At 35.6% G+C, this 72,089-nt stretch overlaps 1 protein-coding gene across 1 annotated transcript; it reads left to right on the top strand.

Annotated features, from left to right (window-relative positions):
• The first annotated feature begins 45,864 nt into the window (after window positions 1-45,864).
• On the top strand, window positions 45,865-58,796 carry LOC147394295 (nuclear poly(A) polymerase 1-like). Its single transcript, XM_086453129.1, has 12 exons — window positions 45,865-46,633; window positions 46,843-46,920; window positions 47,020-47,127; window positions 50,715-50,777; window positions 50,863-51,024; window positions 54,606-54,719; window positions 54,833-54,895; window positions 54,994-55,323; window positions 55,789-55,953; window positions 56,046-57,005; window positions 58,201-58,277; window positions 58,491-58,796. The coding sequence occupies exons 1-12, from the start codon at window positions 46,517-46,519 to the stop codon at window positions 58,534-58,536; spliced, it is 2,283 nt and encodes a 760-aa protein (XP_086309255.1). The 5' UTR covers window positions 45,865-46,516; the 3' UTR covers window positions 58,537-58,796.
• The last annotated feature ends 13,293 nt before the right edge of the window (window positions 58,797-72,089 follow it).

Below are 72,089 nucleotides of genomic sequence, written 5' to 3'. Positions count from 1 at the left end.
CCAACACATTGAAAGATCTGATATTTATGAGATTTTGAGTAACATAAAAGAGGAATCATGGCTTTAAAATTCTTAATATCTCAAATTCTTCATGGATCCATAGCTAGACGTGTTCTCCTTCATGCTTTTCTCTTTTCATCGGCTATGGCAATCTTTCCTTTTCTGTAACTTTTATGTGAAATCGGGTCGAATGACCTTTTCATGGTGAATTCTAATAGATCTTATCTCCCCTTCGTCATAATTTCAATATTTTCAGCTTCAGAGATTCATTATTTGTTTGACTTCAACTTAATTTCAATTTCTTTCAAGTTGTGAACAGTATTTCAATGCTATAGTTGTTGGTTTCGATTCATATAGATATTATGTCAAATGTTTTAAAAAATATTAAGTAAACTTTTTAATTTGTTTAGTATAAGATATCATACTCCTCATTTATTAAAAGAAAATCAGTAAGAAATTGAGAGAACACTGTGTGTCCTTATCTAAAATTGAGTTTCTCGTTTGCAATAATTGGATAGTTTGATTAATTGATTGTAGTTCTTCTGTTGGAGAATTAGAATCTCGAAAATTTAGGTGTCTTTAGACGAAATTTTAATGCGTGTCAACAACAAAATATGATTCTTCCATTTTCTTTTATTGTTTAAATCATCATTATCATTATTCATTTTCTACTTCAGGGATTAAATCAATGAGAACTTGTCCAAATGCATGAAGTTTATACATACAACCAGTAGGAATCTTATATTATATGGGTTAAAATATGAGATCACAAGATTTTCTAAAGTTATTATCTGATAGTTTATACATTTACCAAACAAAAAATCTGGTAATTTATATATGGAGATATATCTAAGATCAAAGGCTTTATTTAAACCAGATGATGTGTAACTATTTGCTTATAAATTATCTTTAGTTAAAAATATGTCTATTTCTTGTGAACTTAGTAGAATTTTTGACAATTTTGGTGATTTTTGCAGTATAGTTTTTCTTGCTTGTAATGACATAACATGTGATAAGTGGGGAATTTTGGATTACAAGAATGCTTGAAAGGGGAATTTGTCAGGGTTGGCTCTAACCCTAAGTTTGCTTAGTAGCTGGTTATCACTGGTAACCTCTTCTCTTTATTTCCTTTTTTTAACAAACATTTTTTACAATACTCGAATCGAATTATCTATAGAGAGGCATTTCAAGGAAAAATATAACAGGTTTTATGTCTTATAATTTCATTATGGTATCTATTCTTACTGTTTGTAACTAATGTTGAATCACAACTCTTGTTACTAGCGTTGGAAAGTCTGATAGAAAACAAAATAGGTTTTATGCCTTATAATTTCATTATGGTATCTATTCTTACTATTTGTAACTAATACACCTGTCCCTATCGGTCAAGTAGTTCTTTTACCACTTGAAGCATGGCTACCTAATTAGTCTGTTTTACATTATGACATGATAAAACTTGTAGGAAATACCTACATTTGCATTAATACATGTGGGTATTACATGCCAGGACAGGTATGGTGTCAGATTTTAGCAACCCTAAAAAAGAGCGACATGGACTCGATGCTACTATAATAGATTAGAACAAAGTAATTTTTTTATACAATAATAGAGATAATAGTTGACTCTGTGATGGGATATCTTATGTATAGGTAATCAATATCTTGCAATAGGGAAAAAAGTACAAGCAGAGTATTGCACTAGAGTCCATGGAGTGTCAGAGACGACACTTGTCTAACATGGGCAGTTCACTTTCGTTTAAAAGAACCCATGCAACGTAGGCATGGATACTATTACCCTTTAGATTGATGCTGCTTCAAGATTCGACCATCTGGCCTGAAGTGAAATTACATGAATTGGGACAAGTTATAAGGTTATGTATTGAACAAGACAAAAATGTAGATTGTAAACTTTCTTTCCTTGACTTTAATCTTAATGAGATCTTCTTAGTTACATTCTACTGGAATGGAATCATGTAAGAGATATCACTTCAAACATCTTGTGCGAATTCCAGTAGAAGAATGAGTATGGATGAGCACAACAATGAACAAAGTCAAACTTGAATACCACTTCAGTCACAAATCATTGCTTAGTAGATAATTCTTTTTTCTATTTCAATGTATCTAATGCGATTTATTATTGGTTGTTCACTTGATCTGACATCCTTATTACAGCAAACAGAAAATGTTAATAGATAATTCACTTATAATTTTCAAATCTTACTTGGTTCAAGAAATCAATTATATATACATGTTGGATATTATATTCATTTCTTCTGCTAAGATACCAATAATGGCTACAAATATGTCAGGTGGAAACAATGATTCTTGGAGAGGTCCAAGACTTGCCAAAGGGATTGGAGCAGGAAAATAGAATCATACAAACCATCTTGAGACAGATTTTATTTGCTTTGGATGGACTTCATTCAACGGGGATTGTTCATAGAGACATCAAACCACAAAACATTATTTTCTTCAAAGGTAAGGGTAGTACTCATACCATTAGTTGTGAATTTTGCAGATATCTCTCATCCTCAAGTTGAATAACTATTTCCATCTAATTTAATATGTAAATAGGATCTCGTACATTCAAATCAACTTGACGAGTTTTAAAACCATGGTACATATATAGTGGCAGGTTAGTGAATGGCTTTGTACATGCAACGGCCTAGTTAAGATGGGCAACTATGAAGGTGTGACACTTCACCTGCCTCCAATAAGTTTTCTATGTCCACCAAAACTTCTAACCTATGTAGGACAAAACATGTTGGGCAAAACGTAGGGCAAATTGTAGGTGCCAAACATTTCCCTATATATATGTATATATATATAGGGTCCCGTTCAACACCCAACAATTTTCCCAATGCTTTGTCCTACATGGGTTAGAAGTTTTGGAATGGGCTGATTTTTGGTGAGGATGATCTCAATGGTGAGGGGATCATCCTCACCAAAAATCAGCCCATTCCAAAACTTCTAACCCCATCACAAAAAGTATCTCTTTACTACATAATAAAAGACCCTTTAACAAATATTTTAAATTACAAATAGGCGCTTTCGATACATGTGCAATTGCATAAGCCACCTTCTAGTTTAGTTTAATGAGGGAGGAACCACCTTTCTTGAATGTGTCAACACATACTTACAATGGGACCACCTTCCTTGCAATGGAAAAGTTTGAATCTATGAAAAGGATCTTTGTGCATGTGAGGGCAATGAAAAATGAGTTGTCTCGAAGTTCACTTCCTATAGTCCTAGTAAAACTTTGAGGTTTACTATGGCGTCAAGTCACATGTATCTACAATTTTTCGTTAGGAATGAAAAACATTCATATGGTATGAGTGCCAAGACATGTTTACCTATAATATGAATTATCTTATTATAAATCTGGGTTACACCTTGAAAAGGTTGCCTATGTACTCAAATAGGTATCAAGCCACATGTAGTTGATGGTTAAAATATTATTTCGAGTAATGATTGACTTGTATGGGCATAATAATAATAACGGAAACTATTGCAAAAAGTATTCATACAGAATGCATATACACACACACACACACACACACATTGACTTGGGTTATTAACCCTCTCTTTGTTCCATATAAACATATGATACAATCGATTTTGCTCTTTTTAGTTTTGAGTGGGAGTTTGCTAAGGCAAGGACAAACTTCCACTTTAAAGTTCCAACTAAGGTGAATCCACTTTTCAAACAACGACCGCACAGATCTAAGCAAGCACCCAATGATACCAGATAGAGACATAAAGCAAGCCTGCTAACAACTTATTGCATAGGCAATTGTATAGTCCTTCTAGCATGCTACTATAATTAGATTACAGCAAAATAAGTTGAAGTATAGATACCTAACTACTTATAATTCATATCTACTAATGAATGAATACTATTATGTAGTTTACAAGAACTTGTTACAAGCAATTTATAATTTTATTTTATTTTATGAAATTATCGATACATCTCATATTGAGTTTTGTGGAAATGGAAACAATTTGGTATATTGTGTGGAAATATGTGGAACTTTGATACCATGTTTTGATCTAAAACACTTATTCAGAAAAAACTCTATTGTGAGCTTTCCAATTGGAATGAGGTGTTGTTATGCTACCATCTTCCCATTAGTTTAATAAGTTTGGCAGTGCTTTGATACCTCAGCCTCCTCCATTATATTTTCTAAATGTCATGAATGATATGTGAAATTCATGATTAAGAGGTTTACTCTTTTTTTCTTTCTTTCTTTCCAGATGAATCAAGGTGTCAAGGCCAAAACTTTAGACCATTGCCATCATGGGATGATGGAAGTGCTTTTAATGACCTATTCGGTGATGGAAATTTTCATAGTGATGGGGATGACTCCAACACACTTGTCTCTCAGCCTCGTCAGGTTTGTTTTAACTTATTAATGCTACTTCTGTTCACAGGTTCAGTCACTAGCAGCACCCTTAATTTTGAGGTATCAGACATTCAGTATCATTCTATTTTAGCAATCTGTTTTTGTTTCTATAATTGATTAGTTTGTTATAGTAACAAGGTGACTATTTATAGAATATTATATTCCATTAAAGAAAATAATCTGTTGGTATCAATTACCTAATGTTACCTTCCTCGTTTTTTTATCCTTATCAAATTGAAGTTCTTTTCAATTCATGTGATTCTTGTTCTCTTTTCTGAACTACCCAGGTAAATAAAATCGAAGTCAAGTATGACAGAACCTCTAAGCAAGTTGATGTTCATGTATTGAAAGAAACACTTTGGAATCATATGCAAGAATCTGCTAACATGCCTGGAATGGTAAGGCGATTGTTTCTCTACAGTTTGTCTGGATATTGCTTCTATAATTATTCACTCTACCAAACTATTTAAGTGATGGACTCATCTTTTATGTTTTAACTTGAGAGCCAAGTAAATAAGTAAACCAAATTTTTTGGAAGATTTACAAGAGGAATTTGAAATATTATTTTTTTATTGGTTAATTTGAATTCAACAACGGGAAGCATTTGATCCCCCAGAAGCAAAACTATAGTACCAAACTATATTCCTACCAATGGTAGGATCATACTTTTATGTACTTTTCACAAAAAGGTTTCTTATTTAGCATTTTCATGGATATTTTTTAAATATGTAATATTTGAAGTTTTTGTAGCATTCTCAACATCCAAATCATTGTCAATGGCGTTGTCCTGTACATACATCTTAGACACCTAATCTTCATCAGTTCTATCGGTTTTTGGGCCGATTATTCTAATATGGCATTTCAGGATAAGTAAAAATGTTAGGCGATGATTATTTGTACAAATGGTATTTTGACTTTGGATTCTTGGAATGAGTTCAAGGAAGTTACTGAGACTTCTTTATTATGTGTTGATCTACTGATTTACTTGCATTACAAACATTATACTTTACAAACTCACACATTGCATAATTTACCCTTCTACTTTTGTCCTTCACTCACATAACTGGAAATTATAATCTAACTATGAAGGGTGATTCTAGTCATCAAGAGAAATTAATTCCTAATGGGTGGTTACTTGTTTTTTGAAGATAATGTTGATTATGTGTTTTCTATTGTTATGGAAGTGTCAATTCTTAATCCTTACACCACATATTCTCACAATATACAATTGGCAGATCATCTAATTGCCTTTTTATTGTTGGCATATTTTCAAATGTTAGCCGCACTTAAAAACTCCCCCAATTCAATGAGCATGTCAAGCTTGAAAGAATGCATTGATCCAAATTTGATGGACTTATATCCTCATGATTGTGTATACAAGGTAAGCATCATCTTTATGCAAATAACATTGTCCAAATAAATTATTGGAAGGGGGTGTTTGACCAGCTGAGTATCCCAACTGCACTGGTATTTTTGGTTGGAATGGTGTTGAACAAACCCCATGTTCTCAAGGAATTCTCAAGGATGCTGGACAATCAGGTATGAGTAACAATCATTGGTGACTAGGTGAAATTGAATATGTTGAGATTTTATCTCATAGAGATGTGTTTTCTATTGTTATGGAAGGTATTCTAAGAACTAAATAAACAATAATTATAGCAGAGTTGTGTACAATATACTCACTTTGGGTGGTCTCTTGTCCACCAATCTTACTTAGTACCTCATCACCATACAGTTGTTTATAGAAGTTGCACTCAATGTTCTGTTTGGTCTGACTTATTTTAACCTTTTCAGATTGCAAGGCATCAATCCATTGTTCTAGTTCTGCATTTATACCATAGAGATGTATGTAGGTTCAACCATTGTTGTAAAACCTACTATAGTTGGTAAATTGTTTGTGTAACCTCCAATTGTTTTCATGCTAGCTACAACTTCTCATGTGTTCTTATTTCTTTCTTAATAATCATCATATTAGATCTTTAGGAACTCCATTGTATGATTCCTCTTTGTCAATAAATCCATGTGAAAAATGTTGTTAATATTATTTGTTTTGTGTATGTCACAATTGTATTCATAATTGATTTTATCTTTGATTGTTTCTAGGGCCTGATAGCTTTGATATCCTTCAAGGACACTCGAAAGCTACCATGCTTTCGATATTAAACAATGTAGCTCATTTTTCTTCAAATATGCAGGTTAGATTGTTCTTCTTCAACTTTTTTATTCTTCACCAAATCTTTAAGTAGGATATATTGCATCATGTATCACAAACACTAAAATGAGAATAAAAAATTCCCATGTCAGACATCTTGAGAAAGTTGAAGGGGAAAATGCTTAATAAATTTATCTTTTCTGTTTTATTTTTATTGTTTATGCATTGTTGCTTTAGTTTTTACATACAACTCCCTAGTACACTCATTCTAAATCGGTGGCTTTTATGAACTAGTGTTCTATACATTAGTAAATATTTATGGGTCCTTTATCTTAGGCACTTTCATTTGTATTCAATTTTTTTATGCTCTGATTGGACTGTCTTGGAGCTCAACAGTGGACATGAAGGTTTCTCACCTCATGGTCCTTGGTTCTTTAGTTGATTTGGAGCACTTGCTTCTCGGACACTCCTTTGAAGGTGCGGAAGTTCATCGTGAGAGCATGCAACGTGGTGATATGAAAGTGTGGCGCCCCGCCAAACGCTAACACAAATCCCCATGTCAGATCTCAAGGTACTAGGTGGCACCTCGAAATTTCGACATGGTCTCCAAGGCGTTCAACCTGCACCTGATAAACGACATACATTCCTGTATATATGCATTCAAAATATAATACTAACGGAAGCTTATATACATCTAATAACGTATAAAAATCAGAGTGCGGAAGAAGAAGTTTATATACATGATTATACATGAATTCCTCACTCTAACAAAATTCCTATCACTCAGAACAAAATCTATATTACTCTCAGACAAATCGACACTACTAGGGGTAATAACCCTAATACTCACTAGGTAATGAACTCTGGTCGTCTATCTAACCCACCAGATGGTCTTCACTCGCTGGTTCTATACCCGCCTCGCCAACTGTATGCTCTGAAGCTAAAAAAATAGGAAGGAACAGTGAGTAACTATGGTTACCCAGTAAGAAAACAAATAATTTCTGCCAATAACCCCTCCTAGCATGAACAAATAAGCATACTAAATCATTTCAACAATATAAAATTTTACAGAATAAACTACGATTAACTGGTACATATAGCCAGGGATGAGCAACTAAATATTTTAAAACTCACATTACATCGATCATCATTACTCACTATAACATTCTCTTTTTATACAAATCTAATTGATCAAATGGAAACATTAAATATGGATTTCATTTTATATATCAAAATAAGCAACATATACATAATACACAATGGTGGAGTATTGGAATTAGAGAGTTGTGATTCACGATTGGATCGCTCCTAGTCGGGACATGATGTTACAATTCTTCTCTAGCTTTTAGTTCCTGATTTTGTGGCTGGTCACTGTCTACCATGCTTGGTTGACCATTTATCCGGTTCAAGTTGGCCGTTTGACGTGACCGTAGGCAATGAGTCTCTTTTCGATGTGTCAGAACGTTCGACTACTATAGATTGTTAGTGATCACTGACTAATCATCTTCGTCTATGCCCATCAGGCGTGCATGTGATTCCCAAATATACAAACCATTCGTATACGACCACCTTAACATTACAAGTTCACTAGTAAAGATAAAGAGGAATAACCTGGATTCCAGTTGTGACTCTACTCTCATACGCGTCCCATACCATGTATGAGCTTGGTGGTCCCTACCGTACATTCCAGGATAATACACCACTCTGGATGATATGACGCACTATCCCTTCAAGCATTCACAGACTTTTTAACAGCTCACAAAATAGCTACATATATATATTACTTTCATTTGAAAACAAAAGAGAAATTAACAATACAAGGTTGAGAATGAATATTCAGTTTCCTACCATGCAAGTATGGCCACCCGGCCTAAAATAAATAACATAACGGAAAGGTAAACAGCGCCTCGCGCTAACAGAAATTTAAATAAACATGCAACCAACAATATTATCCCTGGATATATTCACCAAGCTACACACAACACAACAATGTAAAATGCAGACATCACCCCTCGGGTGTGACTCTGATATTTTACCGTTTCATACCCTTTTTCCCTTTTTTCGATTTTTACAGTTTTCAATCTCTTCAATAAAATATCCATTTTCTGATATTCATCAACTCAATATGAGTTCATTGAATATTAAATCACATTTTCCAAATATAGAATTTATTTTTATCAATAATATTGAAAAAGAATACAAATTTCATATCAAAACGGGCTCCGAGCAGTGCACAAGACCCAATTTATGGGAATAACCCGTTAAAATATCTTACCCACGTATAATTTGTTAAAAAATTCAATTAAACATATCAAACATGCAATTTCTGACGTGAATTTTTAAATAACAAAAGAATTCTATATTTTGGAAATTCATCGAAATTTTTTCGATAAAATCCTAAATGCAATTTTCACAATCTACGATTACTAATAGAAATTGAAAGTTCCTTACAATGTCTAGGCAAAATGATCGAAGCGTGTGCACGAAAATCGAGGTAGCCCAAACTTTGAGACGGCTGATTTTTGAATCTGGCTTAGTAGTTTTGAAGATCTCAATGCCATCGTCTTTTCTCCTTTTTGCGACGGATGACGATTTGACCCCAAAACGGACGAAATCCGAAGTCGAAGTTTCGAAATTTCTGTATATAAATACGACTGATTTTTTTTGATACGGGGTGAAAAAGATGAGAAAATGGAAGGAATTTGGGTGGGTTATGTAAAGAATGAGGCTGCAGACGTTTCTCCCTTCTGCGTTGGAAGACGATTTGACCCCGAAACGGACGAAATCCGAGGTCAAAGTTTCAAAATTTTTGTATATAAATACGTCTGATTTTTGACGATATTGGATGAAAAAGAAAGTGAAATGGAAAGAGGTTAGGTGGGTTTTGTAGATGTCGAAGCTGCGGATCTTTTTTCCTTCTTCGGGGCGGTCATCGACGACGAGCCGTTTGCGTGAGATCTGAGGTAGAAGATCGAAGAAAAAATGAATTTTTCGTTTATATATGTCGTGGCTTTTTGGACGAGTTGGGGAAGACGAATTGACTAAGAAATTATTAAAATTTTATTTATATAAAATTTGGGACAAAATCAGTATTTTGTCAATTGTTTTGATCGACGATAATTTGATCATCCGGACTTCAAAATTGACAAATGAATACTCTATTTCGCCTAGTTTTTCTTTTCGGATCTAATGGTATAGTCAATTTTTATAAATTTTATCTCTAACAAAAATTTACATCTTTGACCTGAGGGGACCCCTAAACTTGATGTCGTTTTCGTTTTTTACTATAATTCGACTTCCTGATCTCCAAAAAGGACGTATAAATAGTCCATATTTAATAATTTTTCGTTATGAATCCAATGATGTAATCGAATCTTAATAATTCTTACTCTACCAAAAAATTACTATTTTAACCTGGTCCGACCCGGTAATCGAGGATTTTACAACTTTTATATTCGGACTCGTATTTGAGCGTGCTTACAAGCTAAACTATGTTTTTTGATCATTTTGAATCTAATGGTGAGGTCAGATTCTATTAAAAATAATCAGAAACATCCTAAAGTTTTACCCCTAAGTCCCACTTTCAAGATTTTCTAAAAATTACACTATTTATTTTTCCTCGAGATACGAATCGAGAACTCGGGGTTTTACATTCTCCCCCTTTAATAAAAATTTCGTCCTCGAAATTGAAATCATACCTTATTAACTTTGTTGCCATTCCACTAACACGACATGTATAATTATCTTATATTCTTAGTTCTAAGCTAATCTCATTTATAACTCATAACCTTATGTCACCTATTTTTCATCAATCCAATACGTCCATCAAATTAATCACTCCAAATCATTCTCATAATCCAACTGATCCATTATTTGTATAACCCTAAGATAACAATCAATTCACCTTGTATCACTTCCTTACTAATATCTATCAACAACAATTCCTTCAAATCTTCTTTATTCTTTATATTTACTTATCTCACCAATTACACCGTTTATTATGTTTTACTCATACTTACCCTGATTATTACTCCTCATTGCATAGACTTACTGCAAACACATCACTATTATTTGTATACCATTTAATACTTCTTAATAAAATAATACACAACCTTCCCACTTATTATATCCCTATTATAATACAAATATCTACTAACCCTAGATTCGCAAACTACATTAAAATCTCTATTCCCAATACACCAATTTTTTTATATTCAATGCAGTATTCCATTTTTACTTACCGTGACATTTCCTCAAGGCCTTTGTCATAATTTTCATGATTTAAAACCTTAATCAAGAGGGTAAATCTTACATCAAATAAATTGTTTCGCAACTACCCACGTGTGAAGGGCCTGGCAAATACTTCTTCAACATGGACACGTGGAACATCCGGTGAACTTGCTCAAAATATGTTCAACTACTTCAAACGGTCCCATAAGTTGCAAGTCACACGCTTTCTTTCTCTACTCCCAAAATTACAGTATTGACCAGTTACTGTTTAAATATCGTTGTAATATCAATTAATCCCTATTCATGTAACTTTATATTTTTCCTAAATCATACATATTTTCACTTATCATCCAATATTGATAGTACCACAATTAACATTTACAAATCTCACAACTATCTCTTATGACTTTCAATTCATAAGCAATATTGCTATCTTACCTTCTTCATCTATTTCTCACAATTCTATTAAGTCACCATTAATGCAATCTTGTCACAAGATTATTCTTTCTCACATTTTACATCGACCCACCTCCTAACTTATACTCTACTAAATCTCTTTAGGATGGATGTGGGCACAAACAGGTGGTAGCTGCTGCTTCTACGGAATCATAATCTTTACTTATAGTGCTTTCGTTTCGAGGAATGAAAAAAAGCCACGATCGAACTCTCAAAGTAAGTGTTTGTCTGTATAAGGCATTGATTACGTAACGAGAACGAGAATAATAAATTCCTCTAGTAGAAGGCAATCGTGAAAGGAAAAGGCAAAGGAAGAGTTAGAGCCGACACCGAGGATAGAAAGATGAAAGGGAAATGATGATCTATCTTTTTAAAGAAGGAGAATCGATTCAAGAAGTCGTAAAGCAAGAGTTGCTTCATCTAATAGTTCAGTCGTTAGGCCTCCCAATGGTATAGATAACTTCATTACTACCTATGTCAATTGTTTCTAGCTCCAGCAAATGTGCAAAATCTCAACAAAATTTTATGATCTAGAGGAACTAGTATTGAATAGAACTCCACTTTCTAATATTATAGTTAAAAATTATACCTTCCAAAATTTCATCGAAGACAGGTATTTTCTACTGGGTCATAACCCTTACTCGTGCCTGTGAAAGATGACACTCTCTCTTGATATGTCCCACTTGATCACACGCGTAACATGTCAACGATCTTGTCTTCGTAAATCTGTCTGGAGTAAGCAGTTGGTAAACTGAGGTCTATAGGCTCTGAACCTACCTTGTTGATTCCTTTGGCCCTGTTGGCATCATTGGAGCTCCAACTACTCTCTAACTCAGTGATGGGGGAACCCTAAAATTCAATAGTGGAGGAGTTCTATATTGTGGATACATTGATCCAGAGGAAATTGGCCTCGAATACATCGGCCTCTTGCCCGGATCTGATCTAGGAGGAAAAGAAGTCTAAGGTCAACTAATTTACCCTCTAGAGGTCTGTAACTCCATCTCTCATCGTCTACCCTCTAAGCTCGATTTATCGTATCTCTATAATTGGTAATTTCAATCATTGACTTCCTAGCCCTTAGGTAGGGTTATAGTCCTCTGAAGAATCTACAACCTTCTGTAAATCTGTCAAGAGAAGCTCAAGCACATATCGTGACAACTTAGTGAACATCATCTTATAGTCTATCATTGATAGATTACCTTATACTAATCTCAAAAACTCATAGTGTTTGATTTCTCGAATAATCTCGGATATAAATCTATCGAGAAACATTATCTCGAAGTCTACCCACTCAAATGATCCATCTCTAATACATTCATCTCCAAACGTTACTAATAATTGGCATCCCCGTCCAACTGGAGTGTATTCACCGTCATCCACTGGTTTCTCGGTACTACATGGCACTAAAATCTCTCAAGTTTTCAAAACCCACTCATTGACCTCAATTGGATTGAAAAAATCTCTAAAACTCGATAGACGTAATTATTAAAAATTCTACAATCACATCCATGGATTTACATATCCTTTTGAAAGCTCCCTCGATCCGCGGGGTGCGCGGATCCGCTTTTGACCCTTGAGGTTTGGGAGTCGCCACCTAGTTATTACGGTCTAGGAACCGATAATGACTCTAAATAGATAAATAACTAATCTAGAACAGAAAAAAAAACTAAATTCGGGGATCATGTTACGGGGTTGGAAGGTGTTAGGCACCAACCCCGCTCAGCCAAAGCCGGTCTATACTAACTTCCCAAATAAGTTACATTGCTAAAAAAACCTAGATAATAAAAAAGTAAGAAATTATACATTTCCGATAGCAAAGACCTTGTTCCTTCAGGTCCGACAAAAATTACTCCTTATACCGTACTCCTTGCTTCGTTCTATTTTCGGATTTAATTTTTAATCTCCGAGGCAAGGTATCTCTTTTTTTATCTGGATTCTTCAAGTTTGTTATGGGTTTTGGGTGTTTTCGAAGGACTTTTAGGTGTTTTTTAGGTTAAAATCGAAGAAGGGATGTTAGGTAAGGAGTTGGGACTCCAAAACTAGGGTTTATGGCTACTTCTCTTAGGGTTTATGATTTGATACGAAAATAGGGTGTGAGCACCCCTATTTATAGATTTTTTAGGGGTTGATTTTGATGGAGTTAGTGTTTAATTAGAGTTCTTTTAATTAGAATTGTGTTTTAGTTAGATTTGTTTTAGGTAGAGTTGTGTTTTAATTAAAATTGTTTTTGGTGGAGTTGTGTTTTAGTTAGAACTCTATTAGATTGAGTTATTATTTAATTAGAACTCTATTATGACTTTTGGTCTTATTTGATTGACTTTTAATATTTTGACTTTAGTCTTAATTGATTGACTTTTAATATTTTGACTTTAGTCTTAATTGATTGACTTTAATATCTTGACTTTAGTCTTGCTTGATTGATTTTAATTTTGACTTTAGTCTTGCTTGATTGACTTTAATATCTTGAATTTAGTCTTTCTTGATTGACTTTAAATTTTTGGAACACCCTTCTCTATTATATCTTTAATTCTTTGGACCCCCAAATGGAAGGGTCCTTAAAGAAATAATTCACGAACCCTCAATAATTTTCCATGAGAGCCCGATTGATCGATTTTTTTAGTTCAATTTTTTAAATTAATTTCATTAATGCTTCACTTTAATTATTTAATGTTTTATCTATTAATTTCAAAAAATTTAATTATTAAAATTGTGAAATTACCATTTTGCCCCCGGAGAGGACTTTTCACGTTTTAAGTGGGTTTTTAATGTTCTAGGATGTTTTAGAATTGATTTTTCGTAAGGAATTCAATGAAAATATTATTTTCTGTTATTTATGAAATTTTTGTGTGAAATGGTCGTGAACTTTATGAGGGGCATTTTCGTAATTTTGTCAAATTTTGTGAAAATTGGTGAAATGATTTATTTGATTTCGATTTGTTATTTTATGTGTTTGAATGGATTTTCCTAATCGTAATGTAGGCTCTAGAGTTGTTTTGATGTTAGGGGTATTTTTGTAATTTAGTCAATTTTTAGTGATTTTTATCATGAAACTTCTTTTTGGGTCTGCAAGATGATGATTTCTATGTTTTTGGAGTCGTATTTTCCTAGCGTAGCATGGTTTCTAAGGTTTTGTCAATTCGAGATACCTCATCCGGATTTCTGAAACACATCTGGTAACAAAATAAAGTAATGGAATACACATCCATCATTGGGAATCATTGCGATCGGGTTGACGAGTTGATTAATCAAGCGAGTGCAAAAATGGGGTGTCTACACCTTTGGCCTGGGGAATCCTCTCATATTCAAAGGCACGACCTGTGGTAGTGTTCCTTGAGGTGGAATAGTGTAAGTTTCTTGCGAAGAAGTCCAAAGCTTCCTTATTTCTTGGATTTAGTGAGGCATCTTGTAATTGTGGTAAGTCTTGTACCATTATTAGTTTATAACCACTAGTCTTATTTATTCGAGGTGGCACAAATACATTATTTTCTTATTGAAATCTAGTGGCCTTATTGTTCTCTGAATTGGTTTGTCTGGCATCTTTTTGAGCCACGCATCCTTAATCGGTTGACGTCAATCCGAACATTACTCTCCTTTATATCCCAATTTGCTACATTCATAATATACCACAACTCTTTCTTTCGACTGATTTAGTAGTATATGTTGTTGTTTTTTATAAATTCTTCTATCCATTAAGTAGGTATGTCTACAATCTCACTCTTCATGTATGGTATTTTTCCTATGAATTTGTTAGTTTCGTAATTGATTGTCTCTTATTAGATACTAATTGCCTTCCTTCCATTTGGGTTTGAGGTGGTGGTGGTGTATTATTCATATTTTCTCTCTGAACTTGACATGAGACTCAGCCATCTGTCCGATGAATGACATTAACTGTGCTATCGGGTCAATAGTCTGATCCAGAATTTGTCTCGTCTCTGTTGCATTTCGGTCTCTGCATCGTTTACTGCCTTCGCTTGTGTTTATCCGTAACCAGGCACTTATCAGAATAAGGCCAAAATCGTTTTTACGTAGCTATGAATTATTATCATAGCCTGAAACTTAGTAATAGACTCCATTTCCATTACTAATAGAAAAAATCGAGAATCATATCCTAGGCTTACTAAGCTCTATAAACTTCTAGACACGGAAGAACTCATAATTCCAATACGTAACTACTAATGAGTTTGGATACCAAATTCCTAGTAACACTCTATGATTATCGCTCTAATATATGTGGTATCAGCCAATTGCTATAAACATAGTAGATCTGTACCTCATACGGATCTAATGCTATGCTCTGATACCATCTGTGGTGCCCTGCCAAACGCTAACACAAATCCCCATGTCAGATCTCGAGGTACTAGGTGGCACCTCGAAATTTCGGCATGGTCTCCTCTATTTATGCTAGCATTCCAAGGCGTTCAACCTACACCTGATAAACGACATACATTCCTGTATATATGCATTCAAAATATAATACTAGCGGAAGCTTATATACATCTAATAACGTATAAAAATCAGAGTGCGGAAGAAGAAGTTTATATACATGATTATACATGAATTCCTCACTCTAACAAAATTCCTATCACTCAGAACAAAATCTATATTACTCTCAGACAAATCGACACCACTAGGGGTAATAACCCTAATACTCACCAGGTAATGGACTCTGGTCGTCTATCTGACCTACCAGATGGTCCTCACTCGCTGGTTTTATGCCCGTCTCGCCAACTATAGACTCTGAAGCTAAAAAAAAATAGGAAGGAACGGGTGAGTAACAATGGTCACCCAGTAAGGAAACAAACAATTTCTGCCAATAACCCCTCCTAGCATTAACAAATAAGCATACTAAATCATTTCAACAATATAAAATTTTACAGAATAAACTACGATTAACTGGTACATATAGCAAGGGATGAGCAACTAAATATTTTAAAACTCACATTAAATCGATCATCATAAAACATTCTCTTTTTATACAAACCTAATTATCAAATGGAAATATTAAACATGGATTTCATTTTATATATCAAAATAAGCAACAGATACATAATACACAATGGTGGAGTATTGGAATTAAAGAGTTGGGATTCACGACTGGATCGCTCCCAGTTGGGACATGATGTTACAACTCTTCTCTGACTTTTAGTTTCTGATTTTGTGGCTGGTCGTTGTTTATCACGCTTGGTTGACCATTTATCCGGCTCAAGCTGGCCGTTTGACGTGACCGTAAACAATGAGTCTCTTTTCGATGTGTCAGAACGTTCGACTACTATAGATTGTTAGTGATCACTGACTAATCATCTTCGTCTATGCCTATTAGGCGTGCATGTGATTCCCAAATATACAAACCATTCGTATATGATCGATTGTAGATCCTGCTAAATAAATGCAGAAATCGATATTAAGAAATGGACTTTGGGTAAGTCGAATTCATTCCACAGGGACAATGAAGATTCAAAGATTCATTCGATTAGAAACCAAAACAGAATTAACAACAGATTTTTCTTAAAAACAAAATTGATTTGTTGCACAAATGAAATGAAAATTACTTGCAATTGAAATTAAAAACAGAAAAGAAAGATTGAAAATCTAAGAGAGAGAGATTAGAGAAGTTAATCAAACATTTGCAATTAATCCATAATGTAGATAAATTCGGAATATAACTCAATCCATGGAGCAAGTCATTGCTCATGGATCGGACGGTGGAACAATTAAATCCTTAAGAGTAATCAAAGGATATTCATGAAAACACTAATATGATTGAGATTGCCCAACTCATCTTCTAATTTTTCACATAGCATAGCCATTCTTTAACTTATCTAAGTAATGGCTATCTAAGTTGGATCAGAATTATAAGTTGGATTACCTTAATCAGAATAGAATTTTCAGAATTAAAACATGTAAGCAAAGCAAGAATTTAAATCTACACTAGAGGGATTAATTTGCTATGGCTTCCTTAACTTCTCTAATGAGAATTTAGCCAATCATTGCAAGCATTGTAATTGCAGAAAAATAATAAAAGAGAAAAGAGAGAATAGGTGAAGAAGATGAAGATGATGATCGATCCGAAATTCTTCTTTTATAGCTCTCCCAACAATTACACAAACAATGAATGGTTCCTCTTGATGTTCTCACTACACTCAAGATCTCACCCAAAGGAAAAATTACAGAGAATTAAAAGAATAAAAACCAAAAATTAGAGAAGAAGAGAGCAAGGAGAAGACCCCTTCTCTAAAATCAACCCTCCAATTTATAACATTCGTATTCGGGTAATCGGGTCAACTTTTCGGATGATTCGCCTCGAACTACCCATTCAGTTACAACCATCGAAGCAATTGGAAGCTTCTGTGAAAATCTCGAGGACAAATTCCTCGAGATGACCGCGGCGCGGTCATGCCCAGCCACGGCGCGGTGACGTGGCGCCCAAATCGATCGAGATTTTTCTGGATGCTTCCTTTCGGCTCGTGTATTGTAACCGTAATCGTTTCGCGATTTGATAACTTCCACGTGCGCTATAATTAACACTAATATATCATTAGCTCTATTAATTTGGATAAATAAAATAATTTTGCAATTATTTAAAGGAACTAACATTTATGCAATGGTAATCTTAATGCAATTACGGTCCCAAAATCGAATAATTGGGACCTTATCACACCCCCAAACCTCAATTTTGCTAGTCCCGAGCAAAACTTAAATATAAACAACTCCTCTTTCGTGAGGTTCCCGACTGCATTTAGCTTATGCAGTAAGCCCTTAAACCCCTAGGTTACCCCTAGTGGACGAGTTTGACTCGTGAGGGTTTGCAGTGAATATACCCACAAAATTCTAACATTTTGAAAGATAACAACTTCAAAATTATTGCATATAGTGCCATCACACCCATTTTCAAAATCCAGTCAAAGGTCTATTTGAGTAAAAATTCTTTTTATTCCTCATTTTCAGAAATATCTTGAGTGTGTGTACAAATTTTTCTGATTGTAATAAAGATTTTTCAAAACAGGGTTTCCCTTCTTAACTGTTAAGATGGTTGGGTCTGCCTAACTTCTAACTCGAAACTGAGCCTCCTGTCTGGGATTGTGAGAAGTATGGATGTTCACTTTAATACCTTTAAGGGACTTTATCTGTGATATTCCAGTGTACTCACGTTGTTACCATTGACGGCTTTCACCCTACTGAACTATTTTGGTCTCATTGGACTCTTTTCACAATTTGCACATTTTCAGTTCTAACCTTCACATCTTTTTGCTTTTCTTTTCAACATTTCTCATGCTTTTCATTTTTTCGATATTTTTCAAAAAGCAGGTAGCCCTTTTCAAGGTACCTAGTCTAATCCTATGGTTGCTGTCTCAAAAATATCAACTACAGTTCTGTTTTTCTTCTATTCAGCCAACCAAAGGACAAGGAGGTCAAAGTTCAGTATTTTTCAAGCTTTCCCTCTCATTCTAGACAGCGAAGAAAACAACTCTTAATCCAAAATAACTTTTTCACTACAATCAGAAGTGACGTGAATTTTATTTTTCAAAATATCTTGTTTTTGAGGAATAAGAATTTATAAACAACTTGGACATGAGCTTGGTTTAAAAATTCGTATGATGACAGTACATATAAAAATTTTGATGAAGGTATTTTTGAAAATGTACCGAAAATAATGTACAAAAATTAAAATGTGCTATCCCACACCCCCAAACCTAAATTTAGCATTGTCCTCAATGATTAAAAAGTAGAGGTTTAGAGTACACCTGAAAGTGGATACCATTACGTTGTAAAACTTGTGGGTACAACCAAAAGAAGTGTTCCACACAGGGTGTAAAAGTGAAAAGCACACTATACCGGGTTACACCTGAAAGAAAGTAAGTGAATACATAAAGAATTTACAGAATATTTACAGAAATCAAGGATTGCCTCCCGAAATAGCGTTAAGTTTAATGTCTTCAGCTAGACATGGAACTGGAGCTAATCCTGGTACACAGGATTACTCAAAAATGAGTCTTTTTCTGATGAATGAGGGAGAGTCTAAAATGGCTTCAGCCTTTGGCCATTGACTTGGAAAATATTTCCATTGGCTGGGTTGAGTACCTCGATGTTTCCATGAGGGTGAATATTGTGAATCAAAAATGGTCCAGTCCAACGGGACTTTAATTTCCCTGGAAATAAATGAAGGCGAGAGTTATATAGGAGCACTTTTTGGCCTACGTGGAAAGATTTTCTCTGAATATGCTTATCATGCCAGATTTTCGTTCGATCTTTGTAAAGTTTTGCGCTATCATAAGCATCATTCCTTAATTCTTCCAACTCAGTGAGTTGGAGTTTTCTAAGCTCGCCGGCCTTCCCTAGATCAAAATTTAAATGTTTTATTGCCCAATAAGCTCGATGCTCAAGTTCGACTGGCAAATGACAGGCTCTACCAAAGATTAACCGATAAGGGGACATTCCTATTGGAGTTTTGAACGTTGTTCTGTAGGCCCACAAGGCATCAGATAATCGTAAGGACCAATCTTTACGAGTCGGATTGACGGTTTTTTCAAGAATGGTTTTGATCTCACGATTAGAAATTTCGACCTGCCCACTGGTTTGTGGGTGATACGGAGTAGCTACCTTATGAGTGATTGAATATTTGCGCATCAAGCTTTCGAAAACTTGGTTACAGAAATGTTTCCCTCCATCACTAATGATAGCACGAGGGGTACCAAATCGGGCAAACACTGTGTTTTTGAGGAATTGAACAACAACCTTATGATCATTCGTTCGACAAGTTGTGGCTTCAACCCATTTTGACACGTAGTCTACTGCGACTAAAATGTATTGGAATCCGTGTGAAATAGGGAAGGGACTCATGAAGTCAATGCCCCAAACATTGAAGATTTCGATGATCAAAATTGGTTGTTGGGGCATCTCATTTCTTTGACTGATTTTTCCTAGACGTTGACATCTATTACAAGATTTAGCAAAGAGATGAGCGTCACGAAATATTGTGGGCCAATAAAAACCACACTGCAAGATTTTAGCTGCTGTTTTCTTTCCTCCAAAATGCCCACCACAAGCGTGATTGTGACAGAATCGAGAATACCACTTTGTTCTCTCTCATCAACACACCGACGAATTATCTGGTCTGGGCAGTATTTAAATAAATACGGATCATCCCAAAAGAACCATTTGGCTTGGGCGAAGAAGCGCAGGCGATTTTATTTACTCCAAGAGGTGGGAGTTTGAACTGTCACCAGGTAGTTGACAATGTCAGCGTACCAAGGTGTGTCAGAATTAGAAATTGCCATGATTTGCTCGTCAGGAAAAATTTTAGAAATCGGAAGAGAGTCAGAGAGAGTTTCAACTACTAGCCTAGATAGGTGGTCTGCAACCACATTTTCGCATCCCTTTTTATCTCGAATTTCGATATCAAACTCTTGAAGAAGAAGGATCCATCGTATCAACCTTGCTTTTGCATCCTTCTTGGAAAAAAGGTATTTCAGCGCTGCGTGGTCAGTGAAAATGACTACTTTGGACCCTATAAGATAGGAACGGAATTTATCTAAGGCAAAAACTACTGCTAGTAGTTCCTTTTCTGTGGTGGAATAATTGAGTTGGGCATCATTAAGCGTCTTGCTGGCATACTGGATGTTATGGGGGAGTTTGTCAACTCGTTGCCCCAATACAGCACCTATAGCGTAATCGGATGCATCACACATCACCTCAAATGGAAGATCCCAATTGGGTGGTTGGATAATAGGTGCTGAGGTCAACTCAGTTTTCAGCTTCGCAAAGGCGAATAAACAAGCGGTAGAAAACTCGAAAGAAATGTCTTTGGCTAACAAATCACACAGGGGTTTTGAAATTTTTCCGAAGTCTTTGATGAACCTTCTATAAAACCCTGCGTGTCTTAGGAATGAACGAACTTCTTTCACAGTTCTAGGTGGAGGCAAATTTGCGATGAGATCAACTTTGGCTTTATCTACCTCAATTCCTTTGTGGGAAATAATGTGCCCTAGAACTATCCCAGAGGTAACCATGAAGTGACATTTTTCCCAATTTAGCACGAGGTGCTTCTCTCGACATCTTTTTAAAACTAACTTCAAATGATCCAAACAGTCATCAAAACTCGACCCAAATACAGAAAAATCGTCTATGAAGACTTCAAGAAAGTCTTCGACCATATCAGAAAATATACTCAACATGCACCTTTGAAAGGTGGCAGGAGCATTACATAGCCCAAAGGGCATACATCGATAGGCGAAGGTCCCAAATGGACAGGTAAACGTTGTCTTTTCTTGATCTTCTGGGGCTATTGGAATCTGGTTGTATCCCGAATATCCATCCAGAAAATAGTAATAAGCATGACCGTCCTAAAATAAATAACATAACAGAAAGGTAAACAACGCCTCGCGCTAACATAAATTTAAATAAACATGCAACCAACAATATTATCCTTGGATATCTATTCACCAACCTACACACAACATAACAACGTAAAATGCAGACATCACCCCTCAGGTGTGACTCTGACATTTTACCGTTTCATACCCTTTTTTCATTTTTTCGATTTTTACAGTTTTCAATCTCTTCAATAAAATATCAATTTTCTGATATTCATCAACTCAATATGAGTTCATTAAATATTAAATCACATTTTCCAGCTATGGAATTTATTTCTATAAATAATATTGAAAAAGAATACAAATTTCATATCAAAACGGGCTCCGAGCAGTGCACAATACCCAATTTATGGAAATAATCCATTAAAATATCTTACCCACGTATAATTTGTTAAAAAATACAATTAAACATATCAAACATGCAATTTCTGACGTGAATTTTTAAATAACAAAAGAATTCTATATTTTGGAAATACATCGAAATTTTTTCGATAAAATCCTAAATGCAATTTTCACAATCTACGATTACTAATAGAAATTAAAAGTTCCTTACAATGTCTAGACAAAATGATCGAAGCGTGTGCGCGGAAATCGAGGCAAATCAAACTTCGAGACTGCTGATTTTTGAATCTGGCTTGGTGGTTTTGAAGATCTCGATGCCATCGTCTTTTCTCCCTTCTGTGACGGAGGACGATTTGACCTTAAAACGGACGAAATCCGAAGTCGAAGTTTTGAAATTCCCGTATATAAATACGGCTAATTTTTGACGATATGGGGTGAAAAAGATGAGAAAACGGAAGGAATTTTGGTGTATTATGTAGAGAATGAGGCTGCGGACGTTTCTCCCTTCTGCGTCGGAAGACGATTTGACCCCGAAATGGACGAAATCTGAGGTCAAAAATTTCAAAATTTTCGTATATAAATACGACTGATTGTTGACGATATTGGATGAAAAAGAAAGCGAAATGGAAAGAGGTTGGGTGGGTTTTGTAGATGTCGAAGCTGTGGATCTTTCTTCCTTCTACGGCGGTCATCGATGATGAGCCGTTTGCGAGAGATCTGAGGTAGAAGATCGAAGAAAAATTGAATTTTTAGTTTATATATGTCGCGGCTTTTTAGACGAGTTGGGGAAGACGAATTGAAAAATAAATTATTAAAATTTTATTTATATAAAATTTGGGACAAAATTGATATTTTGTCAATTGTTTTGATCGACGATAATTTGATCCTCCGGACTCCAAAACTAATAAATGAATACTCTATTTCGTCTAATTTTTCATTCCGGATCTAATGGTATAGTCAATTTCTACAAATTTTATCTCTAACAAAAATTTACATTTTTGGCCTGAGGTGACTGCTAAACTTGATGTCGTTTTCATTTTTTACGATAATTCGACTTCCTGATCTCCAAAAAGGACATATAAATAGTCCATATCTAATAATTTTTCTTTATGAATCCAATGGCATAATCGGATCTTAATAATTCTTGCTCTAGCAAAAAGTTACTATTTTAGCCTGGTCCGACCCAATAATTGAGGATTTTGCAACTTTAATATTCGGAGTCGCATTTGAGCGTGCTTACAGGCTAAACTATGTTTTTTGATCATTTTGAATCTAATGGTGAGGTCAGATTCCATTAAAAATGATCAGAAATGTCCTAAAATTTTACCCCCTAAGTCCCACTTTCAAGATTTTCTAAAAATTCCACAATTTATTTCTCCTCGAGATACGAATCGAGAACTCGAGGTTTTACAGAAAGGCTGCTCGATTGGGAGTTGTGGGCATTGTGGGGATCTTAAAGAAGATAGGAAGGGATAGAAGTGAAGGCATTGCTTCCTTGTAGGCACTTGTACTTGTGTAACGATTGTGAAAGGTTTATCGATGCATTGTAATTTTGGATTTGTAAATTATGACTCATTGTAGCTCTTTTTGTGTATAAATTAATTTGATAAAGAACATCGATGTCCTCTATTTTGAACGTGGCTAATAGGTGCGCAGGAAAAAAAATTAAAAATTAAATGTTTTTTTAAAAGTTTAGATATCAGTTTATGATAATTTAAAATATCGGTTTGCAACCGTTGTTTAAAGTCTCAGACTTAGGACATTAGTCTTGTAAAATCCGATGTCTAAATTATTTTGTGGGTTGTATAAACTCAGATTTGGAACCGTTTTTAGCCGTTCCAAATTCTAAGTTCTGGAACGATTTTTAACCGTTCCAAATCCTGGGATATAGAACGGCTTCCAGCCGTTTAAATTCATTAACGACACCTCGATTAGAGACGGTGGATAAACCGTTTCATACTGGCTTAGGAACGATTATAAACAGTTCTTAATTGCCATATTTGTTGTAGTGTGTAGTATGTGTTATGGGTATTATTAGCACTTATAGTAGAGCCTAAGATTGAAATGGAATCTGCGCTTTCTCTCATTTCATGTCTTTTTCACCAAAATATGCAATCCAACAAAGTTAATTAATTCCCATGTTCTTACAAACTTTGACCCCACCTATTTATCATCATAGACCCTGTCAGGTTCAATGCTTGTGGGAATGAGACTCATCTCTCTCTCTCTCTCTTTCTCTTTTTCTTTCTCTCTTTTGGTGTTTTTGGACAGAGTGAAATGGTGAATAATTGGCGTAGTTCAATAATTCAAATGTGTTGGTGGGTTACTTCCCTTTATTCATTTCTCTTGATTCTAAACATAGAATAATTTTCTCTACTTTGTTTTTTAATAGTACCCATTAATCAAATTAACCAAATTTCATCATCTTGTGATCTTGATCAATTTTGCAGAATCGACACACATTTGAGAAGCCGGTGAAAGTCTACAAATAGAAAAAAGATAATGAACCTCCACCATGGACCGAACCTTGCAGAGTGGGATGTGAGATGATTATCAAGGAAGAAAAGATGAAAAATGATCACATCCAAAGGCATAAAAAAGCATGGTATGAGAGGTGCGGTCCTCGGGATACTGATATTGTTGCCTTTATGTTATTTTATCTGTGAATTACCAAGTAGACCCTTTGCTTGATGAAATCTAAGACAAGAACCCTCTCACTCGTGTCAGGAGAGCTCTATGGGTATGTCCTTACATTATTTGTTCTCTTTCCCTCCTACTTCATTACATGCACAATTATACAAAAAAAATTCTGACATATTTTCTCATAAAAATCTAAATGTTCCAACAGGTCATGGGCAATGCCAATGTTCTGATGTAATGTGATGAATGGGATGCGATGATTACTAATGCCAAGGCAAGGAACTGTTATCTTGACAAGGAGTCCTTTCCTAAGGAATTCCTAATTGCAAGAGGGCCTGCTTATACTCCATTCCTAATCATCATCTCTGTTGCTCTCTTCTGTTGAAAAAACCATTTATGGTCAGAACAAGCAGCAGCCAGATTGAACGAATCAAAGGAGTGCTGCTCACCATGTTGAATACTTCATTGGTTGAAAAAGAAAAAACTATGTGAAAGAGAGGGTTGTTTGTGTTGAATCTGGATCTAGTGATAGGCTTGTTTTCGGAGGAGCTTAATGCCATTGAGAAGCTTTTAGTAATCTTCCATTGTAGTTAAAAATTGGTGGGAAATTTATTTTTCCATTTGTCTATATGAAGTTGCCATATAAACAGTAATCTTGGATATTATAGTAGGTTTTTTTTTTCATATTTGTGCAGTTATTACTTATAAAAAAGAAATTAAGTTTTTTTTTACTTAAAAATCTAGAAAAATGATTGTCAACAACAGTCATTTTTTCCGACTGTTGAAAGTAGTCGTTTATAACAACATTTTTCCTACTACCGATGTCTGTCGCAAATAAAAAACCAGTCACTTTAAAACAAGTATAGATTTCTTTACATTATCTAATGATATGTTGGCATCAGGATCTTGGGTTTGGGGAGTACATTGAGGAGGTTTATGCTGCATATGAACAACATAAGCTCGAGATAATGGTGAATTTTTTCTTGATTGTCACCTTTTATTTATTTTATTTTTTTTCATTTTTATTTACTCTTATAGTTGTGTATAAAAGATTATTTATCCAATATTTTTCTTTTTGAAATAACCCAAAAGGACTCTCCAAAAGGTGGAGGTAGTAAGTGGGGCAATGAGATGACAGAAGAAGAAGCATTGGCTGAACAACAGAGGATGTCTGCAGAAGCTCTCGCGAGAATGAATGGTGGGGTGAACATTCCCAAGCAATCTAATTCAGACCCAAGCTTAGAGAGTTAACATTAGAACTATTATATAGGCCATCCTTGATTTCTTCTATGTAGGTTTTGTACTCTTCTATTGTCTATATAGGAATCGTGGAGGATGCAACAATATTTGTTTATATTTAATTTCTTTGTGTTTACCTTTAGATAATGTAAAACATGGCAGATAAGCTAATTTTGTTCATGTTATTCATAAATGCTAAATTTGGAAAAAATATTGAACATGACAATTCAATCATATGGGATTTTGTAAGTAAGACATTCCAAATCTATGTTTCCTAAGCAATCTTGATACTAAAAAAATATCGATGAACATCTTATGGGGGAAAAAAAGAAGAATCTTTGGACATAAAAAGACTAATGGTCCTCAATCCTCATCAGTCGAAGAAGACAGAATAATTTGTCACCAGAGTCATGGTTGCATGCTCTTTTTCCTGCTGGCCTATGAAATTTTGGTTTCACCATTGGGTTGCCCTTCACATGAATGAATGAGCTTGATTGATGATTTTTTGTCATTGGGTTTGAGCATTTTTCATCATAAACCGAAAAAACTACAGGGGAGAAACATTGAACATTAAAGCTTCAACCCATTGATGAGCATTGCTCAAATCCAAATGGCTAGTATGTCTCCATAAGACTGAATTTTGATGTGAAAGTTCATCAATGGATGAACAAAATTTTATTCCATAAGAGAGTTGGCGACCAAAACATTCTGGTTCACTCACTCCATTCTCTGAGGTATTATAGGTCATTGGCAATAATAGTCTTAAGGAATCACATGAACTCTTTGGTATTACAAATTTCATCATCAAAACTTTGTGATTGGTTGCATTGCTAGTGATACTGTAATAAAATAATGCACCAAATATTTTAAATAAAAAAATAAAAATAAAATGGTATAAAACATTGCCAAATGACTCTAATCAAACCAAAATTCCATTCAATTTGGTATATAAGTTGAAAGTAAATTGTTCCTTTAGCATTTCAATTCAATAGCACATTCCAATCTTCTATTCCTTAAAAAAGAAAATTGATTGATTCACTTAGAAGAGCTTCTTTTCTGGTATTGGGTCTTGACCCATTTGAGGTCGACTGATGACCCACTCTTCACCTTTTGTGCTCCAACTATGGCTGTTGCCTTGGCCTTGTCCAAGCCTACTGAGGCTATGGCTTTCATCCCTTCCATCTTCTTGTTGTTGTCGCTGCCGCTGCCACTGCCACTTCCCTTCTTGCCCTTGGCCTTATCCTTATCTTCATCATCGGTGGCACCAAAACATCCCTCACCCCATTGATCAACCCAACTCAGCATTCAAGCTGATTCAAACACAAAACTTGCTAAAACGAAGTCGGTCAAGTAGGAAGGATGCCACACCGAATCAGATTCGCAACTCCATTCTACAACAATCATAAGGAAGTTACTATATGTTTAAATAACAAGCAATCCACACTATATTTTAATATATAGATCTTTAAGAAGTTAAACAGAAGTATAGATCTGACTAACTTCTTCTTATCGATGTCTGGTATGTCACTCCTTTCAGCCTTCTACACAATTACCTATAAAATCACACTTGGGGCGAGTAATGACATTGAATGAATGCACAGTTTATACAAGAAAAGAGATAGTAATTTTATGGGTTAAAGTAACAAAAAATAAATTACTGGAATTCTGTCTGGATACTTTTCCCAGATCCGAGCAGATTCAACTTGCCTCTCCTCTGACATGTAGAACAACACAAACTTTAGGGAGGAAAAAATGAACAATAAAGTGAGAAAGTCGTTGTAAATAGCAACTTTGCATCTTTTTAACACGTGTAAAAGTACAAATGTCAAATTAGTTTTCTAGTATGAGTGTTTTTTTTTCCTTTTCAAAATATACTTAAAAGAAGCTAGTTAGCTTTTTCTTAATTGAACTTTCTTAGGTTACTATCCATCCACGCCCCCTGGTCATGTCCAGCTTAGTTGCTCATTTCACAAAATGGGGCCAGCTGATCTTTGGTTCAAGATACCATTTCAATCTGGAGAACCAACAGTGGTCCTATAAACCATAAACCATAAAGAATTGGGTATTCAAATAAAATTAACAACTACCTTATTTGAATGATCTATGTAGTCTAAATAGACCAGCAGCTGCAGTCTAAATACATCACGTATCAGGAATCATATTCAAAACTTGCAAATCTAAAAGTTTAAGAGAAGTGAAAATATTTGGTATCTCGTAATAAAATCAATCATTTAGCTGGCTAGTTTTTTCATTATTTCAGTGAGATCAGTTTTGATTCGGCTATTTCTTTTTGTATACATAACACAAGTTGAGTTTATGTGAGAGAATAAAGGCCATTTTGTTAAACATCTGCTTTCATTGACTTCAATAGCTCAAAATTCTCTAGTAAAGAAATACTTAGAGCTTATTCGAGAATGACAATAACAAATGCAATCAAACAATTATATTTTAATGAGTCATAAATACCACACAAAAAAAAAAAAAAACCAAAGTTATTTTAAAAGGATCAATTGCCAATGTAATATCACTCAATTTTAAATCTAGCACTTATAAAATCTCAAAAACAATAGCTATACAAGCTTTAAAGTGTATGAATAATACACGGAATCTCCATATGAGTTTCATGTTTCGCCTTGAAAAAGGAAAAAAAAAAAAGTACTCCACATTGCATTTCTCCTAAAGGATAACTACACGATCTTCCAACACGTTTACAAAAAAAAAAAAAATGATTTTGTTGTTAGGCAAGCATGTTAGATGATGAAGATGGGTTTTGAGTCCAGTTATGCAGAATCAACCCTCACAAACTTCACCAATTTGGCAAGCTCGCATCTTTAAACATGGATAGAGAACAAAAGACCAAACCATGCAATTAACATGGAAATTGAAATCCCAACTCCTCATCCCGCTTTCATCTTTTCCCTCACTGAAGGTAATATCAAATCCACACACTTTTTCTCTTGCAAGCTACAACATATTTCCATATCTTTTAAGGAATAAACTTCCACTTCACATGTTTAGGAACATATGCTTCAAGTAAGCCATTTTCCCCTAAATAAACCCTAATTCTCCCAAAAATCCCCACTAAACTCTACAATAAGACATGAATTAAGTGAATTTGAACCAAGAATACAATTTCAACACATACCCAAATAAAAAATATGAACTTTTGATAATTTTAGGAAATTTTTTTCACAAAATACATGCTCATCTAGCAGAATTGAATTATAGTTAAAGTAAAACCAATTTATAAATAACCATTTTAATTCTCAAATACAGAACTAAAAGGGGGCTCCTCAAGAACGATCCCAATTCCATAAATAAAATCAGGAAAAAAAATCTAAATGAGAGAGAGAGAACAAAAAGGGGGTGTTCCAACTTGAAAGAGCTTTTGGTCGTCATGGAGAGTCTTTTATTGTGACTTTTTTCTGTGATTTTCAAACATCGAAAGAACATATAAGAGATAAAGATCACCAACAAAGAATATTGACTCAGAAATAAGAACTTACAGAAAACCTAATGCTGAATTAGGGTTTAAGATCGATCAATCGAAAGAAAAAAAAAACTTGCCTGTCAAAGTCGATCAAAACACCTTCGTCTGAGATGGGTTTTTTGTTCGTCATTGTCGTTAAGGTCAGAGTGTCACTGAGGAACGTTAGGAGAAGAATATGAAGAAGATAGATGTGGGGTTTTAGGTCGCCACTGCCGTTGTTGTAGTTTGAGTTGTTATCGTAGACTAGGACAGAGACTCCGGTGAGTGGAGCTGCAAATCGCAGGTTAGGATTAGTGAGGAAGACAAATTCTATTGAGAAAAGAGTGAAGAAGATGAGGTGGGTGATTTGGGATTTTTAAGATGTGGGGAGGAAATTGCAAATATTAAAAAGTTAAAAGTAAAATAATTTGATCTGTCCTTTAACAGATCTCTACCGTTGGATATGTGCTGATCCGACGGACTGAAAGCGCCCTCGATCCGCAGGGTGCACGGATCCGCTTTTGACCCTTGAGGTTTGGGAGTCGCCACCTAGTTATTATGGTCTAGGAACCAAACTGACTCTAAACGGATAATGAACTAATCTACTATAGAAAATCTGAATCCGGGGATCATGTTACGGGGTTGGAAGGTGTTAGGCACCAACCCCGCCCGGCCATTGCCGGTCTCTACTTATCCCAAATAAATCTACATCGCTAATGACAAACCTAGATTAAAAAATATTGAAAAATCTTACCTTCGATCTGCAAAAGTGATATTCCCTCAGATCTGGTGAAAACGGCTCCTTGTACCGTATTCCTCACTTCGTTCTATTTCCAGATCTGATTTCTGATTTCCGAGGTAAGGTATCTCCTTCTTGGATCTGAGTGCTTCGAATTTGTTGTGGATTTTTGATATGTTTTTTAGAGGTTTTTGGGTGTTTTTTAGGCTAAAATCGAAGTTGGGGTGTTAGGGAAGGAGTTGGGGCTCCAAAATTAGGATTTTGGGGAGGTTGTGGAGGCTTCTTCACCTATTTTTTCTAGGGTTTTTTCTTTGATAAGAAAATAGGGTGTGGAGACTCCTATTTATAAAGTTTTTAGAAGCATTAGGGTTTCTTTTATGGTTTCAATTAGGATTTTGACTTAGTCTTTAGGGTTTTAGGGTTTTGACTTTAGTCTTATAAGATTGACTTGATTAGTTTAGATTAGGGTTTTGACCTTAGTCTTATGAGATTGACTTGATTAGTTTAGATTAGAATTTTGATTTAGGGTTTTGACCTTAGTCTTATGAGATCGACTTGATTAGTTTAGATTAGGGTTTTGATTTAAGGTTTTGACCTTAGTCTTATGAGATTGACTTTAATACTTGACTCTAGTCTTACTTAATTGACTTTAATTTTGACTTTAGCCTTATTTGATTGACTTTAATATCTTGACTTTAGTCTTGCTTGATTGACTTTAAATTTTTTGAGAACCCCCCTCTATTATATCTTTGATTCTTTGGACCCCCAAATGGAGGGGTCTTTAAAGAAATATCTTGCGAACCATCAACAATTTTTCTTGAAAGCCTGATTGATCAATTTTTTGGTTTAAATTTTATCATTAATTTTATTAATGTTTCACTTTACATTATTTAATGATTTATTTATTAATTTTGAAATTTTTAATTATTAAAATTGTGAAATTACCGTTTTGCCCTCGGAGAGGATTTTTTACGTTTTAAGTCGTTTTTCAATGTTCTAGGATGTTTTGGAATCAGTTTCTCGTAAGGAATTCAATGAAAAAGTTGATTTTTATCATTTATGAAATTTTTTGTGTGAAATGATCGTGAATTTTATGAGGGGTATTTTCGTAATTTTGTCAAATTTTGTGAAAATTGGTGAAATGATTTATTTAGTTTCGATTTGTTGTTTTATGTGTTTGAATGGGTTTTCCTAAGCGTAATGTAGGCTCTAGGGTTGTTTTGATGTTAGGGGTATTTTGGTAATTTGGTCATTTTTAGTGATTTTTATCGTGAAGCTTCTTTTTGGTTTGTAAGATGATGATTTCTATGTTTCTGCGGTCGTATTTACCTAGCGTAGCGTGGTTTCTAAGTTTTGTCAGTTCGAGATACCTCATCCGGATTTCTGAAACATATCTGGTAACAAAATGAAGCATTGGAATAAACATCCATCATTGGGAACCTTTGCGATCGGGTTGACGACTTGATTAATCAGGCGAATGCAAAAATGAGGTGTCTACAGATGCCCCTCTTTGGCAGAGGGTTGAAGTAAACTAGATAACAAATCTATTTTGGTAGATAGTGTGATATCCGAATGCCAAAGCTAGTGACAGTTCATTTTGCAGCCTGATTTAACAATTCGTCGGTGTATTCGAATCATTGAGCGTAAAACTCTCCCCGAACTAGAAAAATGTCAGGTCCTTGAGCGCGAGCTCTCACTGGCAGTGTCAGATCCTTGAATTTTTAAAAAATTCTCCTTGACTGATGTAACAACTGTGCAAGTGTGTGGGCTCAAAATCTGAGATAGATTTCAAAGAGTTTGAGTTGGAAACGAGTCAAATCTGAGCATGAAGTAAATATAAACTGAGCATAATTCCAAGAAAACCCTTAGCGGCATCTGAGCATAATTCCGAGAAAACCCTCGGTGGTAACTGAGCATAGTTCCGAGAAAACCCTCGGTGGCATCTGAGCGTAATATCAAGAAAACCCTTGACGGCATATGAGCATAGTTCTAAGAAAACCCTTGGCGGCATCTGAGCATAGTTCCGAGAAAACCCTCGGCGGCATCTGAGCATAATTCCAAGAAAACCCTTGGCGGCATCTGAGCATAGTTCCGAGATAACCCTCGGCGGCATCTGAGCATAATTCCAAGAAAACCTTTGACGGCATCTGAGCATAGTTCCGAGAAAACCCTCGGCGGTATCTGAGCATAATTATAAGAAAACCCTCGGCGGCATCTGAGCATAATTCCAAAAAAACCCTTGGCGGCATCTGAGTATAGTTCTGAGAAAACCCTCGGTGGTATCTGAGCATAATTCTAAGAAAACCCTTGGCGGCATCTGAGCATAGTTCCGAGAAAACCCTCGGCGGCATCTGAGCATAATTCCAAGAAAACCCTTGGCGGCATCTGAGCATAATTCCAAGAAAACCCTTGGCGGCATCTTAGCATAGTTCCGAGAAAACCCTCGGCGGTATCTGAGCATAATTCCAAGAAAACCCTTGGCGGCATCTGAGCATAGTTCCGAGAAAACCCTCGGCGGCATCTGAGCATAATTCCAAGAAAACCCTTGGCAGCATCTGAGCATAATTCCAAGAAAACCCTTGGCGGCATCTGAGCATGGTTCTGAGAAAACCCCCGGCGGTATCTGAGCATAATTCCAAGAAAACCCTTGGCGGCATCTGAGCATAGTTCCGAGAAAACCCTCGGCGGCATCTGAGCATAATTCCAAGAAAACCCTTGGCGGCATCTGAGCATAGTTCCGAGAAAACCCTTGGCCGCAACTGAACAAAATCCAAGATAACCCTTGGCGGCAACTGAGCAAAATCCAAGATAACCCTTGGCGGCATCTGAGCAAAATCCAAGATAACCCTTGGCGGCATCTGAGCAAAATCCAAGATAACCCTTGGCGGAAACTGAGCAAAATCCAAGATGACCCTTGGCGGTATCTGAGCAAAATCCAAGATAACCCTTGGCGGCATCTGAGCAAAATCCAAGATAACCCTTGGCGAAAACTGAGCAAAATCCAAGATAACCCTTGGCGGAAACTGAGCAAAATCTAAGATAACCCTTGGCGGCAACTGAGCAAAATCCAAGATGACCCTTGGCGGTATCTGAGCAAAATCCAAGATAACCCTTGGTAGCATCTGAGCAAAATCCAAGATAACCCTTGGCGGCAACTGAGCAAAATCCAAGATAACCCTTGATAGAAACTGAGCAAAATCCAAGATAACCCTTGGCGGCAACTGAGCAAAATCCAAGATAACCCTTGGCGGCATCTGAGCAAAATCCAAGATAACCATTGGCGGAAACTGAGCAAAATCTAAGATAACCCTTGGCGGCAACTGAGCAAAATCCAAGATGACCCTTGGCAGTATCTGAGCAAAATCCTAGATAACCCTTGGCGGCAACTGAGCAAAATCCAAGATAACCCTTGGCGGCATCTGAGCAAAATTGGCGAAGGAATGAAGGACTTTTGGGAAAGAATTAATGAATTTGGAAAAGATTTATCAGAGTGAATTGAATAAATCTGGAAGATACTGAATCTGGAAGAGAAATGATCGAATCCAAGAATGATTGGATCTAGGAATGAAAAAATACCATATTAGTTGATCTTGGGCACAGTCAAATGTGAGATCCGAAGTGCTTTTGTTTGAACCTCAAGGATTTATCCAAAAGTTTTATGAATTTAAAACCTGAGTTTGAATCTCAAGAGTTTTTTCGAAAAACTGCTATCAAGAGGGTAACCTTAAATTTGAAGTTCTCATTATTTTTTTTAGGATTAACATTGCTCAAAAACAAAATGTCCTTAGTTTGACAATGGCATTGAAAATAATTGAACACATCATTAAAAAATGCCCCTGGTATAAGGGGGGAAATTACATATCTAGAGGAAAAAGAAAAAATGCCCCTTGTATGAAGGTTTGAAATATTTGATTACCACAAGCGCAATAAAGATCCAACTTTTAATTTTGATTAATTTTATTAAAGATTTTGAGTCAGGCTCAAGAGAACAAAATATTTCCTTTTGAGACTCATCATAGAATTCACCATTCTCTCCATTGGTTCACTTGGGGAAGTAAGAATTTTCAGATCGATCGTAGACAAGATACTTGTGGCTTCTGAATCTATGCCTGGTTTAAGCTGAGTATTGAACTTGATTATTCGGATTTCTGATGTTTTAGCTCGAACTGCTCTCAGCTTGGGATTTTCTTCTGTTTTTTTTTTTTGTATTGCTCTAACTTTTGCCTAGATCGCCTTTCCAGGTTTTCAATCTATCGAGCTTGCTCTAACTTTTGCCTAGATCGTCTTTTCAGGTTTTCGATCTAGCGAGCTTTTTCTTTTTTCTTGGCTCTGATTGTTGTCAAAGTTGTCATTTCAAATTTTCAACTTTGCGAGCTTGCCTTAATTTTTGCCTAAGTCGCCCTTTTTGGGTTTTTCAACTTAGCAGGCTTCATCATTTTTTTTTATCTTTTTCTTCTCCTCTGAAGTTCTAGAATTACTGTCTGATCATGCTTCGCTACCCTCCTTGACTTTTTCACACGGTACTTAGGAGGACTTTTATAGGTAGGCTTGGGACTAGGCATAAAAAGAAAGGAATTTTGAGGCTCAAAAACCCAAATGCCCCTTGTGTGGCATTTCATTAAAAAAAAATTTCTTGAACTTTCTTCCCCATTTTGAATGATATTTCTTTTTCTTTTGAATTTTTTTTTCTTTTTAGATTTTTCCTTTGTCGGGGAATCTATATATATTTTTTTATTTTGATGTGGTCGGGCCTGAAGTAACTTCTCAGGTTGCCTACGTACCCCAAATTTTTGGGATCAGACCAAAACGGAGTTCAGATATTCCCTCCCCTAGGTTAGGTGATCGGGCTAAGAAATAAAAGGCACAATTTTTCTCTTTTTGAACAGGCTGCAAAAGGGGTTGAGAAAGGAGAATAAAGAACTAGGTAATAGGAAAATTGATTCGGCCAAAAATGGCCTCCTTAAATGTAGTACCGTTTGATTTGGTCAAGGTTAGTTGGTTCTGGTAACTCGATTCCATCATGATCTTGAAGTCTGACAGCTTTTCCTGACAGTATTTCCTTAATGAATGAATTTCTCCAATTGGGTTCAGACTTTCTCCTATAGTCGAGGAAGAGTGTTCAATTTTCTTTGAAGTCTGATAGTTAAATCCTTGACTTGTAAATGATGAGCTTTGACCTTTTTGTCAAATGCACGGGTGACTCTTCTTAGATAAGCTTGCACATGATACAGGGCTTTAACTCGTTTTCTTCGATCAAGTTTAATTCTTCATACTGTTGTCGAACCCAATCTGTTTCTAACAAATGATTTTCCAACAAGACCCTGAGAGACGAAATTTCCATTTCAACTGGCAAGACTACTTCCATGCCATACACTAAGGAGTAGGGAGTAGCTCCAGTAAAGGATCGAATTGAAGTTCGATATGTCCATAGCGTGAATGATAATTTTTCTGACCAATCTCAATGTGATTGACATATTTTTCTGATGATAGTCTTGAGACTCTTACTAACTACTTCAACCGTTCCATTGATCTGAGGTCGGTAGGGGGATGATTTGAGCTTCCGGATCTTCAAATTTAAACATAGAGTAATGATTTATGCTTTGAAGTACGACCCATTATCAGAGATCAGTTCAAAAGGTACCCCCATATCGACTGATAATATGTGATTTGAAACTCAAGATGTAGTAAGGATAGTGCTGATACATTTTATAACATCTTCTTAGATTCCATCGATATAGACGAGTATCTATTCCGTGTTGAACAATACCCAAGCTTGTACCTAACATACCCTCATATGATCACACGAACAAGTCTTTTGAAATTTCTGAGTAAATTCATTATCCCCTGGTGTTCCTTTAGGGATAAGATGGTTTCTATTTGAATCTCTTTAAGAATTATTTTTTGTTTCAAGGTCAAAGACCTTTCCTTTCTCGATTAAAGGTTGAGCCCGACTTTATCTTCTTGTTCAGAAACGAAATCTATCAAATTATTAGTTAATTCGTTAATGCGCTCGAGGTATTCAAAAATTTCCTTTATCCGATCAATTTCAGATGGGACAACAGACACCTCTATAGACTCGATGAACTAACTTAACTCAATAGGAAAGAGTAGACTCAATCTAAGGAAGACATGACCTTGCTGGAAAAAGGGACTCGAGCTAACCCAAATGACTCATGAAAACTCAAGATAAGTACTCACACGAGTTTAATTAGGACTGAGGACTGAGATATTGCTTATAACCGGTAGGATTGAAGCACTATGATCTTTAAAGAACAACTGGACGATGTTGAGAAATTTTGAGGTCATTTCTGACTGTTTGACTTGATATTGACGTTTTTACTCTAACTGACCGGATTTACAGGCCTAGCTAGACGATGGAGGATTGAACTTACATACAATGATAACCCTTAAAACCTCTTTGAAGGTGAAATTAACCAATTTCAGTGTCACCCCCTTGATAACATTTTAAATGAACCCTGAGATTTTATTGAATTTTGTGCACCAATCCATTAAACAATTCATCCATTCAATGATTATTTAGAAGGAAAATAATTTTATTGCACTCTTGAAAATAATGTTTTTATTGAATAACAATTTTCACAATTCTGATTATTTTTTGCAATCATTTTCTTTTTAGAAAAATATATTTCGATAATTTTACAAGGTCCATGCAAAAAATAGATTTTTGGTAAAAAACATATTTCAAAAATTTTCCACGCAAAAATAGATCTTTTGTAAATCATTTTTCCTTCATCTTCTTTTCTTTCAAAAAATATTTTCTTCTGAAAAATAGTTTGTTATTTGGAAAGCATTTTTTCTTGGAAAATCTTGTTCTTCTGGAAAATACTTTTTCTTAGAAAACACTTTTTCTGGAAAACACTTATTTTGGAAAACACTTTTTCTAGAAAATACTTTCCCTTCGTAAACCATTTTTCTTCTTTGAAAATTTGATTTCTATTTCAATTTAAATGGTCCAACCCACCATGATTATTAGATCGGGATGGACTGGGTCATTATTTTAAAAGAATGGATTCTTTATTGGGTCGGTGCACCTATTTTAATTTTCGAAACAAATTTTTGATCCTTGAGGACAACCATATACTTTGATCTCATCATTCACAGCACTCACATACATTCATCAATCAACAGGTTCCAATCAATAAACAACCCGGGAACACCCACGATAAGTTCGAGTCGTGACCTATTGGGAAGGTTTATAGACTCTAAGCTTACTATGTGCAATGCATTTTTATCTGGCCACCCTTGCCCAAGCACACCTATATACCTTTCCATACGTGGTGACTTGGTTTGATATACCGTATAGGTGATAATCTAAAATCTCAATTCACTTCTCTGAAGCCAAAAACAGCCAGTTTGATCTCTAGTTGAGAGGTGGCGCACAATGCTGAGCAAGGGCCCACTTAAATACCTCTCGTCTAGAATAGACGTAGTCTATCCCCTTCGTACAGTAGGGTACAGCGGGGCAAGATCTTGCTTAGGCACCGATTTTGACCAAGAAGTGCAATTGATATACTTAGATTATCTTTTATACCTACGGGTACGAGTCAAGAGTTGTAGCTTTCATAAATGGTTTGGCATCCCACGAGGGGACCGACCACGTACTAGTACTACATTGGCAATCGGGACATGTGACTGTGTGGCTCACAATAGGTCAAAGGCTCAGGTCACTCCAGCTTGGGCGCATCAATACATTTCTCAGAATCACCTGATTAGATGGTATTGATGCCCCAGTTTGATATACCCTAAGGTACGTGACTGGAGTTGTGGTTTTCATGAATGACGTCGCATCTCCGAAGAGATCGGGCCACGCACTAGTGCCACGTTGGCTATATAGGACGTGTAAGTGTGCAAAACAGTAAACGTGCATGTGGTGTGTGCAAAACAGGGTGGGGTGTGCCCGGGGCCTTTTTCAAACACATGGGCCCATGGTCCAGATTATGTCATCACATATGGATATCAAATGAATATTGATCAAGAAAATAATACAAAACCCATCACATCGAAATTAAGATGAAAGCAAACACATCACAAATATATCTGTAGAGATCATGGCACATTATATGGGCATATAACACAAATAATAATTAATCTGATCCAACATTAAAAAAACCCATAAATTTGTTGTCTATGGTCTAATCAAGGGTTATTTTTGGGTGATCCAAAATAAATCGAGATTCCAATAGATGTTACATTGATGATAGGATGACAATGGTTGAGATGAGCTCACTCTTAGGAACATTAATTGTGCTAACATTAGATAAATTCGAATTTTCTGTGAATTTGGAAAATACAATCCGAACTTACATCGATGATATCTAAGGCTCCCGATAATGAAATCGAGTGAACTCAAGTTTTAAATTAATCTATTCGATGAGATCTACATTTTATTAATAGGTGCCTAGACTTAATTCTCAACAGAATGTTCTGTAAAAACGTTTTAACGTTGTTGTCCCAACCTTCATTCAGAAACAATTCCAGATTTACAGATTGAACTTGCATCGATGATATCTAAGGCTTCTGATAACGAAATAGAGTAAACTCAGGTTCTAAATTAATCTACTCGATGAGATCTACGTTTTACTAAGAGGTTCCCAGACTTAATTCTCACTAGAATATTCTGTGAAAACATTTTAACATTGTTGTCCCAACCTTCATTCAGCAACAATTCCAGACTTACAGATTGAACTTGCATCGATGATATCTAAGGCTTCCGATAATGAAATTGAGTGAACTCAGATTCTAAATTAATCTACTCGATGAGATCTACGTTTTATTAAGAGGTTCCCAGACTTAATTCTCACTAGAATATTTTGTAAAAAAGTTTTAACATTGCTGTCCCAACTTTCATTCAACAACAATTCCAGATTTACAGATTGAACTTGCATCGATGATATCTAAGGCTTCCGATAACGAAATTGAGTGAACTCAAGTTCTAAATTAATCTACTCGATGAGATCTACGTTTTATTAAGAGGTTCCCAGACTTAATTCTCACTAGAATATTTTGTAAAAACGTTTTAACATTACTGTCCCAACCTTCATCATTCCATCATTTTCATATGTCAATTTAAATCTTTCATTATTTAGGGGTCATCAAAAAGTGATCCTTAATTGGAAAAAAAAATGCAATACCCTAAATCATCTACAATCAGGACAAAAAAAAAATAAATTCAACTAAATAAAAAAAAAAAACTAGGTCATCTTGGCAATGCTCCCATACTTGGGGTTTTTCAAGTTTGATCCTCAATAGTCCCCAGTGGAGTCGCCACTGAAAGCGCCCTCGATCCGCGGGGTGCGCGGATCCGCTTTTGACCCTTGAGGTTTGGGAGTCGCCACCTAGTTATTATGGTTTAGGAACCAAACTGACTCTAAAACGGATAATGAACTAATCTACTATAGAAAATCTGAATCCGGGGATCATGTTACGGGGTTGGAAGGTGTTAGGCACCAACCCCGCCCGGCCATTGCCGGTCTCTACTTATCCCAAATAAATCTACATCGCTAATGACAAACCTAGATTAAAAAATAATGAAAAATCTTACCTTCGATCTGCAAAAGTGATATTCCCTCAGATCTGGTGAAAACGGCTCCTTGTACCGTATTCCTCACTTCGTTCTATTTCCGGATCTGATTTCTGATTTTTGAGGTAAGGTATCTCCTTCTTGGATCTGAGTGCTTCGAATTTGTTGTGGATTTTTGAGATGTTTTTGAGAGGTTTTTGGGTGTTTTTTAGGCTAAAATCGGAGTTGGGGTGTTAGGGAAGGAGTTGGGGCTCCAAAATTAGGATTTTGGGGAGGTTGTGGAGGCTTCTTCACCTACTTTTTTTAGGGTTTTTTCTTTGATACGAAAATAGGGTGTGGAGACTCCTATTTATAAAGTTTTTAGAAGCATTAGGGTTTCTTTTATGGTTTCAATTAGGGTTTTGACTTAGTCTTTAGGGTTTTAGGGTTTTGACTTTAGTCTTATAAAATTGACTTGATTAGTTTAGATTAGGGTTTTGACCTTAGTCTTATGAGATTGACTTGATTAGTTTAGATTATGATTTTGATTTAGGGTTTTGACCTTAGTCTTATGAGATCGACTTGATTAGTTTAGATTAGGGTTTTGATTTAAGGTTTTGACCTTAGTCTTATGAGATTGACTTTAATACTTGACTCTAGTCTTACTTAATTGACTTTAATTTTGACTTTAGCCTTATTTGATTGACTTTAATATCTTGACTTTAGTCTTGCTTGATTGACTTTAAATTTTTGGAGAACCCCCCTCTATTATATCTTTGATTCTTTGGACCCCCAAATGGAGGGGTCTTTAAAGAAATATCTTGCGAACCATCAACAATTTTTCTTGAAAGCCTGATTGATCATTTTTTGGTTTAAATTTTATCATTAATTTTATTAATGTTTCACTTTACATTATTTAATGATTTATTTATTAATTTCGAAAATTTTAATTATTAAAATTGTGAAATTACCGTTTTGCCCTCGGAGAGGATTTTTTACGTTTTAAGTTGTTTTTCAATGTTGCAGGATGTTTTGGAATCAGTTTCTCGTAAGGAATTTAATGAAAAAGTTGATTTTTATCATTTATGAAATTTTTTGTGTGAAATGATCGTGAATTTTATGAGGGGTATTTTCGTAATTTTGTCGAATTTTGTGAAAATTAGTGAAATGATTTATTTGGTTTCGATTTGTTGTTTTATGTGTTTGAATGGGTTTTCCTAATCGTAATGTAGGCTCTAGGGTTGTTTTGATGTTAGGGGTATTTCGGTAATTTGGTCATTTTTAGTGATTTTTATCGTGAAGCTTCTTTTTGGTTTGCAAGATGATGATTTCTATGTTTTTGCGGTCGTATTTACTTAGCGTAGCGTGGTTTCTAAGTTTTGTCAGTTCGAGATACCTCATCCGGATTTCTGAAACATATCTGGTAACAAAATGAAGCATTGGAATAAACATCCATCATTGGAAATCTTTGCGATCGGGTTGACGACTTGATTAATCAGGTGGATGCAAAAAATGGGGTGTCTACAGACGGATAAAATCATTTGTATTGATGTTTGTCCCAAAATTTGTCCGCTAATCCCTTCTTATATATGTATATATATATGGGTAGCGTTCAATGGCCAACAGTTTGGCAAACATTTTGGCAAACACATTTTTCAAAACATGGGTTAGAGGTCTTGGAATGGGCTGATTTTTAGTGAGGATGATCTCTACGGTGAGGAGATCATCATCACCAAAAATCAGCCCATTCCAAAACTTCTAACCCCATCAAATGGTTTACAAAAAATGGACGGTTCACGATTTTTCAACTTGTAAACTGGGGCTAGAAGTTTTGGAATGAGCTGATTTTTGGTGAGGATGATCTCCTCATCGTAGAGATCATCCTCACCAAAAATCAACCCATTCCAAGACCTCTAACCCATGTTTTGAAAAAGTGTTTGCCAAACTGTTGGCCATTGAACGGGACCCTATATATATATATATATATATATACATCAGACGGACAAAATCATTTGTATGGATGTTTGTCCCAAAATTTGTCCGCTGATCCCTTCTTATATATATATATATATATATATATATATATACATATGTATATTAACAATACAAGGTTGAGAATGGATATCCAGTTTTATACTATGCAACTGTGGCCACCCGGCCTAAAATAAATAACAGAACGGAAAAATAAACGTCTCGCGCTAAAAGAAAGTAAATAAACATACAACCAGTAACATTATCCTTGGATATCCGTTCACCAACCTACACACAACACAACAATGTAAAATGTAGACATCACCCCTCGGGTGTGATTGACATTTTACCGTTTCATTCCCTTTTTCTGATTTTTACAGTTTTCAATATCTTAAACAAAATATACACTTTATGATATTCATCAACTTAATATGAGTTCATTGAATATTAAATCATTTTTTCAACTATGAAATTCATTTTATCAATAACATTGAAAAAATACAAAGTTTAGATCAAAACGGGGTCTGAGCGGTGCACAAAACCCAACTGACGGAAATAACTCGGTGAAATATCCTACCCACGTATAATTTGTTATAAAATACAATTAAACATATCGAATATGTAATTCTGACGTGAATTTGAAATAACTAATTGAATTTTATATTTTTGGAAACTTACCACAAATTTTTAATAAAATCCTAAATATAATTTTCACAATCTACGATTACTAATAGAAATTGAGAGTTCCTTACTATCTTTAGGCGATGGAATTGAAACACGTGTGCAGAAATCGAGGTGATCTGCACAAAAATCGAGATGGTTTAAATTTCGAGACAGTTAATTTTCAAATTTAACCAGGTGGTTTCGAAGATCTCGGCGCCGTCGTCTTTTCTCCCTTCTACGATAGATGACGGTTTGATCTCGAAACAAGTGAAATCTGAGGTCAAAGTTTCGAAACCCCCGTATATAAATACTACTGATTTTTGATGATACGATGCGAAAGAGAAGATGAAATGAAGAGATCTTGGGTGGGTTTTGTAGATGTCAAGGTTGCAGACCTTTTTCCCTTCTACGTTGGTCGTAAAAAATGGACTGTTCGCAGTGAATCTGGAGTTGAAGATCGATAAAAAATAAAAAAAAACTCGTTTAATGTAGCGGTTGTTTTGGACGGGTTGGGGAAGAAGATGATTAAAAAAAAATTAAAAAACTTATTTATATAAATTTTGGGACAAAATCGGTATTTTGCTTATTGTTTCGATCGACGATAACTTGACCATTCGGACTCTAAAAGTGTTGAATGAATACTCTATTTCGTCTAATTTTTCATTCCGGATTTAATGGTATAGTCAATTTCTACAAATTCTATCTCTAACAAAATATACATTTTTGGCCTGAGGTGACCCCTAAAATTGACGTCATTTTCGTTTTTGACGATAATTTGATTTTCTGTGCTCTAAAAATAACAAATAAATAGTCCATGTTCAATAATTTTTTGTTACGAACCCAATGGTATGATCGAATCTTAAAAATTCTTGCTCTAGCAAAAAGTAATTATTTTAGCCTATCTGACTCTATAATTGAGAATTTTGTAATTTTTCTGTTCGGACTTTCATTTGAGCATGTTTATAAGCTAAAATATATTTTTTGATCATTTTAAATCTAATGGTGAGGTCAGATTTCCTTAAAAATGATAAGAAACCTCCTAAAGTTTTACCCCTAAGTCTCACTTTCACGATTTTATCAAAATTTAACTATTTATTTTTTCTCGAGATACGAATTGAAAATTTGGGGTTTTACATAAGGTGAATCAATTCGGTATTATTGCTGGCATGTCCTTGTGTGAGCAAGCTTAAATATTTTCGAACTCCCTTAGTTCAGTCTTCCTTACATTCCTTTGAGGTAAGGTAGCCCACAATCCCCATTTCTTAGGGTTGTTCGATCTTTGCTAATGCTTATAACTTCAATCTCTTCCATGATTGGTCAACCCAACCGTTGCCTACTTAAATCTTGAGGGGTCTGAAATTGATCTATTTGAAGCTATCATAGATAATAAATTATAAAGGATTGATAAAGTGGAAGTAACAACTGGACATTAAACTTTATGAAACAAAGATAAATGGCTTTGATAATAGACTCAGATAGACTTGGATGAGTAACTGGGACAAATGATTTAGCTAGATGAATAAATGGATGACATAACAGGAAGACTTGACAAGATAACTCGGTGAGAAGACTCAATAGGATGACTAGGCAAGATGACTAGATAAGATGTCACGATAAGATAACTCGACTAGGTTACTGGTAGAATGACTCATTTGAGTGACACAATGGGATAACTTAGTTAGAAGCATCGCCTATGACTTGACTTGGTAAGACAGGTGACCAATTGATTGGACCGAACCATTCAATTGGATTGAACAAAACTACTTGGATGATGTAACCAAAATCTAAGATATGTCTTACTTGGGTAACCTAGATGATAAACTAGACCTTGCCATTAGTTTGCCCACATTGAAACGGTTAAACCAATCTAGTTTTACATTGTAAATCCTTCATGGCTTGAGTCCTACTTGGAAAAGATCAGAGAGATTGGAGCACATATAAATGGATCAACTAATTGGATATCAAACTAGTTGAAAGCTTGAATGAACCAAACTAATGGATTAGAAAAGTTGACGCAAGGTTGAACCTTTATTAACTAAGTTGAGCGTTTCAATCTATGATGAAAACATCTTTTGAAATTTACTAAAGATTGAATCACAACTGTATGACCAATGGCCCGGCCCTTAGTGGTTAGTAGATCGAAAATGATTGGAATGTTTGGTGGATCTAACTCGTATTCAAACACATCTTTAACTAAGTTGGTGCCACCAATTGGTGTGATCACCCCTAAGTTAGATGTTCGGTGTCTTTTCGTGGTGATTGATTATGAATGTGATGTTGATATGCGAATGTAGGTGTCTTAAGGTCCCTTATTCTTCCTCATCATCTTCTTCCTCACTTACCTTCGCCGCCATTGCACCACCACCACATCCTCCCCTCCCTTTTCCTCTCCCCCTCCTCTGATCTTCTTTCTCCTCCTCCTCTTCTCCTTCTTCTTTTTCTTTTTCCTCATATAATTTTTCCACGATTTTATCCAAGTAAAATCAAACAATGGAATTTGATTTTCCAACCCTACTTATTTTTCACCACTATTTTTTCATGGATTTCAAATTCTATGGAAAGTCACTTTCCATACAATCAAACATGCCCTAAGTACCTTGAAAATGACTACCTGTTTTTTTATTAAAAAAATGAAAAAAACAAAAAAATAAAAAGTGAAGGCAAAAACATAGAGACAAACATATGCCTACCTTCATGGATAGATTCAATCTTTTTCACTAATAAATCAAAAGAGAATAATACAAGAAATAACCACTTAAGTTTAATTCCAAACCCAAGCCCGGAAACCCTTGTACACCTCTCTCCCTTACTCTCTCAAACCCTATAAAAATAAAACCTAAACGTATATAAAAATCTCATAACATTATTATTTATGAGGTTCCAAATGTGAAACTTTTTCTAACCCTTAGATTAAAGCCAAATCTAATAGCTATGATAAAAGACACATAAATATAACAAAACTCACCACAACCTTGAATTGAATCTGTAATAGTAGAAGTTGCACAAATCACAATCAACATTGAGAAGATCAAGATATATTTAACTCCATGCTTGATTAATCTTGATCGTCATGAGACCTCTGTTGGTGAACAAATTTATTGACTCTTCAATGTTGGAGAACAAATTTACTTAGAGATTGAGAGAACTCTCTTTTCTGTGTAAAACGAGATAGAATTTCAAATCTAATATAAAGGATTTGTGAGTGATTAGGGAATGATGAATTAAAACTAAGTGGATAATTAAAAAAAAAATAGAAAAAACAGAAAAAAGAGACCTAATAATAAAAATAATATTTTTAAATTTAATTAATAATAACATAATTAATTATTAAATAAATGATGTAAGAAATGTCAATTTTCTTTTTAAGAAGGTAGAGGATATTTATAAACAAATAATTATAAAATTGTCTTTTATAAAATAAGGTGAAATAGAAGATTAAAAGTCACAATTCACAAGATCATTCATTTAGAAAATACATATTTGAACAATTAAAAATAATTATTCATTTACAAAACAAATATTTGAATTATTAAAAAAATTCAGTTGACTCGGCCGACTTTTACCGACTCGAACGAGATTTTCAAAATGTCGTCCGTTACAAACGAGACCGAGTCATCTCGGACTCGGACGAGATTTGAATCCATGATTTACAATCAGTATCGGTTCGACACATTTCTTAAAAGTTTTCTGACGGTTCTCTTCGGTTTCTAGGGTTTCTCGTCCACAGCTTCAAGATTTGAGGCTTCATCAAGATCAATCCACCGAAGCAATTCTCTACAAAAAACTACTTTGTATGATTCTTGAGATTTGGGAGAGCTATAATGGATGATCAGATAAGAGAAAGTTTCTTAATTTAGGGATTCAAGAATTCTTTCTTTGTTAAATTTGATTGTGATTATCTGTTTCAATCCAGGGTTTTGTTCTTTGATAGAGAAAAAAATTATAGATCAAAAAAGGGCTCTTGTATGGGGATGTACATGGATCTATGATCTAGACTTTCTTCTGTGTGTTTCGTACTTCTGTTTATTTACTTATTTGAATCTTTTGTATCTCAAATTAAATGAAGAATATTAGAACAGTCGGCACTGGAGAATAATCTACAGTTATCTCTCTCTCTCTCTCTATCTTTTATTTTTATTTGATTTTTTGTTTGTGCTTTTGTTCTCTCACTTTTTTTTTTTTTTGGTTTTTTGGGAGAATCCCTTTTTCTTTAAATTAGAACCAAAAGGGGAAAATTGTAAGAAATATTCTGTAAAACTGCAAAATAAATCAAAATTATAACTATAAAAGAGGGAAAAAAAAATCTGTAAAAGAAATTAATTGATGGGAAGCCCTGGATTATGTAATCGGAGCAACGGGCAGCAGCTCGGAGTCACTGAGCCAATTTCGTTAGGTGGGCCATCTGAGTTTGACATTATCAAGACTCAAGAACTAGAAAAGGTTGGTTATTTAGTTCAATTCTAAGTACCTGTTTAGATTGCAATTTTTGTGCGGTTGGACATATATTGTGCTTGATTTTTCTTTTTTCTTCTAAAGCATATTTCTTTTAGTGTTAGTTCAAAATGGTGATTAAAATAGGTTCTAAGTTCTGATCCGTAGAATTACTTATATTTAACTGTCAAATCTAAGCTAAGAGTTGGGATAACCAGTTTCTTGCCGATGTGGGATTATACGAAAGCCAGGAGGAAGCTGTTTCTAGGGAAGAAGTGCTTGGAAGATTAGATCAGGTTGGTAGATTTGCTATATTGTGTTCCTTTTAAGAAAAAAATTATTTTTGTCTTTGTTTTTTTTTAAAATTTTTTTTAATTTATTGGAACATTGAACAGATTGTGAAGATTTGGGTTAAAACCGTCAGCCGGGATAAGGGTTTTAATGAACAGTTGGTTCAAGAAGCGAATGCCAAGATATTTACATTTGGTTCTTACCGTCTTGGGGTATGAATGTTGTCTTTTATTTTCTTTCCCCCAATACATTGGAATATTTTTTTTGTACCCTTAACATGTAACGGTAGTCTGGGACACCAACCAAGATTTGGGTAATGACCGTCAGCCGGAATAAGGGGTTTAATGAACAGTTGGTTCAAGAAGTGAATGCCAAGATATTTACATTTGGTTCTTATTATCATCATGGGTTATGAATGTAGTCTTTTCATTTCTTTCCCCTTGTACAGGGGCTTTTTTTTTTGGCACCGTTAATATGGAAACAAAACAAATGTGTAACGGCAGTTTTGGCACACCAACCCTAGCAAACCTGATAAGTGGATTTGTCCATTACAAATTATTCTTCTATTGATAGAAAAAAGTCATCTAGTTCATCTTGAGTAGTGCAATTTATGGTGATGAAGATTTATATATATAAATCATTGTGAAAGCTTTACTCCAAATATTTTGGGATATGTAGTGTTTTGCATGGAGATTTTTTTAAGGAATCTAATGCTTTTGTTAGGTAGCTTTGTAGTTTAGAAACACAAACCAACTACAATGACTCATTGTAGAATGGTTTTGTTTAGGTTATGGGGGCAACTTAATATCGTTAAAATTCGGAAAAATATATTAGCTTAAATGTATGAGAGGCCATTAAAATATTCATCAACTTGGTTAAGGTATTTTCCGACTACTTTGGGACTAAAGATAATGAGTGATTTGATGCAGGACGATGAGGGGAGATAAAAAAAATGAAATTTGATTTAGGAAAAATAGGGGATTTAGGAAAATCTGGTTGGAGATTTTGGGCAAGTATGACCAAAAATGAAAATGATTAAAGATTTGTAGGGTAAGGAAATGATTAAAAGTTAAGGTTTATAGGGTAATGATTAAAGGTTACGAGAATAGAGAAAGGATTAAGGATTGAGGTTTGTAGGTTTTAAGAATCAAGAAAGAGATTTCAAGAATCAAGAAAGGGGTTTCAAGAATCTAAGACTTCAAGAAATCAAGAATCAAGAATTCAAGATTTCATGAAAAAATCAAGAAAACAAAATTTATGGGGCTGGGTTCTTGAAATGATTAAATGTTTCTTGATCTCTCACAAGTAATAAAAAAAAAAAAAAATAGAAAAGATGGATTGAAGAAGAGATAGAGGATAAGAAGAAAATTAGAGACAGAAAAAAAATGATATTTACCTTGGAATCACTCCTATGATTTTCATGGCATCAACCATGTTGAATGCACCAACATTCAAAGAAAATAGAAACTTCGTGTTTATTCCATTCATAAAATTAAAATACCAAATTTTCGTAATTTTCTCTGTCCTAAATTTTCAACCCTAACAAATTTAAATAAAACACATCCTAAAGTTACCAAACTGTTCCTAAATATCATACTAAGACCATGGGCCAATAAAATATGAAAATAAGCTCAAAAAATATAAAAACAAAGTCCTAAAATAATTCAAAACTTAAAAAAAAAACTCATCTAAAATAATCTCGACTATAAATCGAGATCTAATTAAGTGAAAACCTAAATAATGACAAAATTTTCATTAGAACACTTGACTTGATTTGTGTTTCGCATTAGTGATGTAACGCACTGATAAGAAAATAGTGAAACACCATTGACCATCCTCCCACAGTATTCACATGTTAATATATCTGCTGATTTGTAGGAGTAAATTCATTAAATTTCAATTTTGGTTAGCCTAGAAAAGGAAATATTTTGACGAATTTGGAAATCCTTACATTTTTTAGAAATGATGGAAATGTTATGGAAGTTAGGAAATATTGAGGAAATTTTCACTTAAACTATTGAAAATGGTAAATAGATGTTAAAACACACTCATTGAGATACCATAAACAACCATATGGAGTGTAGAAATGAAGATCATCAATGTTTTTCTATACATATACGTAAGTATTTGAGAACATGACTGTGGAAAACAATAGTACTCTATATAAAAAGGAAAATGATAATACCACATTAACTATATATTACGCAAAACACTCATTTAAATGGAGAAACTAGTAAGTACTGCATTCATGAGTAATTATATATATTTTTATTTTCTTAATTTGTATGAATAAATTAATTACGTATCTTACTATTAAAACATGGATGATTGTATGCATGCTTATATGAACGTACTAACATACTTGAAATACGTTAAAATAAGGTGATATATATATACACACACACTAGAGTTTGCCCGTGCCATAGGTTTAAAAGGTGAAAGAGGTAAAACAATAAATTTGGTTGAACAAAGGGAAAGAGAGGAAAAGAAATATAGAAAGTTGTTGGTTGACAATAAAGTTGGGGGTATTTCTTGGGAAGGGGAGAAGGGAGGAGAAAGGAGGGACAACCGTCCTTGAGATACGTTGTGTATTGGGGTGTAAATCTTGAGACAAAGGAATGAGGTTCACCATTGTGTTTTATCATATAAGTATATATCTAAATAATCATAATTCGTTTATACTAATTGATGAATGGTATGTGAAATTCTTTTATTAGTAAACAATATTGGTTATGTGTAATGTTTTTGTTAAATAGTTATTATTTGTAATTTTCAAATCTTTTTTATAAGCAACTTATTATTTTTAATTATATTTATACGTTTTTTATCTATAATTTTTAATATTATTTTCAAAATCTTTCATTCCTATAACTAAAATTTGACTATTTTGATCGAAATTCACTATTCACCAATATATTTCGTGAGATGAGTAGTGATTTTCATTGAAATATTTACAAAAGAAATTGTCTGTTAAATTTTTTGTTGGACCTTTTGGAAATGAATATTTTGGTATATTTCGTGGAACTATGTCAAAATTTAATAGCATTCTAGGAGGTTCTGAGATTAACGTTGTGGAACAATGGAGGGATTTGTTAGGTGCTAGTTGGGCTCTTACCTTCGTTGGTACATGGGTGTCAGGGTCGGCCATGGGTATGCAGTATTGGATAGGATTTATGGAATTGAAACTATGAGTAATTTAGAGTAAAGATACTAGTTTTGTATAATTTATATTCTAACAGATCACGTGAATATGTGATGGGATAACTGGTGATGTATATAATACACCTCTGGATGAGAATAATGTTTTATTTCTGAAAAAGGAAAATTCCAACCAGAAAGATTGAAATTTATAATCTATGATAAATTCTAATCAATTCTTAAGAGAGAAAAAAACCGGTTTAATCCAATCCAATTTTGAAGATTCCAACTTGGTGTGGGTCTTATACCCGATATCTGGATCAACTTTACCCTAAAGAGTCCACTTATACCTTTATGATCTTTGAGTTTTTTGTCTTGCATTGCAGAGACCTTTCTCTAGGTTTTGTTTATTTAAGATTGTTAGGAGCTATATTGCAGAAGTAACTTTTACATTAATAGGATGGTGTGTTTCGATGGCTGTATGACAGGCATCCACATGTTAATGGTGGCTTTTTCATGGATTCTTTAGTTTTATTTTTATGTTTTGTGATTTCCAATTTCCATATGTTATAGGCCCCATGGGTATTCTTTTCAAATTTGAATTTCTAATTGTCTAGTTTAAGAATTTATTGAACTTGATTACGTTATGCTTTTCATCTAGGTGCATGGCCCTGGTGCAGACATAGACACTCTATGTGTGGGACCTCGACATGCAACAAGAGAAGTGAGATCAGCTATCATCTCTTTGATTTAGTACTTGACTCATTCAAACGTTCTAAACCTGAGAAAATGTTCTAACCTGACTGCAGGAGGATTTCTTTGTGGAACTTCATAAGATGCTAGCTGAGATGCCTGAAGTAACAGAGTTGCACCCCGTGCCTGATGCCCATGTCCCTGTTATGAAGTTCAAATTCAGCGGGGTTTCCATAGACCTTCTTTATGCGAAGCTGTCACTCTGGGTTATTCCTGAAGTAAGTATTGGTTTTCTTTCCTCATGTAAGAGATTCACAATACTTTCCTTTGGGTTTCTGATTATTGTCCCTTTTGGAGCAATTAAATGCATCTGGCAACATTGGATACTCTTACAAATCCAGATTGACCAATCCGTGTGTCTGATCTAGAACACTCCTAGAAATTATTTTTTTACTCCAACTAGATTCTCTTAACCATCTGACCTATTTTTATGCGTAAATGATGTAGAGAAGCTAGTCTTGAAGAAAGTCTATTTAATTTATGTATTAAGAGATATTACATGCTTTACCTATGTAAAAGCTAGTCTTAAAAAAAAATTGAATTAAAAAAATGCTTTGCTGGATACACATATCAGGTAGTATATATTTAAAATGCTTTTGGTTAAAGAAAATTCATTTTTTCCCCATATGTCTGTACCAAATGATATAATTTATGAAACAGTTCCTGAAAGCTTTCATAACTCTGTATTCATCTTCTATATATTTTGTTTTTATTGTCATCTAGACAAGTTGATTATGTAATTCCACATAACCTATACCATATAAGTAAAATTTTATTAAAAAGAAGGGGAAAGACTGGTTGAGGTGATGAATCAGAACAGAAAATACCAAAACCACAAGGACTACTCACTCAGAATCTACATACCCAATCCCATCCACCTACAAAGTCCTCAAAGAAGAACCCCCATTAAATTCCTTTAAAATTTTTCACCAGAAAACAAAAAATCCAAAATAAATTTTTTAATGTCTCACACGTTAGGCTCTTTTCCTTAAAAAATACGACCATTTCTCTCCTTCCAGATCCCCAACAAACTGCAAAAGGGTTCAATCTCCAAAACCATCTCTTTGTAGCCAAGAATGCAGATCCAAGCGTCCCCAGACTCAAATAAAGCTCGAATGGATAAAGGAAAGCATCCTGAAATTCGAAATAGAGTCATGAAGTGCGACCAGATCTCATTAGATACTGAACAATGCGGCTAGATCTCACGAGACACCGAACAGTGCATAAGAACATTCTTTATCGATTCCCCATCTCTTTTACACATCAAACAAAAACTTTTCCTGTAGAAACCTCTATGAATCAGCTGGTCCATTGTCAAAATCCTTTCCAAGACAACACTCCAAATGAAAAGTGAGATCTTAGATGGTTCCTTTGGTCCCCTTGACTGCCACATTAAATGCATAAAGGGAGGGAAATCATCCCTTGCTAGAAAAAGAACTCACCGATAATGATCCACTCCCCTCCCCGTCCCACCATCTCATATCTTCCATCTCCCCATTAACATGAGGACTGTTAATATGATTCCTAGCGAACTTGTGACTCCATCCAATCGTTGAAAGACCAATGAAATCCAAAATCCTAGGACAAAGCACCACCTGACCAGTGACCCACCTGTTCTTGGCCAGATAGGTACTCTTCCACCAAACAAGATTATGCTTTCTCTTTCTTTGCTTGCCATGTCACAAAAAGTCATGAAAGTGCTTATCTAAACTCAACTCCACATTTCTTGTGATTGGGAACAAAGAGAAAGTGCACCAAGATGTTAGAAAGAATGCTCTTGATCATGTCATCTTCATCCTTTGGATAAATGCTTTTCCCAGTGAGAACTAAGTCTTCTACTTACCTTTCCAAGACAGGATCCCACATGGCCTTGTTGTTGTAAGGAGCACCCAACGGTAAACCAAGGTAATAATAAGTGGGAAGAGAACCAACTAGATATCCCAATGAAGTTGCAATCATATCCACGTTTTGCACATTACCAATGACAAAAAACCTTTACTATTGCCAAGATTTATTAGAAGACCTGAAACACACTGAAAACAACAAAGAATGGCACCAAAGGCTCTCACCTGTTCTTGGCCAGATAGGTACTCTTCTACCAAACAAGATTATGCTTTCTCTTTCTTTGCTTACCATGTCACAAAAAGTCATGAAAGAGCTTATCTAAACTCAACTCCACATTTCTTGGGATTGGGAACAAAGAGAAAAAGTGCGCTAAGATGTTAGAAAGAATGCTCTTGATCATGTTAACTTCACCCTTTGGATATATGCTTTTCCCAGCGAGAACTACATCTTCTACTTACCTTTCCAAGACAGGATCCCACATGGCATTGTTGTTGTAAGGAGTGTCCAACGGTAAACCAAGGTAATAATAAGAGGGAAGAGAACCAGCTTGATATCCCAATGAAGTTGCAAGCATATCCACGTTTTGCACATTACCAACGACAAAAAAACTTTACTCTTGCCAAGATTTATCAGAAGACCTGAAACACACTGAAAGCAACAAAGAATGGCACCAAACGCTCTCCGCTGCTCTCAAGACTTGTCAAAGGAAGCTAGGGTATCATCTGTAAATTGAAGATGCGATGCCTCCGAACCTAAAGAGCCATCTGAGAAACCCTGGAAATCACCATTATCCACCCCTCTTGCTAGCATCATCCCCAAAGCCATCTTAGTGACAATAATAAATAAGAATGGAGAGAGAGGGTTCATTCGGCACAAGCCACTCGAACTTCTGAAGATTGGGGAGAGAGAGGCCCCACCTTACAAAAATGCCTACAGTTTTGAAGGTCATTGTATTTGATGGACACTTGTTATCATGTTCTCTCATGTGTGAAAAGCCTGTTACAAAATACTATTGAACGTTATTCAACTCAGATTTATTTAAAATAAATGTATGAAAACTAATTGAAAACATTTCTATGTACCATAAGTTAGGGAAAGTAAATTTCTAATATAAAACCATGACAGTGTTTAAAAATTAACAAATTAATGTACGGAGGATGTATTTCACCAACATCGTGTGAAAACATATTTAAAAAAAATAGAAAATACTAACTGAAGGGTGATATTTGTTACTTTTTAGTATGTGTCAGGTAGTGCCAAAAAAAATAAAAAAATCCTATAATTGTTGTCTCCTTGTTACACTTGTGTGAATCTATGTCTGTACTTTAGTGTGTGAGCTATGGAACACTAAATATGCAACATTCTAAGTTTGTCTGCTGTGATCAAGGTTTAAAATCTCACCTTGAGGCTTTGCTTCTCTAGAGAAAAAACTGAGTCTGGTTCCATTGAGACAATCTCTAAATATTCCATGTTCCATAGCCAATGTTTCATTCTGGTCTCTGCGGAGACAATATGAAACTTTCATCAATAATTGTGGGTTCTATGTGAGCCTTTAGTGTTATCCAAGTGTTCTAACTTCTAATGACTTCCTTTACTTTCTATGTATGATTTTGTTTTGAAAGGAAGCTCAGCATTCATTGGCTATAAACTCTTCCATCTTCCTTTCTCATTCTTGCTCTCTTTTGGATGTGTGAGAAGCTGTCACGCTGACCTTCTCTTTTATTTGTTTTATGCTCTCTTTCTTCTGTATGGATATATTCTTGCATATTTTATTATCAAATAGTCTTTCTAGATTGATAATTTTGTCTTTTGTAACTGATAGATTACTCGTTGTGTGTGCTTTTCATTTTTATTTCTTTCTTTTTCTTTTTCTTTTTCTTTTTCTTTTTTAAGTGAAGAGGCTATCTGTGGATTTCTCTCTAAGTGAATTTGGTTGATCTGTATTCTGTTGTAGGACTTAGATGTTTCACAGGACTCAATACTACAGAATGCTGATGAGCAGACAGTTCGTAGTCTCAATGGATGTAGAGTTACTGACCAAATTTTGCGTTTAGTACCAAATATTCAGGTCTTGACATTTATATTCTAAACGTGTACGAAGATATCAACTTGTAGGCTGTAGCCATTTCTTCCTACATTTTAATGCTGATCCTGATCGTGTTCCTGTACTGGCTAATCCAGAGTTTCCGTACAACCTTAAGGTGCATGAGGTTTTGGGCAAAACGACGCGGAGTTTATTCGAATGTAAGGGAGTATCTTTGATTCATATATTAAAGTATGGTTTACTTCTTTGTTCACACTCATTTATTAGTTTGTGGTTTTGTTGTGCCTGTCATGACCAGGTTGCAGGGTTTCTAGGTGGTATAAACTGGGCTCTTCTCGTTGCTCGTATATGCCAATTGTACCCTAATGCATTACCAAGTATGTTGGTATCTCGGTTCTTCAGGGTTTACACTCAGTGGCGATGGCCGAATCCAGTAATGCTATGCCCTATTGAAGAAGGATCTTTGGGCCTTCCTGTTTGGGATCCAAGAAGACACCCACGAGATAGGCTCCATCAAATGCCCATAATTACACCTGCGTACCCGTGCATGAACTCTAGCTACAATGTGTCATCAAGTACATTACGTGTTATGATGGATGAGTTCCAGAGGGGAAATGAAATTTGTGAGGTATTTATGTTAATTTTTGGTTTGTTGCAAAGTTTATATTAAACACTCTGCTGTAGTCGGGTTTCATTCTTTCTCCATTTTCAGTGATTTTGCACTAGAACTTGACTGAGGACCTGTTAACTAATGTATATGTGCTTTAAAAACATTTAATATTTGCATTTCTATGGGTAGATAGCATTAATAAATGTTCATTGATCTTTACCAAACTTATTTATTTCTATTTGTGCTTGGCTGTGATTGATTAGTGTTTCTGTGGTATCTGTTGCCAAATTTATATGTTCATTCAAGTGCTAGACTTCATTCAAGGAACTGTTGAGTACCTACGAAAGAAAGTTTTGGAGTATATGACTATCTACCTATCATGATTATCCATATTTGTTATTTTCGCATGCCATAGTATTTATGGACACTGTTGAAAGATAGCTTTGACCAGACATCTTCATGTTGGTTGAATTTTGACTGCAGGCAATGGAGATGAGTAACGCAGATTGGAATACTCTTTTTGAGCCTTATCCATTTTTCGAAACATACAAAAATTATCTGCAGATTGACATCACTGCAGAAAATGATGATGACTTGAGGAACTGGAAAGGCTGGGTTGAATCTCGACTTCGTCAGCTTACATTGAAGGTGGAAAGTTCTTTCCTTTCTTCATCTGGTTTACTTTGCCAGATTTTTTATGTAAGCTTTGTTTTGAATTCCTCTGTTTATGTCCACCCCAGATCGAGAGATACACATTTGGCATGCTTGAATGTCATCCACACCCTGGTGATTTCTCTGACAAATCCAAACCATTTCATTCATGTTACTTCATGGGTCTGCAACGTAAACAAGGGGTTCCTGTACGCGAAGGTGAACAATTTGATATTAGGGCTACCGTTGAGGAATTCAAGCACTCTGTGGGAATGTACACTCTATGGAAACCTGGAATGGAGATCTATGTATCTCATACAAGACGCAGGAACATTCCTCTTTTCGTATTTCCTGGTGGAGTTAGGCCTTCACGCCCTGTGAAAGTAGCTGGGGAGAATAAATCGCTTCCCAAACGTAAGGTCTCTAATTCTCCCCAACCTGAGAAATCATGTGAAAGCACAGCAGAAGCCGACAGATCAGATGATGGGAGGAAGAGAAGACGGACTGATGATGGGGGAATAGTTGAGGGTTCTGCAAGTCTTAACCCGCCTGTCATTAGACCCTCTGGCACTATTTCTCCTTTTTCTATGGAAAGGGCCAATGTGGATGCAGATGCACCCACGGAAGCAAATAAACGAAAACAAGTTGAAGATACTATTATGGAGGACATCTTGAAAAATGCAACACATTGCAATGAATATGGCATTACTATTACGCCCTCTATGGAACGAGGCAATGTGGTTGCAGATGGACCTAAGGAAGCAAAAAGAAAACGACTTGAAGATACTTCAGTTGTCAGTTCATCGTGCTTTAAAGAAGCTGAAAAGTTGGCAATTAAGAACATTTCTGGCCCATCTGTTGGGCTCTCTGGATTTCTTGAAGAACTTGACGAGCTTGAAGATGAATTTGCAACAGTGCAACAAGGTTTTGGAGGGGGCACTACAGGCAGTCAAGTAGGGACCTCAACAGTGAAGGCAACCACAGCAGTTGCAAATGAAATAGGTCCGCCTACTATTGTCTTACAGAGCGGGGGATTAGAGGAACTTGAGGTCTTCTCTGCCTATCTTGAAATATTTCTCTGCATACCAAATTTCATCTGCTAGCATTTTTCTACAATAATCTGCTTAGTAATATTGGGTATAGGTTTTTATTCTATATTACAAGGAAACCATTTTCTAAGAATTTTTTAAGATACGGTCATGCTTGTGTAGGACACATGCCACGAACCTTTTTCAAACAAACCTTTTTCATTCATATATGATTTATATATGAACCCCAAGCGGTTGGTCTAGTGGCAAGCCGAGCCTTGATAAGCTCCTCAGGAAGGGTGGGTCGAGTGTTTGAAACAATGAATTCCTTGGGGCTGCCCTCCAGGATCTGGTTGACCCTTGACTCAACCAGTTGCATGTAGGACTTTCTGAGGGGGTGGTGCGTGTGACCGTGGGATTAGTCTCACCTGAAGGGTGGGGATACCCAAGAAAAAACATAAGATTTATGTCTTTAATGAAAATCAGCTTTATTTAAGTACACTTTTTGTATTTCCTCTTGCAATTTTGCTAAAGTAAACATATAGAAAAAAATATGATTTATGTCTTTAATGAAAATCAGCTTTATTTAAGTACACTTTTTGTATTTTCTATGGCAACTTAGCTAAAGTAAACATATAGAATGAACAGTACCGATTTTTTTGCATCAGGTTTATGGAGGTGTCTTACATTTCACAACTGCATCAGACACCAATACATGATTTTTTTCCTTGTTTCTTAGTTCTTACCATTTCATGTATGTTATTGTGGTGGTGGTAAAGATATTTAGTACGGTCTAGGTGTTGGTCTTGACCTATCAGGGTAGAGGGACATGACTATAATTGGTAAATAATTTATAAGTATTTTATTAACTTGTTTCAAAATTTTAATAATACTTTCTACTTCAAAAAATATAAATTATTATGTATCCTGGTCATATGCTGTCTTAAATGAGCAGTCTGAGGTATCCATGTGCCATTGGCTATTATGCTATGTCGTATGCATTACTCATATCTTTGGGATAAGGCTTCGATAATATTACATTTATACTCTTGTCTATTAGATCTGGACTCTTAATAATGTAATATTTTTTTGTATTTGCGTGTTGTTGTTTGAGACCCACCATGCCCTACAGGTAGTGGTGTGATTTAGTAGAATTTTATTATCACTGACATCCTCTTTTTCTTGCTTTTTTTTTTTTTTGTTTTTTTAAACTAAGCTTACTGAACTGATGGCCCCATTCTCTAATGGGTTCCCTCCTGCTACAACCACAACCCAGAGGAAGCCGCTTATCAGGTAATAAATCAAGAGAGCTTCTATTGCCTCACCAACTTTTGCTAATGCCACCCCAAATTTGTGCTAATTCTTTGGTGATCTACATATGAATTGGGGTGGTGTTAGAAAAAGTTGGTGTGGCAATAGAATTTCTCTAAGTCAATTGCACTCTTTTTTTGCAAGATAAATTAATTATCTATGGCTGGTTGGGTTTTCGTATGTATATGTTTGCAGGTTGAGCTTGACATCAATTACAAAAGCTACTGGCAAAAGCACCTGATGGAGCATAAATTGATGGCTCAGGCAGAAGGCAGAGTTGGGAGAAATTTTATATCTTGTAAGAATAAAACATCAAATAGATAATGTTGTTTGTTTTTTTCTTCCTCCATTGTTAGCAAGCTCTTGTTGAGATGGGAGTCCCTTAGGCTAAAAAAACTGGTAATGGGACTCGGGATGCTGCAGGGAAGAGTTCCAACTTAAAATTCAGTTGTCTTATATGAACACATCATGCTTAATGTTTTCAGTACTTTTGCGAAGTTAGGCGTATTTGGGATAAAAATGTCTTAAATTTTTTTTATTTTTTATTGGGTTAAATGATGACAGTGCTCGAAATTGATGTTATAATTTGTAATTGCTGTAAACGTGATTACATAAAAGTATTTCCTGATCATACTGAGTTTGTTAGACAATGATCTTGGGAAGCGTTTGAAGGTCCTAAAGAGCCAAACATTTTTCATAAAAAGGATTATAGAAGTTTTGGAATGGGCTGATTTTTGGTGAGGATGATCTTCTCACAATGTTTGGCTCTCTTTAAGTCCCCCGAACGCCACCCAATGATCTTACGTTAGTCATTAAATCAAAATCCATTTCAAACTTGCTTATGGATCCAATGAAGCATATAAGTTGAAGGTCCACATTAGTTGAAGGAGAGGAACTCTGCTATATTCGATGGAAAGAGCATGCATTGATAATATTGCCACTTGACAAAGAAGTGAATGGTCCTAATAAATGTGATTGATGTACTTGATATGGATGAGACTGTTTTTCATTCAAAATCCAACTAAGGATCGTCCACAGGGAAGTCAGCCATGACATACTCCATTTTTCCTCCGTTCTCATCCCATCTCGTCTATGGAGGACATCATGTCCTGGTGGGCTCTGATCTATTGTGGGTTGGCTTCTATCCCTCCTTTGAGTAACCCAAGTACCTAAAGAACTTCCTCGAAGAGACCCCAAATATGCATTTATCTGGATTTGAGTTTCACTCCATGCTCTTCTAAATATTTGAAGTCACCCCCAAGATCTGTTTGGTGGGCTCTCATTTTCTCACTCTTCACCAACCTTTGTTGCTTCTGAAACATCTTATAAACCAACCTTTGTTCGTAGATGGCTCCAGTGATTATGCATAGTTTTTAATTTTCTTGCATTCGAATAATTATTTTAAATGTGACTTGATTAATGAAAATTCTTCAATCTTATGGCATAAACTTTTGTGACACATCTCCAGAGTTATGATATAGAGATTAGTAAAAGATAAAGTTTTGGATAATTTGGACTTCATAAATTTTTCGATATGTATGGATTGCATTAAAGGAAAACAAGCCAAACATACTAAGAAATAAGTCACAAAAAGTAAAGAACTTATTAAGATCATACACACTAACATTTGTAGACCTTTTCTCACTATATGTTTAAGTGCAGAAAGATATTTTATCACCTTTATAAACGACCTCTCTAGCTTTGATTATTTCTATCTGATTCATAAAAATTCCAATCTATGGATATCCTTAAGATATTTATAATTGAGGTAGAAAGATAGTTAGATAGAAATGTTAAAATAGTTAGATCAGATAAAAGAAGTGAATACTATGATAGATTTAATGAATTAGATCAGAACTCTAACCCTTTTGCCAAATTCTTAGAAAAATTAGGTATTTGTGCATAATATATAATGTCTGGGACGCCTCAGTAGAATGGTATAATTGAAAGGCGTAATCATACACTTATGTACTTGGTTAGGAATATGTTGAGTCATTCAACATTTCTAGAATTCTTGTAGGATAAAGCATTAAAGATCGTTGTTGACAATAAATTTCTACAGATCTACCTCGAGATTCGTGAAATATGATCGTAAATTGATTTTATTGATTTTAAGTGAAAAGGAGATACAGATCTCAGTATTTTCTCTGATTAACAGTCAAATACAAAATAGTGATGATGATGTACATAGCTTTTCTTCTCTCCGAGCTTCACGCTTTATCGGCTGAGAATGATGCTTTGACGTTGTCTTTGCTTTGTGCTTGATCTTCTGTAGATCTTTTTCTCTTCGAACTTTGCGTTTTATCGGTTGAGAATGTTTTCTTGATTTCCGGAGAAGGGCTTTATGCTTGATCTTCTCTTTAGTCGGAGTCCGGATCTCTGAAGAACCTTACTTTGTCTCTAGAGGAGGGCTTAAGAGTTTCTTCTTCTCTAGAGAGAGAGCTTCTATCTTCTGAGAGAAAGTGATCCAGATCCCCTCTCAATGAGAGAAGCTCTTATATTTATAGACTTAAAGTAATTTAACTTCCAATTATACCCCAACTTAAAGAGGTTTAATTGATTTGTTTAAGAGGCTAAATTTGTCCAAATCTCATTTAAGGATTCTATGATTATTATTAAGCCAAACTCATTTATTTAAGTATAAGGCCCAATATTTAATATGGATCCCTTGGATTTATTGGATCATGGGTTTTATCTGTGAAACCCAAATCCAAACATATGAGGCCCGTCCCGTTAACGGACACCCGATTTAGATTTGTGGACCCAATGTTGATTTGGTGGGCTTTTTGGTTAATTTAAAAAGGTGCAGGGGTCCGTTTAAATTCTAATGCCTACAAATGCCCCCTCATGGATGCATTGTCAGAGGCGAAGTTGATGGTGGTGCATCATTGATCACCTCGACCAGTATGCGATACGCTTTGAGCTATGACTTTCATTAAAGGTATGTGCAAGATGCATTAATAGTTGAATTCGGTTTAAGAATAAATAAACCAAATAGAATATTTGATTGATCCCCAAACGTTTACGCATAGGTGTTGATGAAATAGAGGGAGTCAAATCTGTTTTTCTTCACGTAACAATGAGCCCACTTTTCGAAATCTCTTTAAGATTTAAAGGAGATTGTGATGGGCTTATAGAAACTGGGTTTTGAAGTGAATGCTTTGGAGAGTGCAAAGCCCACAAGATTTCCAATTTTCTTTTATTACGTGGCATAAAATTGGTATTGACTTTAGATAGTTACAATACATCTACTGCAAGGTGGGATGCCAAAACAAAGTAATTTTTGAACTTGATATTTTTAATCCCTTTTGTTCTTGTATACAATGATTTGTAACATGGAGCATTGATCAAGAAATTAAGAACTATTATTGTCCGCTAAATTTTATAATGACTAGATTTGTTAATCATACTTGGGGCGAGCATTATTGACTTGTCATAATAATTACATGAGAAGAACCATGCGACGAACAATTTGTCCAGTCGGTTGGTCAATCTCTAAAGCAACTGTTCATTAGTAATGCTTAGGAGTGGATAATGTCAACTGGCTGACAAACGTCAATTGGCTAGAAAAATCACTTGAAGCAAGACTTGTTCACGCAGAAGAACTATGCGACGAACTATTTGTCCAACCGGTTGACCAATCTCTAAAGCAACTATTCATCAGTAATGTTTAAGGTGAGAATCTTCAAGTACATACATGGAGTTCTTCCATTAATCCATTTAAAAAATATACTTCCACCCTTACTTTATGAGTTATTTACAAATGAACCAAGGTCTACATTTCACCTACCACTTCACCTTTACACATGTTATTCTCCTATTCACCCTCCTAAAAGTACTTTTGTTCTCCCATTAGTCCATTTCAAAATTATACTTCCACCATTACTTTATGAGTTATTTACAAATGAACCAAGGTCTACTTTTCACTTATCATTCCACCTTTACACATGTCACTCCCTTATTCATTCTCCCAAAAATACTTTTTGTTCTCTCACCTCTATTTACCAAAAAATCAAAGATCAAAGAATGCTTTTAAGGTTTTTTCACAAATGTCATCTTTACCCCCATACAAATGAAAAATCCAAAAAGAAATAGCTTAAATCTCATGTCCATTTTTTTTATTTTTAGGGTTGGACCACTTTATCCCCAAAAGTTATCCAAAAACTCTATAAATACCCCCATTTTCTAAGAACAAAGGATGCTCTCAAGCCCCCATCTTTCAACCTAAAACTCTACCAAAATTTCTACTCATCTCTCATCTCTCAACCTTCAACTTTCTCAACCCTCAACTACATCCTTCAACTCTTAAAGTTCACCTCTCAAGCTCAAGTTCATTCAAGACTTCCAAGGGGACAAGGTGGGGATAATAGTTGTTTATTTATTTTTTAACTTGCATCTTCTTCTTCTATCCCTCTCTTTTTCTTTTTAGAAGCTTTTATGATGTAATGGAAAACCCTCATTCATCCCTAGTAGATTGAACCTCAACCTTGGGCATGGAATGCTTGAGGCGGTTTGATCGAAATGATGGAAGTTTAAGCCCTTCCTTACCCACTTTTATCTCATGTATCATGATGCACACTATGCACACACACCACACATACTTAGTCGTGATGAAGAATTGTGTAACTCTCTTGATGGGGTTAAAAGACTTAGTTTCTAGCTAAGCATGCATGCATTAAGGTTATAGATCTAAGAGAATTCCATTCAGATCTAAGAGAATTCCATTCATGAATTTCTTTAAAATCCTAAACTAACATCTCAACTCACGCAAAGGTGTGTTGACTCCATAGAATATCTTCTCTCATAAGATATTCTTTATGTCAACACCAACATCAAATCCTCTTTCAAAGAGGTACATAAACACCATGTGCACCCACCCACTTCATGCATCCCATGCATTTTTCTCATTTCGTCCCTTACATCAGTCTTGACAACTTTTCTCTTGGACTTTATTTTTCTTTTGAGTTTTAAGACTTCAAAATGATTAAATGGGTAATTTTTATCATTAAGCTTAGGGCCCACCCCTCATCACTTGGTGTTTGATCCAAACGGAGCTTGCCTACACTCCACCTATTGAAATTGATCCCGACCCAATGTGGCGTACTATCAACCTTATCATCATCTATCATCGAGGATCAACTTAAATCGGGCCCACAACCCATAACCACTCCGAATCGGGACCACGACCCATATTCACACCAAAATGGGTCCACAACCCATACCCATTTCTAACTGGGTCTATGACCTATATCCACTTTCAAATGGGTCCACGACCTATATCCATTTCTAAATGGTTTCATGACCCAAATCCGCTTAAAAAATGATCGTTTACCCATATCAATTCCAAATGGGTCCACGACCTATATTCGTTTCAAGACCCATTTCCAAATGGGTCCACGACCAATGTGTCTACAACCCATATCCACACCAAAATAGGTTCATGATCCATACCTACTTCCAGTTGGGTCTACGACCTATATGCACTTTTAAATGGGTCCACGACCCATATCCACTTCCAAATGGGTCCACGACCCATATACGCTTCAAGATCCATTCCCAAATAAGTCCACGACTTATATTGATTTCCAAATGGGTCTACGACCCATATCTACACCAAAATGGGTTCACAACCCATGTCCATTTCGAGTCGGGTCCACAACATGTACCCAACCCAAACCGGATTTATCCTCTAATCTCCACCATGTCCATAATCAATGTATGAACCATTAAGATCAACAATCGGTCGATCAAGTCAAATAAGTCCAATCATTTTCCAACAAAATAAAAAATATATATAATAAAAAAAAAACAAAAAATTTTAAACACCAATTGCAATTCTTCATCACAGTCGGTGCCTAAGAACAATTTTACCCTGTTGATACGAGGGGGATAGATAGACTACGTCTATTTAAGGAAATAAGGTCATTTAAGAGTGCCATTGTGTGCCACCTTTTTCTTGGGGATTTGACTGGCCGATCTTGATTTCAGAGAATTGAATTGAGAGGCTAATAAAATGATTTTTTGACTCAATCTTTCTACAATAATCCATTTTTACAAAATATGTTTCCTAGCTCCGCGCCGATAAACCTTCGGCTTCGTGCTGACAAACTTTCGGTTCCGTGCTGATGATCCTTCGACTTCGTGCCGATAAACCTCCAGTTCCGTGCTGACAAACCCCCGACTCTGTGCTGATGAATCTTTGACTCGGTGTCGATAAACCTCCAGCTCCGTTTTGACAAACCTTTGGCTTTGTGCCGATAAACCTCTAGCTCCTTGCTGACAAACCTCCAGCTCCGTGCTGACAAACCTCCAGCTCCGTGTCGATGACCCTCCAACCCCGTGCTGATAAACCTTCGGCTTGATGCCGATAAACCTCCAGCTCCATGCTGACAAACCTCCAGCTCCGTGCTGATGAACCTTCGGCTCCATGCCGACAAACCTCCAACTCCGTGCTGACAAACCTTCGGCTCTGTGCCGATAAACCTCTAGCTCCGTGCTGATAAATCTCCATCTCCGTGCTGACAAACTTCCGGCTCCGTGTCGATGACCCTCCTGCCCCATGCTGATAAACCTTTGGCTCTTTGCAGATAACCTTCGAGCTCCGTACTGACAAACCTTTGGCTCCTTGCCAATAACCTTCCAGCTCCGTGCTGACAAACCTTCGGCTCCGTGCCGATGACTCTCCAACTCCGTGTTGACGAACCTCTGGCTCCGTGCTGATAAACTTTTAGCTCCGTGCTGACAAAACTCCGATTTCATACCGACAAACCTCTAGCTCTATGTTGACAAACCTCCAGTTCTGTGCTGATGAATCTCCTGCTCCTTGCTGACAAATCTCTAGCTCAGCGTCAATAAACCTTCAGCTCCGTGCTGACAAACCCCAGCTCCGTGCTGATCAATATCTGGCTCCGTGCCGACAAACCCCAGCTCCGTGCTGACAAAAAATCCAACCTCAACTAAATTCAGGATTTTCTTAATACAACTTTACCAATTATTCCAATCTGACCTAATAATGGAGGAGGGGTCTCCAAAAATTAAAAGTAAATCAAGCAAGACCGAAGTCAAGGTATTAAAGTCAATCAAGTGAAACTGAAGTCAAAATTAAAGTCAATTAAGTAAGACTGAAGTCAAGATATTAAAAGTCAATCAAGTAAGACTAAAGTCAAAATATTAAAAGTCAATCAAATAAGACCAAAAGTCATAATAGAGTTCTAATTAAATAATAACTCAATCTAATAGAGTTCTAACTTAAAAACAATTCTACCTAAAACAATTCTAATTAAAACACAATTCTACCTAAAAAAGTCTAACTAAAACACAACTCTAATTAAAAAAACTCTAATTAAACACTAACTCTATCCAAATCAACCCCTAAAAACATCTATAAATAGAGGTGCTCACACTCTATTTTCGGATCAAATCATAAACCCTACGAGAAATAGGTCTAGAAGCCCCCCTAGCCTCCCATAAACCCTAGTTTTGGAGCCCCAACTCCTTACCTAACATCCCTCCTTCAATTTTAGCCTAGAAAACACCTAAAAGCCCTCCAAAAACACCCCTAAATCCGTAATAAATTTGAAGAGTTCAGATCCAAAAACAAGGAGATACCTTGATCTCGGAGATCCGAAATCAAATTCGGAGACAGAACGAAGCAAGGGAGTACGGTACAAGGAGCTATTTTTATCAGATCTGAGGGAACAAAATCCTTGCTATCGGAAAGGTATAAAATTTTTTATTTTTATTTTTATCTAGGTTTTTAGCAATGTGATTTATTTGGGAAGTTAGTAGAGACCGGCTTCGACCGGGCGGGGTTGGTGCCTAACACCTTCCAACCCCGTAACGTGATCCCCATACTCTTTTTCTCTTTCATAGATTAGTTTGCCTTTTTTGGAGTCAGTTTGGTTCCTAGACCTTAACAACTAGGTGGCGACTCTCAAACCTCAAGAGTCAAAAGCGGATCCGCGCACCCCGCGGATCGAGGGCGCTTTCAGTGGCGACTCCACTGGGGACATTGAGGATCAAACTTGAAAAACCCCAAGTATGGGAGCATTGCTAAAGCGATCTAATTTTTTTTAGTTGATTAGCTTATCTGTTTATTTATTTATTCTTGTTTTTATTTTATTTTTTATCATCCTATTGTTCAATGTTTGATCATGTGTTTGGATCCTGAATATTCTGCCCTTGTATGCTCGTTTTATTTTATTATTGTGGCTCAATCGAAGGGTATTTAGAATGATCCTAAATAATTAAAAAAAATCAAGAAGTTTAATTGACGATGGAGTGATGATTAGTGAACCACGTGGGTTTGATTTAAAAAAAAAATGAAGTTTTTTTGGTGGATGATATATCCTTCGATGTTTTTGTTATTATTCTTTTATTTTGTTTTATTTTTATTGTTATTTTTGTTAAAGTTTTTTTTTATTATTTTTTTCCATTAACAATGATAATGGGCTGAGGGTATTGATGAAAGATAGTTATTTTAGTAACTCCCATTTTCTGTTTTTGTTTTTTCTTTTGAAAATTTTTATTTTTCTTAAAAAAAAAGGGTGCTGTCTACAATAATGAAGGGGTTGGTGTGTAATAAGAAAAAAACTGATTTTTTTTGTAAAAAAAATTGTCGTTTTTAAGTTCTATTGACAACGTTTTTAAGTGGGTGTGTACAAGTAAAAATCATTTTTTTAAAGGCCGCACATCATCTTCCTTAAGAGAACAACCTGGTTTCAGCGTTATTTAACAAAAAAAAAAAAAAAGCCGAACATCCCTCTATTCGATCGGCTGAAATCTCAGCCCGATTGTTTTAGCTTTTGCTCGAAAACGCTAATTCCTTTTGTTCAAAGTAGTTTTCCTTAAAACTGACTCGAATTAAAGGAGTTCATCATGAATAAATCATTTTTTGTCGAAGGAAACCTCCATGGTCACTGGTTCAAGCCGCGATGAGTTCAAATTTCGAACTAGATCGAGACATGAGCCATCCTGATCGAACCCGATATGGATCGGTTCTAAAAGATTTGATGGCAGAAATTTCCTATTTTTTTTTGTGTTCGATCTAATGTTCCGATTCTTCTTGAGAACGTTGATTTATTTTGATTTGAAAATGGGTAGATTGGCTTAAAACAAAAAAAAAAAATTTTAAAGTTCGAAATTTTTTTCTTTACTCTCGGTTTTTCTAGTTTAGCTTGATATTGTTGGTTCTAGTTCTTACTCTCGGTATTTGGATAGTTAAAAATGTTTATCAAACGGAGATTGATAATCGGGGTGAACATGAAGTGTTGCCGTTCCATTACGATTGCATTACAGTAACAATTATTGTAATGCATGACAACGGGGATGGCTGCTAAGCACCCATGGATTCCAAAGAAAACAATCACATGATGTTGATGTATCAAGCCGTTCCGATCTATTCTTCTATTTTGCAGGTTTTTATCAGTCGGAAAATTTCGATCTAACAATTTTGATTTAAAATCAAATTCCGTAAAAATATCACAATTCTCGGACTAACTCCTTACCTAACATCCCTTCTTCGATTTTAGCCTAAAAAACACCTAAAAGCCCTTCAAGAACACCCCAAAATCCATAACAAACTCGAAGAATCCAGATCCAAGAAAGAAGAGAACCTTACCTCGGAGATCGAAAATCAAACTTGGAGATAGAACGAAGCAAGAAGTACGGTACAAGGAGCAATTTTTGTCGGATCTGAGGGAACAAAGTCTTTGCTATCGGAAAGGTATAACTTCTTATTTTTTATTTTTATCTAGGTTTTTTTTTAGCAATGTAACTTATTTGGAAAATTAGTAGAGACCGGCTTTGGCCAGGCGAGGTTGGTGCCTAACACCTTCCGACCCCGTAACATGATCCCCGAATTCAATTTTTTCTGTTCTAGATTAATCCTTTATCTGTTTAGAGTCATTGATCAGTTCCTAGACCGTAATAACTAGGTGGCGACTCCCAAACCTCAAGGGTCAAAAGCGGATCCGCGCACCCCGCGGATCGAGGACGCTTTCAGCTATGATGAATTTTTTTTTTTTTATCATCAATGAGGTTTTGGATGGCATGGTGGAGAGAGATGCATCGATCAGTATGATGATTAGGTTTTGATGGAATTCGTAGAAGACGTTAGGGTTATGTGAAGCCAGTAGGGGGTTTGGTAGAGGTCAAGGTTGGAGAGGGGTGAGAAGTCCTTTTTTCAATAGTTTCTGGAAGGCTACGGTGAGGGTCATCCCTTGATTTGTGAGCTATCGAGGGGGGGCTCTACCGGAATTTGCTTGATTATTGGTTCAAGCTGGGGTTGAACTGGGGTGGTGGAAGTGTTGGCTATATAGGCATGGTTGACGTTAGGTTTGGAATTAGTGAAGGTTTTTTTGACTTTTGATGCGTATAATTTATGCTAGCAAGTGCACTAATCGTTTCAAGTAATAATATAAGATATCGTTCCCATGAGGATTAAGTTACTAAGTACAAAAAATAATCACTTAAATTACTATTTAATGAATCGAGAATTGTAGAATTGCAAATTGAAATAATAATGAAACAAGAAAGAATGGATTCTTATAGATTAAAAACCTAGGGCTTTCGACTTCTCTACAGATATTCCTACGTAATTGATTATTCAAAATAATTCCTGCTTTGTCTTATTTGGAAGTTTAACTCCCTATACTAACTAGTGTTTTCTCTCGAAATATGCTAGATTACTCCTTTAAATATTAACTCAGGACATCTCTATGTGAATTTAAATACCAAAGAGTCATAAAATCTGTGGAATTATCGTAAATTGAATTACTAACCTCTTAGAACATGCTAAAGTACCTCTACCGTTCATTCATTCTAACGTGATCTATTTTATTGATCTAACCTAGATTCTAATTCTCATTATAAACTTAAATCAATAAATCAATCAAAACTTTGGCCTTAAGATTTGACAGCATTAAACTCGAAATAGACACACAAATAAGTAATTGCAAAACAAGGAATTGAATTTGAATAAAACAATTACAAAATTGTATTTGAGTTACATCTCAACCCTAGAAACGAAATTTAGTTCATAACGAAATACAAAACAAACATTTTGAAATTTAACATAGAAGAAAGGAAGAATAAACCAATAAAATTCGAGATTGCAGTAGCAATCACTTGATCTCCTATCCCCCTTCTTCTCTAGCGTCTCCAAGATATTCCCATAAATCCTAAAAAAAATAAACTACTTATAGCCTCCATATGTTCTGAATAAAATTGGGGTTAAATCCCCTTTAAATCGGATCTAAAAGATATGATAACAACATGAGACGAAGTGCAGAAAAGGGATAGCGCCGCGGCGTCTAGCTCCTGTCTTGGGGCCTTTGTTGATTGAAACACGAGCGCCGCGGCGGACATGTATCCATCGCCGCGGTGGCCTCTGCCTCTTGTACTCCATTCTCCGAAACTTCATCTTTTATTCCGATTTCATCCTGAATTGCTTCCTTTTCGTATTCTTGGCCATTTATTACCTAAAATAATAAAAAGACCAATTACTAAATAAAATCACTCTCAAATTAACAAAATGTCAAGTAAAATTACATAGAATAAGTCGTTACAAACAGACTTATCAAATTTCTCCAAACTTAACATTTGCTAGTCCTCGAGCAAAAATAAAAATAAATCTAACCTAGAACGAACTGAATCAAAACTAACTTCAGACTCTTCAACTTTCAAGAACAAGATTCATTTAACAAGCATAATTCACAAGGTGATTCTGAGAGATGTATTGATGCACCCAGGCTGGAGCGACCTGAGCCTTTACCTATTGTGAGCCACACAGTCACATGTCCCGATTGCCAACGTAGTACTAGTACGTGGTCGGTCCCCTCGTGGGATACCAAACCATTTATGAAAGCTACAACTCTTAACTCGTACCCCTAGGTATGTAAAAAATAATCTAAGTATATCAATTGCACTTCTTGGTCAAAACCGGTGCCTAAGCAAGATCTTGCCCCGCTGTACCCTACTGTACGAGGGGGATAGACTACGTCTATTCTAGACGAGAGGTATTTAAGTGGGCCCTTGCTCAGCATTGTGCGCCACCTCTCAACTGGAGATCAAACTGGCTATTTTTGGCTTCAGAGAAGTGAATTGAGGTTTTAGATTATCACCTATACGGTATATCAAACTAAGTCACCACGTATCGAAAGGTATATAGGTGTGCTTGGGCAAGGGTGGCCAGATAAATTGCATTTCATGTAGTAAACCTAGAGTCTAGAAGCCTTCCTATAGGTCACGACCCGAACTGACTATGGGTATTCCCGGGTTGCTTTATTCAATCCAACCAACAGGTAAGTGGGCGGACCGATCCAGAATAATCAAACAAAACCCGCAATATCGGTCCGACCTAATCAGTGAAATATTCCGATCAATTTGAACCAATTAAACCAGTTGGCCCAATTGACAAATGGATTAAACTAATCAATACCAAATCAGTTGGACTAATTGGTTTCACTTTTAAAGAAATCAAGCAGTACTCACGAGCCTTCGAGTTCTTTTATGCTCATCATTAGGAATCCACAACAACCAGGTGACGAATTGTCAAATTAGGCAGATGCAAAAATGGGGTGACTACACCTCTATGTGCTCATTGAACTCGGTTGAACCTCAATTGATTTGTTTTGAGTAGAATTAAGTCACGAACTTTAGAAGTATCTTGTCAACAATGTTCATCAACCCATTTTTTCATTCATTTAGATGCTATTTCAAGGTAAGATTTGGCAATTTTGTTATTGTCTTGCTAAAGCTTAGTAAACCTATACGCCCTTAGACTCTATCCCTAATAGCCTGAAACAATAGTATGAGGTGTTAAAGGTTGTTGGCCAGTAATAAGTTCAAAAGAACTCTTGTTGGAGGAAAGGTTATTCTGAAGGTTGAAATTGAACAGCGCAACATCAAGAAGATTCGCCCAATCCTTCTGGTTAGCATTGCAAGATGTCTCAAATATTCCAACATAGCAATGAATCTCTCTGTTTGCCTATCTATTTGAGGATGTCCACTTGTTGAAAAGTCAAGCTGAGGCTTAAGTAATCTGAACAGCTCAGTACAAAACTTCCCTGTGAATCTAGAATCTTTATCATTGACAATATTTTTTGGCATACCCCAATACTTGATAACATGCTTGTGAAGTAATTGAGAGGCTTCATCTGCAACCTGAACTTGATAGTAACATGATCTCATATCCAACTTTGAAACGTACTTGGCTGCCCCAAGTTGAACGAATAAGTTGGCAATCCGTGGGATAAGATACTTGTTCTTAATGATGACCTTGTTTGATGCTTTATAATCAACACAATGTCACAATGACCCATCATTCTTCTTCTAAAACAAAATAGGCACCCCATAAGGTGCCTCAGAAGGTTTGATAAATCCAGACTCAAGAAATCCATCAAGTTGCTTTCATAGCTCAGTTAGTTCTGGAGGACTCATCTTTTATGGTCCCTTCGTAGTAGGCGTGGTATTAGGTACTATGTGGCAGTATGGCCTTATGAAGCTCAATCGGCATCACATCATCAAATTTTCTCAATATTTATTTTATTGGAGTATGAGTTGAATTATGGTCCTGATCATCAGGTTCAACTCGTAAGGTAGTAATATATGTTTGCTCACCTTTTTTCAACTTTTTCTTCAACTGAAGGGTTGAGATCATCTTTCACTCTTTTTTACCTATGGAGATGGAAATGAAGCTTGGACATTCATCTAGTGTATTCAATGTGTTGATGAATGGCATTGGTACGGCCCTATTCTGTCGAAAGAAGTCCATCCCAATGATGACTTTTAATT

This window comes from Akebia trifoliata, chromosome 9 (assembly GCF_017979445.1).
Source record: "Akebia trifoliata isolate Shusen 1 chromosome 9, ASM1797944v1, whole genome shotgun sequence".
Classification (NCBI taxonomy): Eukaryota; Viridiplantae; Streptophyta; class Magnoliopsida; order Ranunculales; family Lardizabalaceae; genus Akebia; species Akebia trifoliata.
Note: the sequence above shows the minus strand (reverse complement) of the source record. Positions and strands in the feature narration are given on the sequence as shown.

Coding starts and splice junctions, on each gene's coding strand:
- LOC147394295 (XM_086453129.1), top strand. CDS start 46,517: ATGGGAAGCCCTGGATTATGTAATCGGAGCAACGGGCAGCAGCTCGGA. Junction 46,634..46,842: donor AGACTCAAGAACTAGAAAAG/GTTGGTTATTTA, acceptor TGGGATAACCAG/TTTCTTGCCGATGTGGGATT. Junction 55,954..56,045: donor TTCGTCAGCTTACATTGAAG/GTGGAAAGTTCT, acceptor TGTCCACCCCAG/ATCGAGAGATACACATTTGG.